Here is a 66,384-nt window from a genome sequence, read left to right on the forward strand (position 1 = left end):
GAATCTCCCCTGAGATTCCTCAAAAGGACTTCCACCCGGCCCCTTTGCTAGTTCTCACATCCACACACTCCCTGACCGCCCTGGGTCTTGTGTTCTGGTGTCTTTACCAGGTACTCACCAGGGTTCTGTGCACAGATGTTTCCCGGTCGATCTCCAAGCCGGCTTTTCCTCTTTATTCAACCTCTTTCCCTTTATTCAACCCCCCCTACTGCTCGTCTATCGCACAATTTTTACGGGCTTCCAAGAGCTGCGCAGTCCTCTGGGTGATTCTTCTCCTTTCAAAAAGGAAAGGGGTGCACCTGAGGAGAATCCCTCAGAGTTCCAGCGCAGATTGGATCCCGGACACGAGCCCCCAATTTGTTTGTAGAATTTTAAAAGAATTCTAGAGACGAGGTTCGGGGTAGAAGAATAAAATTCCTTTTTATTATCCAAAAATCAGAGTTAATTTGAAAACGGTTTGCAAAGCGTTGGTGGGTCTCACCCTGACTTCACCTGAGTCACAAAGGAGAGCCACACCAAATTCGAAAGTGAAACAATAGTTATACCCTCCCTAACTCCTCCTACTCCTGGTCAGCTAGCCTGACGAGGGTGGTTACAGACCAATCAGAGACAATAATTGCCCTATCTTTTACCTTATTTGGGAATACAATTTTTAACCAATTAGCCCTTGGCATCCTTCTGGCCAATCAAGCAATCACATTTTTCCCGCTCAATTCATAGCCACTCCTCTTACAGTTCATTGTTCTCCTCTCAAGCATTTACATATTCCTTCCCTCCGCCATTACCACATGGTATAGCTCCCCCTAGGGGACTATTTCAGTAAAATATAAACACTTTATATTATTTTATTACTCCACTGTTGGAAGCAAATTCTCATTGTTCCTTCCTGTTTTGCCAGCAACAGTAAAACTAAACATCTTATTGCATACAATGAGGGAAAATACATTTAAACCAACTGGGCACTACTAGTAGAGGCAACAAATCCACAGGTCTCCCCAACACGATCACATTCTCTTTGGGGGATTTCCAAAGTTGGAGATTCCCATTCCCAGAAAATGATGGCCCTAAATAGAAAGGAAGAGAGGGAATCCCCTTTCTAATCCATCCTCTGTATTAATGTAGTGAACTGTTATCTATCCAATTTTCAATGCACGAATTCAATAAATGTACATAGTGAAACCTTTATCCCAATCAGATTTTAGGCCACGCTACATATACTCTGCAGAATCTTGGACCAGCTAACGCTTTATTTGTTGCCAAATAGAGGAAGAGTAGTTTTTCCTCTTAATGACCTATCGGCTTATCTATAAAATGTAAATTCTGCTGCTAGGAACACATTCCTATGAAGCTGCTCAAAGTTCAGATTGCTCAACATGTTGTCTGGTATTATTTCTACAGACATCTGGCATTCTTTTGCAATTCAAAAAAGAAAGAAAAGAACAGAATCTCAAGAAAGCCAAGGAAATGGCTTCCTGCTGCGAAATATCCCTTAGTTGTCAAAAAATAAAAAAATAAAAAAACCACCTCAGCATCTTATATCAGTATTTTAAAATTTAGTCCAGATTTCTTTGGGATGAGCTATATTTATTTTTCTTTTTGTCCTCCCTACCATATTTGAATAGTACAAAGGAATACAAATATGATTTAAATCTGCATGCATGGCTTTTTTTGCATTTTCTAATATAAAAGCAAAAAACAGTACAGAGAAACAGTACAGAACATGGAATTTCATTCCATTGTAATAGCTTTTCTGATAAACTGAAATTTTGTTATCATTTCTTCTTCCTCTACCATCTACAATTCCTTAGTCTGAAATCTTACATATTTTCTTTTGGGTAACCCCATTAAGAAAGACAGTTTGATGTAATGATTAAGGCATAAGGCTAGATAGTGGAGGACTGTGATTTTTAGTTCCATCTTAGTTATGAAGCCAGCTGAATAACCTTGGGCCAGATACTCACTCTCAGCTCCAGGAAGGAAGCAATGGCAAACCACTTCTGAAATCCTGATATGAAAACTGCAGGGATTTATTTAGGCAGTCACCAGCAGTAGCAATTACTCAAAGGCACCAAAATACAACAACAAAAACCCCAGCAATCATTAAGTACAGGGTTGTTTGTTTGTTTTTAAATAATACAGGTTTGTATTGTATATCAACATCAATATAGGAAACTATAGGAAACAGCTGTAGGCCATCCCAAAGAGGAAGCATATTTTGAGCCTGTTGGCCTGTGGATAAGAGCAATAGCAATAGCACGATGTATACATATATACTGTTCCATAGTGCTTTACAATACTCTCTGAGCAGTTTACAAATGTCAGTATATTTTCCCCAAAGCTTCCGGTTCTCATTTTATCTACCTGAGAAGATGAAATGGTGAGTCAACATTGAGCTGGTCAAGATCGGACTCCTGGCTGTGGGAAGAGTTAGCCTGCAATACTGAATTTTAACCACCGAGCCACCATGGCACCATGGATAAAGCACTGAGATGGACATTTCACTGATTTAATTATGTATCAACATCTACAAAATGCAGAAGCTTTGCCTTTTTATCTCTGACTGTTCTAACTTTGGCTTAGAATTTTACCTCTTTATTCCTCTGTTTCTGCAGAACGCTGAGAAGTAGGAGTAACGTAACAATACCTTATGTTAAGCTCAAGGCAATGAAATCTTGAATAGACAGGGTGAAAAAGGCCGAGGCAGAAAAGGTGATATAGCATGCCATTCCTGTAAAAAGGTAAACTAGCACATATGTGCTAGTCATTCCCGACTCTAGGGGGCGGTGCTCATCTCCGTTTCAAAGCCAAAGAGCCAGCGCTGTCTGAAGACATCTCCGTGGTAATGTGGCCCGCATGACTAAACACTAAAGGCACACAGAACGCTGTACCTTCCCACCAAAGGTGGTCCCTATTTTTCTACTTGCATTTTTACATGCTTTTGAACTGCTAGGTGTGCAGAAGCTGGGACAAGTAACAGGAGCACACTCCATTACACTAAGCTAGAGATTTGAACTACCAAACTGCTGACTTTTCTGATTGACAAGCTCAATGTCTTAGCCACTGAGCCACCATGTCCTTACATGACTTCAATTTGTATCAGTAAACCAAATTTCCCCAATGGTGTTTCCTCCAAATTTGTAGAACTTCAAATCCCATGATCCTCTTAGCCATTCTCTCTGCTGATCCAAGTTTATAATAGTCAACGTCTAAGAGACTATAGAATTCCATGTTTAGAAAAGATCCGCTATATTTTATGAGAAAGCCTGACGCTTTTTAGCAATATCTACACACCTAATGAAAAAATGAATTATGGATACAGCAGTTAATATTTTAGAGTGATTCTCATAAAATCGAGATGTGCAACATATTGCTTTGGAACTGCTAGGTTGGCAGAATCTGGGACAAGTAACGGGAGCTCACTCCGTTACATGGCACTAGGGATTCGAACCGCCGAACTGCCAACCTTTCTGATTGACAAGCTTGGCATCTTAGCCACGGAGTCCTTTTTTTTGTGCAGCCAATCCTGTACGGGTTATATACTTTGATCCTTTAATCATTAGAATTCACTGACTTGGTAAGACCAACTGTTAATTTTCAAAATAGCTCCTTCCTCCTGTATAGCAGATTAGCTAGTCAGAAAAAATAAAAGTTGAGTACTGTATTTATCTAATATCTAGATTTGACCTCATTTTCTGAAACTTTAAAAAAGCTGTTTTAACAATTAACTTTCAAAATATAATTATAGGTAGGCCTCAACTTACAATAGTTCATTTAGTGCCTGATCAAACCTACGACACTGAAAAAAGGTGACTTATAACAGTTTTTCTCACTTAACGACCATTACAGCACTCCCAAAGTCATGTGATCAAAATTCAGATACTTGGCAACTGACTCATAGGTATGACAGTTGCTGTGTCCCAGGGTCTTGTGAGCACCTTTTGTGACCTTCTGAAAAGCAAAGCCAATAGGGATGCCAGATTCACTAAACAACCGTGACACAAAAGGCAAGACTGACTTAACAAATGTTTCATTTAGCCACAGAAATGTTGGGCTCACTTGTGGTCATAGTCGAGGAGTACCTGTAACAATAATACTCCTTCTTCTGTCATTATTCAAATCAATTTCAGAGCAGAATGTATGGGGGCTCCTTCCTCCCTCTTCCTTCCGTCCCCCTTCCCCTCCCTTTTCAGCAGGCAGGTAAATGGCTGCTTCTGGGTGGGGCATGGGCCAAGGGATTACAAGACTGGGAACTGTCACAGAACTTTGAAAATGAAGGTTACGTAGCAGCAGCCCAGCAGTGTAGCATGAGTCAATAATACTGAAACAGACATAGGCTCACTAAATGCCATTCCCTTGGGGGTCAAGGGTCCTGGATATTGGACACATTCTGTAAGCAAGCCCATTTGAGGTATCTTGGTTTAAAAACTGTTGACCTATGATGCGCTATTTTCACCCAGAAAATTTCACGACAATGAGAGTTTTTGATAGCATATGGATAAACTTTGTTGCTTTAGTTATTAACAATAAAGTCTTGTCACTTTCTTGATAATAAGAATAGCGTTGATTAAACTTTAACTGTTAAAGAGGACTGTGAAAATATCTACAGACCTCTCACATCCTGGACACAAATTGTTTCAACTTCTGCCCTCAAAACGATGCTATAAGACACTGAACACCAGAACAACTAGATAGAAGGACAGTTTTTCCATCACTCTGCTTAACAACTAATTCCCACAACACTGTCAAATAATTTACTAAGATTGTATTACTATTATTCTTCTCTTCCTTGCTAGTATCGGTCTCTTCCCACTTCTGACTATAACCATGTTGCTTGTATCTTTCAATTATACTGTTTTATTTGATTCCTAGTACGATTTGAGAGCTTATTAGTAACCTTGACTATCACTAAGTGTTAGCCTAAGTATCTTTTTATTCTTGATGAATTCATTTTATTCTCCTTATGTACACAGAGAGCATATGCAACAAAGACAAATTCCTTGTGTGTCCAATCACACTTGGCCAATAAAGAATTCCATTCTATTCTAAAGATAATCTACTAATAGTTTTGCCCATCCAAAACTTGCTTAGCTTTAAAATAATTTAAATCAGACAATATTAGCTCTTATTATCCTGTACTAGCCTAAATTGATTCCAGTTTGGAATTGGAATTAAACATTCATACAAATTAAGATTTTCCCCCCTCAGTGATAGTCGTATTAGTTATTTCCACTGGAACCATTTCAAGAGAGATAATTTAAAACTATTTTTCAAATCACTTTAGTGCAGATTCAGTTCATGTTCATGTAACCTGTGAAGCTCAGAATAAAAGCACATACTTATTGGAGAGTGATTGCAGTTCTCTACAACTTTTTCTGAGTAAATATCATAGGATGACATCGCCAAGCTTATCTTAATGAAGCAGTATTAATATCAGATAGTATTTGTTCAATCCATTGCATACATCTGTAACTTGATTGCCTTGAAGCTTACTCCTAAACACATGGGTATAATACTGTTTCTTAAAGAGACAGATTGCATTTAGTCATAAAAAAATCCTTTATTTATAAATATGTCTATAAAATTATATTTGTTCCTTGGAGGATGTATAAATATCAACTTAAAAGTATGAGTACTCCACAAATAAAAATATATTTCCAGTGTTTCCAATAGCACAACTGCCAGAAATGTCAAAGTGAAGCCACTTTACTGTTATTTTATGAGTGGCTGTCAGAACACACCTTTGAGTCAAACTGGTTTTTTTTCTTGTTTTGTCATTTTGCATCTTTTTAGTATGATAATTTTCTTCTTTGTACTTTATAATAAAACAATCGCATACCTTTTTCTTTTAAATGTAAAGGAATGCAGAAGGAAAAAAGAACAGCTAAAAGAACAATATTCTTACTTTAGCACAACACCATCACATCAAACATAGCAAAATTGTTATAAAAATTAAATATCAGTGCATCACTCTTAAATTATTATGGGTCAATTGGTTGGTTTGGCATAGAAAGTTTCATTTACATTCAGCATTTCTTTACCACTTTGTTTGGAGTGATCAAATACTGACCGGTGATGAATTGAATGACTTGAAAGGCAATATTTTCTACAGCTTAAAATATTTTCACTATCATCCTAAGGAAACAAGTTTGTCTCAGACATCCCAACCTATTTTCTGGAACAAGTAAATGATGCCATTTTCGAAAAGTAATCCATTCAAAATGACCATCAGACACAGTTTGCGGCTAGTATTCAAAGTAACTGCAAAACAAAAGAAAAAGAGAATGTGGTAGGGTTCCCATTAGATTTCCATAATGATAAGAAACAAATTAGTATGGATAAATGTTATTTCTGGTGAATAAGATGGAAGATGTTGTTTTGGCTCAGAAGCTAAGCAGGGATGGACTTCTTTAATATTTGGATGCCAGATAAATCTATAAATCTGACAGGAATGTTAAAAAACAGATTAGAAGCATGTTTTGAAAGAGATTTCACTTTTGTAATGAATGAAGTGTATAGAGCTGGAAACAACATTTGAGGAGAAACACAAAAACAGATTGCAAATTTAAACCCAGTAATTTAATTCATAAATGCTCCAAATTGAAGTTCTAGCCTGGTTTGAGTCTAAGTTTGTAAGTATAAGTAGGGGGCTTCATGTTTATTTTAGCAGGCTAGTTAGCTTTTCCTCCTAATCACCTGTAATAGGTTTTTTTTTCCACAAAGGCTTCAATTCCGTATACTTAGGAAGTGATAGTGAGATTTGTACATGCAGAGGAAGCAAATAGATAAAGGCCAACAGGCGAGGCAGCACATCTGTCACTGAAACTTGTACAATATGGTTAGCCTGTTGTGAGAAGGCAGTTTGTGACTCAGCAAGAAGTTAGATGAGGAAGCTGAAAGCCTTGGAATCTATTAGCACTATAGGATTGCTTATTAACCCCCTTCTTCACCTGGAAATTATTTTTTTAAATGTACAACTTGAAACATGTAATTACCACATAAATGAAAAGATAAAGGAAATCAAATCTGAATTATATAGCTAGTTGACAAATTAATTGTAAAATCATAGGAGTATTGCATGTATAATAAGCCTTTTCTTACTGAGCACAATTGCTCCTTAGTATCCACATTAGGAAAATGAGTAATTCAGTAATATTCAATTCTAGTATTCTTTTCAAATACAGCTATTTAATATTAATAGTGATACTTATGCCCACATCACTATTCTATTGGCATATGTTAAGTAGTTATTACATTTTATTTTAAAAACTTGACATTTGGAAAGGGATCTTCTTATGCATTTGATAAAGACAAAATAGGAGAACGAATTCAAAATTATTGCACCAGAAGTGATGCTGTTCGGGTTACTTAAAAACTCAGACCCTATAGAGAATATAGTACTTAAAAATATCTGAAAATTATTGATATTTCATAGAAATATAGAAAAATAAACAAATTCCAGGACAGAAAAGGCTATTATATATGAATAATGCCACTCTTTATTTATTTTTCCAAGACAAAATTGGCAACAAAATCTAGATACAGAAACTACTTATACATTTGTTATATATTTAAACCACTGTTTTAATCATGGTTTTTAACTAGAATCAAAGATAGTGTTTGGAATTTTTGCTGTGTTTTGCATACCATATCAATTTCTATGTATCTAGGCTTTTAATAAAGAAATGAAATGCCTCTTTCAATAATTTCAGTTCTCTAAATACAGTTTCCTTCCCTAAATCTTACTGCTGTTTGTCTATCTGTTTCAAGTAGTGGAAACTCTGATGGAAAATCTACCCCCGAACAGCATGACTGTATTGTAAAGTTAAATGAGAAAAATACCTCTAATTGCTTGAAAGTTTGATGTCAGCACAAACACTTTAATGAGCTTCAGACACAAATGAGTGTAGTCATGCTCCCAAATAACTGCTGGAATCAGTAGAAGTTTTCCATAGCTAGATAACAGCAATGCTTTCAGAAGAAATATGAAATCTGCCTTGGTTTTCAGGACAGCAGGTTTGATTAACCACAGAGCAGTGAAGATGCCAGTCAAAAAGGCAGTTTGTTCTGGGTAGAAGATGGGTACAGTTAGAGAAGGAAGTGATGTCATAAAAAGTTCTTTAAGTTGCTATATAATATTTTACTACATCTTACACACATGCGTTTTGGAAGGCATGCATTTGATTTGGATTAGGCCTAAGAACTTATAATGTAGATATTATAGTTTCAAGCCATTTAACATGTGAACTATCCAACCCTCGCTAGTAAACATTCACTGGCCAATTTTAGATTGACAGAAGCTAGCTGAAAAGTCAGGACTACCATATCCAGGCTGTACAAATCTGACAGCTACTAGATGTCAACAATATGTAATAGCTTTCTATATCTCTTTCAACTGCAGGGGAACATAGTGGATCGAATGACGGTAATCACAAGATCTGACTTAAAAGCCTAAATCTAAAAGATAAACAACTTTACTGCAATAAATACAGATACGTGTGTGGGCGCATTTATCTGCAGCGGCTATTAAATACAAACAGTAAACTTTTGTGAAAGCTGATTGACGTAATGGACAGAAGGAGACTGAGGCTTTGGACTATTTAAATTTGAGGATTAACAGACTAAGAAGAGAAAGGCAGTCAGCTGGATTTGCCTGCCTGGGAAAAAGGAAAAAGGAAAGAAGTTTAATCACAAGGGTTTGAAGTACGCGGTGTCATATTACAGCCAGAGACAGCAGAAGGAAAACACTACACTGACAACAGGAAGAGATTGATGGGTGAGTTCTAAATACTTTCTGGCCTCTCCTGCACCCTGTCGTATCACGCTGAAACGTTTCTCTTCCTGACTCTCCCAGATACTATAGAATTAACTGAGCCTATATTTCACAGTCCTGCTCCAGCTTAATTACCCTGTATGTACCCCGGGCTCTGTATAACTACTCAAACAGCATTTAGAAGGTACTAGGCTTACACCTTAAAGGGGAAGAGCTGAATTAAAGCAAATGGCAACCAAAACAGTAACTTTAATTAAAGGGAGTAAAAAGCAAACTCCCCTATCTACCCCGGTGAGGGAAAAGTCCCCTGAGGGCAGGCAAACGGGAGATAAGGCAGCCCCAACCCTGCAAGACCAGGAAGTAACAATGGACTCCCTACAAGAGACAATACTGAAGATGGGTGAAAGTCTCACCAAAGGCCTGGAGGGAGTAAAGAATGAAATACATGAAGTAAGAAACAATATGGGAAGAATTGAGGAACGCATAGGAGTAATACAAACAGCGCTGCTGAAAAATGAGCAGGAAATCCAAAATGTTAAGGGGAGAACGGAAATAGCGGAAAAAAGGATAGACAAAGTAGAGGACAATCTGGAATCTATAAACTCAAGCCTGGAGGAGGCCATCCTCCAGCTAGAATTAGAGCGATCAGCATACTATTTAAGACTACAAAACGTGGAGGAAGCAAAAGATGAAAACCTCCGGGAGCTGATTGGAGAAATCCTGGGATTAGTCCTCGGCAGGCCGAAAAAAGAGGTTATTAATGATCTGGACGAAGCCTATAGAGTCAATACAGGCTTCGCGAGACGCCACCGGCTTCCGAGGGAGATCCATGTGAGGGTGTTGAGAAGACAGCTGAGAGAGGACATTCTAAGTACAATAAGAGGGGACTCTCTAACATACAAAGGTAAAGAAATTCTCATCTTAAAACAGACTCCACGGAGAGTCAGAGAGAAGAGAAGGAAATACAACTTCCTCTCCACACGTTTAAACAGAGACAGAATCCAGTTCAGATGGCTCCTTCCAGAAGGAATGCTGATAACATGGAGGGAAAAGAAATACCGAATAGACACCTTGGCGAAAGCTCAAGAATTCCAGGAACTTTTACTAGCAGACGATGAGAGATTTAATAAAGAAGGACTTTTAAGACAGGAGGACACTATAATGGAAACTCAACCAGAGGGGCGGGGGCCAGGAGAGGCCAGAGAACGAGAGAGATATGGCAGAGAAGATTCGAGAGTAAGGTCACCCATCGAGACTCGATCCAAAGGCGCCCTCAAAGCGAATAACGTGTAAGGGAATTGAAGAATGGGAAACGAATGTACTATCAGCAAATGTAAATGGTCTTAACATAACCTCCAAAAGAAAACGTGTACTGTTGGATCTAGTGAAACAAAAGTTAGATGTAATCTGTCTTCAGGAAACACACATTAAAGAAAAATACAATAACCTGTTGGTCTGTCCAAAACTAGGTAAAACATTCTGCTCGTCAGCACAAACCAGAAAAAGAGGAATTGTAATGTATATAAAAGAATGGTTGAACCCCAAACTAATATATGCATACAAAGACGGTAGGGTATTAATGGTGGAGATAATTAATGGTGGGAAAAAATTTTTACTAGTTGGAATCTATGCCCCAAATCAAAAACAAGAGAGATTTTATATTAATCTATATAAGAGGATAAATGAAATAGAGTGGCAAAATATATGTATTCTAGGGGATTTCAACGCTATTGCAGACGGTAAGATGGACTATAAGGGTACTCACAAGAAAAGCACAAGAAGGAAACTACCGTCTGCCTATGTAAATATGGTGAAGGATCTAGATCTTTATGATGTCTGGCGAGCAATGAATGACAAGATGCAACAGTACACGTTTTACTCCCATCCACATAATTCATGGTCCCGTATCGACATGGTTTGGTCAAACTCGGAGCTACTCATGGATACTGTAAATATTGAAATAATAACCAACAAGTGGGCCGATCATCACCCAGTCTTATGGCAATGGAAAGGGAAGGCAAGGATAAAAGCTAGGTGGACATTAAACCAGAACATACTACAAGAGAAACAATTTGTACAACAAATAGAAAAGGAATTGGGCTACTTCTTTAAAGAAAACGGTAAAGAGCAGACCTCAATACAAAATGTTTGGGACACGATGAAGGCAGTTGTGAGGGGAATATCCATAGCCTATATAATAAGAAGAAACAAAATACACAGGGAAAAACTTAATACACTGAACAAAGAATTAAGAGAGACGGAACTGCTGACCCAGAAAGAGCCAGAAAATAGTAGACACAGGGAAAAAGGAGAGTTAATTAAACACCAAATAAATTTGATCTCTCAAGAGGAAATAGCACAAAACATTAAGAGAATGAAGCAGAATTATTTTGAACATGCAAATAAAACTGGGAGATGGTTGGCCCACAAAATAAGAAAGGAGAAGGTCAAAAGAATTATTAAACAACTGTATGACGAGGAGGGGAATTTGAAACAAGAAATAGGAGAAAAGAAAAAGATAGTACAGAACTATTATAGGAAACTATATAAACAAGACGAAATTAATGAACAAGACATTAGAAAATACCTTATAAAGCAGAAGCTTCCAGTCTTGTCGGAGGAGATGAGAGAGATGCTCGATAAAGAAATCACACAAGAAGAACTGAAAAAGGCCATTCAAAAACAAAAAAACAATAAAACACCTGGGCCGGATGGGCTTCCGTCGGAAATATATAAAAAACTTCAAAATACCATAGAAGACAAATTATTAGAACTATGCAATGAGGCATTACAAAATGGTAGGGTCCCAAAATCATGGGGGGAAGCTTACATCACCCTAATACCAAAGGAAGAGGCGGACAGTAGCAAGGTCCAAAATTATAGACCCATATCCCTGTTAAATGCAGATTACAAAATCTTTGTATCAATATTGGCGGAAAGACTAAAAATAATATTAAATCAGAGTATACATTCGGATCAAAACGGCTTTCTCCCAAAAAGACATATTAGAAACAATACAAGAATAATAATTGATACCCTGGAATTCTATCAAACAAGATCCGAGAAACAACTCGCATTAATCTTTGTCGACGCTCAGAAAGCCTTTGATAACCTAGATTGGAACTTTCTAACCACTCAACTAAAAATGATGAAATTTGGCGATAAATTTATTAGGATTATAGAATCTATATATTCACGGCAATCTGCAAATATTATAGTCAATGGGGAACTAACGGAGAGGATACAAATTGGAAAGGGTGTTAGACAAGGGTGCCCGCTCTCCCCACTACTATTTATTACGTCACTAGAGGTCCTTTTAAATCGGATAAGATCAAATCAGGAAATTAGGGGCTTGACCATAAAAAGAGAACAATATAAAGTACAGGCCTTCGCGGATGACATGGTCTTTATCGTAGAAGACCCCTTACTTTCAGGACCGAATTTGATGAAGGACATTGAGAACTTTGGGTGTGTGGCCGGTTTAAAAATAAACAAGGAAAAAACAAAAATGATTATAAAAAACTTCCCCAAAAACCAGATTGGAGAACTAGAGGAAACAATGGAATTAAAGGTAACTAAAAAAATTAAGTATTTAGGGATCTGGCTGTCTGCGAAATGCTCTTCCATAAAAGAAGACAACTATGATAAGTTGTTACAGAATACCCAAAAGGACTTAAAAACCTGGTCAAAACTACAACTATCACTGATGGGAAGAGTCGCAGTAATTAAAATGAATGTTCTGCCAAAAATCCTCTACCTATTTCAAACGGCACCGGTCAAGCTAGGGGAAAAATTTTATAATGATTTGGACAAAATGATTCGAAACTTTATATGGAATGGTAAAAAGCCCAGAATAAAATATATGCACCTGCAGGATAAAAGAACTCAAGGGGGAATGGGATTACCGGAATGGAAAACATATCATCAAGCAGCAACAACTATGTGGATAAAAGAATGGGTAATGTTAGCTAATAAAAGAATCTTAACAATAGAGGGCCACGACCTGCAATACGGGTGGCATAACTACCTATGGTGCGAGGGAAATAAAATTCACAATTATTTTAGTAGTCACCATTTAAGGGGGGTATTGATTAAGGACTGGCTCGAAATTAGAAGGAGATACTACACGCAACTACCTAAATGGATATCTCCGACGGAAGCCCTGATATACCCGAATTTGATAAACTTGGATAAAATTGTTACCTACCAACAGTTGCTAGACGACCAAAACAAACTAAACCCCAGGGAAAATTTGGCTGATAAGGGAATAAACATTGATTGGTGGCCATATCTCCAAATTCAAAACAAACACAAATTCGATCTAGCACAACCTGGCTTCCAGAACAAGAACCAGGAATTAGATAAAATTTTAATTGGACCAGATGAGAAATTAATTTCAAAAATATACAACTGCTTACTGATTCGAAAAACGGAAGCAGAAAGGGTAAAAGAAGTCATGGTAACCTGGGCCCAAAACATTGGCCACACAATAGACCTAGACGACTGGGAAAGAGTCTGGGAATGGAACCTAAAATTGACAAAGTCGACGGCCTATAAAGAAAATATATATAAAATGTTCTACCGCTGGCATCTTCCACCGACAAGACTGGCGAAAATGTCTTCAAAAGTTTCGGCCATATGCTGGAAATGTAAAGCGGTGCTGGGCACGTACTACCATATGTGGTGGACGTGTCCGGTAGCCAAAGCATATTGGAAGCAAATACTAGGATGGCTGAATGGAATCCTGTCAATTAAACTATGCCTTAAGCCGGAAACTTTCTTATTAGGAATAATAGATCAAAAAATTTGCAAATCTGACCAATACCTCCTAGTCCATATTCTGACAGCGTCAAGGATTGTTTACGCACAGTGCTGGAAGAGTGAAAATGCCCCCACCAATACTATGGTGATGAATAAAATTTTAGAACTAGCAGAAATGAACAGACTGACGATGCGAATTAATGACAAAGAAGACACAGACTTTTATACAGTCTGGGAGAAGCTATACAAATGGCTTGATGAGTCAGTGAAGACCTAGACATAAAAAGAGATAGCTGACTAACCTAATACGATTAAACTAATAACTCAAATGAACAATATACAACAACTGAGAGATAAACGAAAGGAGAAATGTATCAGGGGCGAGAACCCACCGTCGAGCAATTTTGTTACGCTACAATGTTGGGAAAACTTTAAAAAGCTGATAGGAAATCCGCTATAATTACCTGCATGAAATTAGCGATCAAACTTCATTTTAGATGAGGCGAGAGGACTTATAATCCTTGCCTCTTCAAGCAAGGAAAGGGAAAGAAAACCAGGTTGTCCTCAGCAGAGGAAAATATGCAAATGTAATAAAGGTTAGAAGGGAGGGAGGGAGGGCAGTAGGGAAGTCAGGATGGAGAGGAGAAAGGAGAGGAATAGGAAAGGCAGAAGAAGGGGGGAAAGATAAAGAGGAGGAAGAGAAAGAAGAGAAGGGAAAGAAGGTGGGAAGAAAGAAGGAGAGGAGAAAGAGGAAAAACTGGGGAAGGAGGGAGGGAGGGAAGAGAAGAGGGTAGTAAAGAGGGAAAGAGGGAGGGAAAGAAAGAGAGAAGGAGAGTTGAAAGGAAGGAGGGAAGGAGGGAGGAAAGGAGGGAGATTAAAAGGAAGGAGGAGGGAAAAAGGCAGGGAAGGAGGAAAGGTATGTGAGAAGGAGGGGGGGACCGAGGGAGAGAAAGGACGGGGAAGGAAAGGAGGAAAGGAGAAAAGAAAGGAGGGAAGGCAGGGGAGAAGGAAGTAAGGGGGGAAGGGAAGAAAAGAGGGAGGGAAAGATATCTAACCTTTGATGTTTATAATGATTTGATAGTATGGGAATATCTCGAAATGTAGTTGTATTGTTTGCTACAAGTTATGGATGTTGTATTTTCTTTTTACCAATAAAATCTTTAAATTAAAAAAAAAAAAAAGTTCTTTAAGTTGCTATATAATATTTTACTACATCTTACACACATGCGTTTTGGAAGGCATGCATTTGATTTGGATTAGGCCTAAGAACTTATAATGTAGATATTATAGTTTCAAGCCATTTAACATGTGAACTATCCAACCCTCGCTAGTAAACATTCACTGGCCAATTTTAGATTGACAGAAGCTAGCTGAAAAGTCAGGACTACCATATCCAGGCTGTACAAATCTGACAGCTACTAGATGTCAACAATATGTAATAGCTTTCTATATCTCTTTCTTGCCACCTATTGATTTTTCCAGCCCAGATATAGTATCATAAAGAAAAATAGGTTCTCTTGTTGTTACAACTATTATATTTATTAATTTTGTTTTATTATTGATATTCAAAATATCTCCTAGCAGTATACAAAGAAATAAACATTAAGAACTTCAAAGCAGCATCAATATAGTTGTTGTTAGTTGCAAAGTTGTGTCTGACCCATCGTGACCCTGTGAACAACGTTCCTCCAGACCTTCCTGTCCTCTACCATCCTCTGGAGTCCATTCAAGCTCACACCAACTGCTTCAGTGACTCTATCCAGCCACCTCATTTTCTGTCGTCCCCATACCCTTACTGGGATTCGAACCTGGGCTCTTTTTATATATTATGCAGTTGTATTAGCCACTAAGCCACAAGCTCTCCTCCCTTATCAGCTGAGCCAAGGTAATAATTGTTATGTCAAAGCACCTCGTATGCCCAAATATGGGAGGGAGCATGCATGCACATGCACATGCACACACACACATACCTTTCTTCTATATACATTACTCTACATTACTATTTTGTGTGTGTGTGTGTGTTATATATGTGTGTGTGTGTGTGTGTGTGTGTGTGTGTGTATGTAGGTATGTATGTATATCTCCTATGCCCTTTCTAGGCACTATCTCCAACATATCTTTACATATGCCTTTTCATGGTATGCTACAATCTTTTGACTGTGAGATATCTTCCAGCCAAATTCATGAAAGCAAGAGAAATACTGGCTACGTGAATATATATCACAACACATTTTAAGAATTTTAGTGCATTTGAAGGAACAGTCAATGTTTAAATGCTGCTGTTTGAAAGAACAGAAACAATATTTGCCCGCAGCAAATATTTGATCTTACCCAAAGATGTTATTCCAAACATTCGATAGAAATCCCATTCTTTGGCATATCTAATTAAATCATCAGGCTCAGTACTTTGACTTGAATCCTGTAACTGCAGCCACCTGAGATAAGCCTCGCAAAGCAAACAAAATATGCAAAGCTTTCCATGAATCTGCAGCAGGAAGGAATATTAATGTCAAATGCAAATACTATACAATCAAAATATTGATAAGCATGGTCGTCTTATTACATTTTACTAATACAATTAAGAAATCCTATAGAGGCCATTTGATCTCATCCACTGAAGAACAGTGGTAACCAAGCTATGGGACATGCTTTGAAGTCTTGAATGACTTCATACATTAGAAGTGAATCTGATACAGAATTCAGCTCAGACTGCGATCTAGTCCAGACTTCAACTTAATTCATGGATTTGTACTAGATCCCAAATTTACATATACAGTCTATATTTCAATTTTATATAGTCCATATAAATCTACATTAAAGCCTATATTTTAGGGCATAAATATGATAAGTGTTAAACATCGTATTGTGAAGTATTAATACATATCAGCAATCAGACAGAAAATGGAAGCAAGCACTAAGTTAACTTCCAACTAACTATGGTATAATTGATGAGGCAGCCCAGGCAGATAAAAAGAATTGAAAGAGTAGAAGCAACAATAATAGATGCCAGAAGAGTGGCTGATAGTTGTAGGTTAAAGGATCATTCAAGGCAGGAATCAGGAAGTTCCAGTCAAAACAATTTGCACACTAAATGACAGCATTGAACTGCAATTTATAGACAAGACTTTCAGAAAACATAGATGTTATGAATTCTCTTTGCATATTATATAGTTATCTAAAGCCATGTTGTTTTATAGTGGCTATAGTTGTCCAGTACATCTCCAAAGTGTGCTTTATTTTGACCAATTCCTCGATTAGGATACGACTACAAACTTTTAAACTTTTAATATTTAAATCCAATATTGCAATTTTTAGAATAGGAAGCCACTAAAGTCAATATTTCCAGGTCCAAAACAAGTTAGTTTTTTCATTAGCTTGGAGCAAGATTGACAGATCATATGGCAAATTAAGACAAGAAGAAGAAACAACAAAAACATACATTTATTTTTGTATTGAACAAGATATGTCTGTACGCTTGTGCTTTGCATAAGATAGCATTAATTAAGATGATGACAGGATCATATTCTATATATTTGTCCACTGGCTTCTGGCAGGATTTCTAAAGGTAACAAAACAAAAGCAAAGTTTAGTTTAGTTTTATTGAGTTTCTATGCCGCCCTATTCCCAAGAGACTCAGGGCGGCTCACAATAAAAAAGGGAGGGGATACAAAAAAATAAAATAAAAACAACAATTTAAAATTCTGCAACAGCCGTAACCTCGAATGGGGCTGGATAGTTCAACAGCCCCAGGCCTGCCGGAACAGCCAGGTCTTAACTGATTTGCGGAAGGCCGGAAAGGTAGTTAAGGGTCCGGATCTCCACGGGGAGATTGTTCCAGAGGGCTGGAGCAGCCACAGAGAAGGCCCTCCCCCGAGGGGTCGCCAGCTGACATTGGCCAGCGGATGGAATTCGGAGGAGGCCTAGTCTGTGGGATCTGATAGGTCTTTGGGAGGTAACTGGCAGGAGGCGGGCTCTCAAGTACCCAGGTCCGATACCATGTAACGACTAGCACCTTGAAGCATGTCCGGAGACCAATGGGCAGCCAGTGCAGCTCGCGGAGGATAGGTGTAACGTGGGTGTACCGAGGTGCACCCACAATCGCTCGCGCAGCTGCGTTCTGGACAAGCTGAAGTCTCCGAATACTCTTCAAGGGCAGCCCCATGTAGAGCACGTTACAGTAGTCCAGTCTTGAGGTCACAAGGGCGTGAGTGACTATTCGGAGGTCCTCCCGGTCCAGGTAGGTCGCAATTGGTGCACCAGGCAGACCTGGGCAAAGGTCCCCCTGGTCACAGCCGACAAATGGTGTTCTAAGGTCAGCTGTGGGTCCAGGAGGACTCCCAAATTGCGAACCCTGTCTGAGGGGCGTATAATTTCATCCCCCAGCCTGAGAGATGGAGTAGGTAGCCAATATTTGGGAGGGAGCATCAATAGACATTCGGTCTTGTCGGGATTGAGTGCACGCTTGTTCGCCCCCATCCAGACCCTGACAGCCTGCAGGCACTGGCACATCACTTCAACCGCTTCAATGAGTTGGCACGGGGCGGACAGATACAACTGTGTATCATCCACGTATTGGTGGTATTTAGTCCCGTGTCGACATATGATCTCACCCTGCGGCTTCATGTAGATGTTAAATAGGAGAGGGGACAGGACCAAACTGTGCGGCACCCCATACTTGAGGGGCCTTGGGGTCGACCTCTGCCCTCCAACCAACACCGACTGCGACCTGTCCGAGAGGTAGGAGGAGAACCACTGAAGGATGGTGCCTCCCACTCCCACCTCCCATAACCGTCGCAGAAGGATACCATGGTTGATGGTATCGAAGGCCTCCGAGAGGTCAAGAAGCACCAGGCTAGAGGAGTGACCCCTATCCCTGGCTCGCCAGAGATCATCGATCAGCGCTACCAAAGCAGTTTCCGTGCTGTAGCCAGGCCTGAAACTGGACTGAAAGGGATCCAGATAATCGTTTTATCCAAGGACCGTCGGAGTTGAAAGGCCACCACTTTCTCAACAACCTTCCCAACAAAGGGGAGGTTGGAGACTGGGCGATAATTACTCATGATGGCTGGATCCAGAGAAGGTTTCTTCAGGAGGGGTCTCACCACCGCATCCTTTAGGAGGAGTGGAAAGGATCCCTCCCGGAGAGAGGTGTTAACTATCATCTGGATCCAGCCGCGTGTCACCTCCCTGCTGGTCGAGACCAGCCAGGAGGGGCACGGGTTCAGTATACAAGTGGAGGCACTCACCGCTCCCATGGCCTTGTCCACTTCCTCAGGAGCGACAAGTTGAAATTTGCTCCATAAACTCCGCTCAAGACCTTCCCCCGGTATCTCGGCTGGCACCGTGCAATTGGAGTCCAGGTCTGTCCGAATCCGAGCGACTTTATCCGTTAGAAACTGAACAAATTCCTCAGTTCTACCTTGCTTTTCAAGAGGGAGCGGGTTATTCTAAACAAGGCGGCTGGGCGCGATTCAGCGGATGCAATAAGAGCGGCAAAATGCGCACATTTCGCCACCCATATTGCCATGAGATAGGCTCTGATATAGGCTCTCATCAGTGCTCTGTCTGACTCAGATTTACTGGCCCTCCAGCGGCGCTCTAGACATCTCTTTTGGCGCTTCATCTCCCGGAGTTCCTCAGTAAACCAAGGGACCCTCCTGGGTCCGCTGCCTCGGAGAGGCCGTAAAGGCGCAATCCGGTTTAGAGCCCCCACCGCCGCTGTATTCCAAGCAGCGACTAAGGACTCCACCGGACTGAGGACGAGAGCATCAGGTATTTCTCCAAGTGCCGATTGAAATCCCATAGGGTCCATCAGGTGCCTGGGGCGGAACCACTTAATCGGTTCCTCCTCCATACAGTGGGGGATTGGTCTCCGAAAGTCAAGCCTTAGTAGGAAGTGATCAGACCATGACAAGGTCAAGATCTTAATACCCCTCAATTTTAGATCACGTCTCCACTGCCCCCAGAGGAATACGAGGTCAAGTGTATGACCTGCTTAGTGAGTCGAACCCTGGATTACTTGGGTCAATTCCATGGCTGTCATGGAAGCCATGAACTCCTGCACCCCATCAGAGTGTTCACCAAGCAAGGGCAGGTTGAAATCCCCCAGAACCATAAGCCTGGGGAACTCGATCGCCAGCTCGGCTACTGACTCGAGGAGTGAGGGGAGGGCTGTTGCAACGCTGTGGGGAGGAAGGTACGTTAACAACAAAGTAATATTTGCAGTAATACAGTAGAAAAGAAACATTAAAAGAATTAAGAATTTTTAAAGTTCTATTATGAATCAAGGGTTATATAGGATATTATCTTAAGTTTTATACTGTAGTTTTCACAAAATAGCATTTATGTCACAACCACAAAAGAAGGTAATATTTTCATTTTTTACCCAGTATTAAGTTTAGCAAGCGTAAAGAGAAATGATTTGATGAAATAATCAAAACAATTTAAACAGAGGCAAGTAATAGTCACTTTTTTAGCGCAATATAAACCTATGTAAATATGAGATTGTGATTAGGGGAAAAAAGAACATAAAAGGAAACAAATGAAAAAGGCGAGGATATTACAATGTTTTTTCTTACATGCACATTTTTTCTCTTTTGTTTTTTTTAAAAATAATTTTATTATTTTTAACCACTATGTTAAATTTCAATTTTGAATTCTCACTCCAATCCTCACTCCTGTGTATAGTCAATGCACAATATTAATAATAATAATTTTTAAAGATAAATAACATAGATGTATGCATTCTATTCCCCCTCCATTTTTTACTTTGTTTTTCCTGATGCTTTTCATTCAATTAATGAAAATCAAAATTATATTTAAAAAAATTAGCCCGAGTACAGATTTAAATACTTCAGACACATAACAAATACAAAAAGGTAAGATTGATAATATGCATTCATTTGTGAAGAACTTTTAATTTGTTTTCTGGTTCCATTATACACTATCAAAATACATATATGCATTTGAAATCTAGACAAAGCAAAACGTATGGTTTGTTTACAAGATAATCTATGGGATCATAAAAACATGATCTGCTCTTTCAACACAGGAAGTACAAATGCATTCCAGACATATACCAGTCATAGATCATCGGGGGCCGAGAACGAGGAGGGTTGCATGCTGCAACAGTAGAAGAGACAACTTTAACACTGAGGATTATTAGGAAATGCACAGCAAATCTGATTTTGCCATGATATGTCTATTGCACAATTACATATTGTTGAACTGTTCCTGATATTTATCTTTAAAATAATACAGAACTGAAAAATATAAGGATTTTTTAAAAAAGGACAAATCACCTTTTGGTGGTTGAGGGCTACATTTTAATATTTAGGAGAATGTTAAGGCATGCAGAGATCAGGGAGATTATGCAAAATGGATATAGCTAAGCAGCAAAGGTAACATGCTTGTAGTTTTAGAATGTTGTTGTTATATTTGCTGGAACTATATCATTGCATATTTGCTTGATTTTTTAAATATAGTACTAACATATGTTTTATTCAAGATATGAAACTGTGTTCACCAACTTTCAGAATAAACACATAGAGCCACTTCTAATCCATAGACTATATTTGATCAAGGAAAAGGATGGTATCCCACATTCTGATTGCATTGTTATTACATAAATATACATTTCAACTGCAAGTGAATATTAACTGCTATGTTTGATTTCATTCTTGCTGTAAAACTTGTTTGATAAAATAAACTACAGTGGAGATTACAATCAAGAACCTCCATTCTAGTTTTTACATAAGAAAAATCTGTTTTATTAGGTTTGAAATAATAAACCTGCTACAGAAGGTTGACATTGGAAAGATACAACTGTAGTTAAAACCTCTTATATTCATTTTTCCTATTGCAGAGCTATGGTATCCAGCTCTTCTATTACATATACTAGCTGTCTGTTGATTATTGTGGAAACTATAACTGGTTTTTTTTTGGGGGGGGGTCTGTTTCATGAGGGGAGTGCATCTTACTTAAATGGTATTTTGATTTCACCCAAAAACCTATTTTTAAAAATAAAGGAGACTAAAGGATACTGGCTGTGCTGCATTGAACTATATAGTCAGAGGGAGAAAATAGCACAAGTAGGAAAGAACAACCCTGTGCCAGGGAATCTCCAATACTCTTGCTCAATTATGGGCCTTTCATTCCCTTGAATTTCCATTCCATGTGACATGGTCCATGACAGGCTTCCTCACTCTTTTGGGGCCTCTGGGCACATTTGGATTTCTAAGAACATGTCACACTCTCTCCTCATGACACCTAATTTTCAGTCTAATTTGCCTCTTCCGTTTTTATGTACTCTATTTTCTCTTTAACAGTTTTGTGCCCAAAAATGAAAATAATACTTGAGCTAAATCAAACCAATGCTGAATACCGTAGAGTGGAATAATAGTTTCTGAGATCTGGAAACCACTCTTCTGTCAATTTGCTTATGTTATATTTGCCCGTTTATTATGTTGACTGCTGACTCATGTTCTAGTTGTAATCAATTCCAGGATAAGTTTCATATATACTACCCTGTTTCCCTGAAAATAAGACTTCCCCAGATAATAAGACCAATCAGGCTTTTGAACGCATGTGCTAAAATAAGCCCTCCCTCGAAAATAAGCCCTCCATGAAAATATTGGAACACAGCAGCAACCATGAGGTGACCATGCTTGCCGCTTCCTACACCTCAAAAATAATAAAACCTTCCCGAAAATAAGGCCAAGTGCTTATTTTGGGGCTCAAAAGAAGTAAGTGGGGAAACACAGTATTACTAGTTCACATATACATCAATGTTTAAGTTTTGAGAATCATTTTGAATTTTCGATGTTACTGATGCTGCAATGTTATGATCTCAAACCTGATCTGTTCTCCAGCTACAACTCCTAAACAGAAACCAATCAAACAACTAAATCAAAAACATTATACTGATTCACTTATTTATTGAGAGAAATGATCCAAAACTTGTGTGTGCTGAACTTTGGCTTTCGTAGTTGATGTGCCCTTCTTTGGCAGCAATAACTACATCAAAATATTTCCAATAACTGTTGATCAATCCTGCACATCAGCTTGGAAAAGGCTTAGCCCATTTCTATTTACAGCTACAAGAGATATTGCTGGGATTCCTCTTATGAAATTCCACTTCAGGTGCTTCCACATTTCTTTAGGGTCAAGGATTAAGACCATTCGAAAACATGAAGTTTCTTTTGCTTTAACCATATTTGTTGTACAGCTTGTATGTTTTAGGTCAATGTGTTGCTGCAAGACCCACGTTCTCTTCAGCTTCAGTTCATTGACATATTTTCCTGTAGAATTTGCTGATATAATTAAAAAGCTGTCCTAGTCCAGGTACCACTGCCACCCTCATGCTTCAGATAGGATCCTGGAATATAGTGTTTGTCTTTTACCAAACATTATACTTTTCATTCAAACCAAAAAGTTCTATCCTGGTCTCATCTTTCCACAGAATATTAGCCTCTTGGCTTGTCCACATAGTCTTTCAGAACATGTAGATGGGCTACAGCAAAGGTGACTTGTTGCTGGTTTGGCCTGGATCGGGTGAACCAGTAGTAGCAGTGGCGGGAAGCTTCTCCCACCTGCCCGCATCCACGAGCAAACTGGTAGTAAAAATAATAAAAACCCACCATTGGGCAACAACATTCTTTTTGGAGAGTAGTGGCTTTCTCCTTGCAAGTCTGCCATGGGCACCATTGTTATTCAGTGTTTTCCAGTTGGTTGTGCATGAACATTGACAACGGCCAATGCAAGAGAGCCTTTACTTTAAATATTATCCTGATGGGTTTTTTAAAGAGTTCCTGGAGTATTATGTGACTTGCTTTTCATGTGATCTTGGTTGGTCAACCAAGCCTAGAAAGGGTAAGCATGAGGTTTAATTGCCTCCATTTGTACATGATCTGCCTGACTGATGGAATCTAAACACTTTGAGAATAAATCTGTAATCTTTTCCTGCCTGCTGAGCATCAACAACTGCTTTTCAAAAGTTCTCAGAAATCTCATTTTGTTCAAGGACACACTATCACATAAAGAGAGTTATAAAGATCAGATTTTGATAGCAAATATCCAGAATTCGGTTATTTAAATAAGGCACAACTTGCCACACTCAATGAATAAATAAACAAATGTGTTTTCAACTCTTTTATTTAATTGAATTCTCTTCATCTAATTCTAGGAATTGTGTGGAGTACAGATGTATTAGAACATACAGCATTTGTGCAGAAATATTGGAAATTCAAAAGGATTCACAAACTTTTAAGCACTACTGTATTGTTACGAAGCAGGTTTCCTCCATCATATCTGTTCATTCAATTTTACTGAAACACATATTTGCATTTAAATTCAAATAAACACTAAAGACAGCTATAAAAAAGTTTTTAAAAATATCTGTAGTCATAAAAAGCCATCTAAATTTGAAGTCACTAAATAATGCTGGAGTAGATTGGAGAAGAAATAAAGTGATTAAATGGAGAAAACCAGATTGGAGTTTGATGAGCATGACAGCAATACTGGAGAGATGAAACATGGAAATGTTTAATCAAATAGTGTGTGAAACCTATTAAGGAACATATTTGTTTAACAATATGTTAAATGATATTCAGTTTTCAAAAGAAGAAATCCACACAGCATATATGGAAAACAATAACTCATATCCATCTTAGGCTCAATGAACTTTCTACCATTACAGTTTCACATCCCATAATACATCTTACCAATACATAACAGGTCATCTAGGTTAAACAAGGGAGTGTTGAATATCCCTTTACATGTTTTCAGAGTTTAAACACTAGTCTTAATTTAGGATGAGGAATTATCTGAACAAACATCTTGCAAGTTTAGGATTGGATTTCTATAAGCCAAGGTTTCCCAAAATGTGAGATGTACCTTTTTTGGGGTAGTGCAGAGTCCAGGAGAGGTATGCAGAATCTTTTAGTTACATTGTTATAATAATTCTAACTTTTGTACAATTGCATTGGATTATTGTCATTGTTTGTTTGTGTTCATTTCGATATTTGGATTTTTAGGGGACATGTGTAGTGTACATTAAGATTACATTAAAAAGAGGTGCGTCTGCAAAAAAATTGGAACCCCTGTTTAATGGCTTTCAAATATCTTCAGGCTGTAAAGGACTCCATGTTGAGGAGAAATAAAACTTCATTATGAATAAAAATATAATTAGCACTAAATCTAAAGGGAAAACTTCAGAATTCAGAGGGATTCCGTCAAGGATTACGCTAGCAATTTGAATATCCTCTTGGATCCGGGGATCGATACTGAATAACTTACAACAGGGCAGGGGTCTCCAACCTTGGCAATTTTAAGCCAGGCGGACTTCAACTCCCAGAATTCCCCAGCCAGCAAAGCTAGCTGAGGAATTCTGGGAGTTGAAGTCCTCCAGGCTTAAAGTTGCCAAGAGACCCCTGAACTATAATAATATCAATGCAAAGTGGATCTATCAATTCGAAATTCCTACTTCTTCACATAACTCACGCAGATAGAGATCCGCAACACACCACGTTGATAATCCTTGTACAGCTCAGTCGCTTTTGTACTGCATTCAATACACCGATAACACGCGGACTCCTCCATTTTCCCAGACGAAAACAAACCCAGAAAAAAAACCCTCTTGCGGAGGGCGCTTGATTTCGCTCGCTTCCGGATTCCTCCCGCAGAGCCGAAAACCCTGCGGAGCATCTCGGTATTCGTAGTTTTGCTCTCGGTACGCGGTGCAGTAGAATTCCGGACACAGAACTACAATTCCCAGAAAGCAACTCGTCCGCCCGCTAGTTGCCGGGACTCCGAGGGAGGGAAACGCGAAAAAGGTAGGGTAATCTGCGCAGGCGTGGTTGAAAGATGGCACCTGCTTGCGGCAGTCGGGGCTGGTGGCCGAACGTTACAGCGGCGCTGAAGCTCTTTTGGGCGCTGGTGGCGGTTATCCGGCCGTTGCTGGTTCTGGCTGAACAGTACCCCTCCTTGTCTCTGCGCCACCAGCAAGGGAGCAGTTGCTGCCCGGGGTTTTGGGAGGCTGATTGGGATGGGGAGCAGCAATACGCGGCAATTGCGGGAGACGGTGGTGAGTAACGAGGAGAAAGAAGGAGCCGGAGGGACCGGGCAGTTTCTGGTGGGAGAATCCTAGGATGGCCTGGGCCGGTTTCGACTGCAAGAATGGCGAGTCCATAGCGGAGTGCATCGTTTAACCCAAAGATTCAGCAGTCAAGAAATGACTCCATCAATGTTTTTCAAACATGGTAATTTTAAGGCGTGTGCACTTCAACTCCCAGAATTCTCTTGCTGTCTGGGAGCAGTCCTGGAAGTTGACGTCTACACCTCTTAAAATTGCCAAGTTTGAAAAACTGGACTGCTGCATGATGTCCGAAGAGGAGCTGGAATCCAACAGGAGCTTGGGGATAGCTGAACAGTTCTTCATTTCAGCCCCTAGTTCTTCTAGGGCAGGGGTCAGCAACCCGGCTCTGGAGCCGTATGTGGCCCTTTCATCCCTCTACTGTGGCTCCCTGTCACCAGTCAGCACCACAATTTTGAGAGGAGCTTCTGGTTTGAGGGTGGGTAAATAGGGCGTGCCAGGAGGAAACTATGGCAAGGGGCAGGTTTTCCAGTCAGCTCCTCAATTGGTAGGGCTTTCGGTTAGGACAGATAGAGGAAAAAGGACACTGCGCTAGGAGCAGATTCTAGAGTGGGGAAACCGGACTTCTGGTTGGCTCCAGAATTGAAGGGGGGGAGGGGGCTTCCGGTTAGGACCTTTGTAGCTTTCAGTGTTTAAGATTGTCAACCCCTGTTCTAGGGGCTGAAATGCCATCTTCTCCGGTAAAAGAATGGCACCTTTGTAAGGATGACATAAGGGATGCAGTGACTCAGTGGCTAAGACGCTGAGCTTGTTGATCAGAAATGTCAGCAGTTTGGCAATTTGAATCCCTAGCGCCGCGTAATGGAGTGAGCTCTCGTTACTTGCCCCAGCTTCTGCCAACCTAGCAGTTCAAAAGCATGTAAGAAATGCAAGTAGAAAAATAGAAACCACCTTTGATGGGAAGGTAACAGGGTTCCATGCCCCTTCGCCGTTTAGTCGTGCCGCCCACATGACCACGGAGATGTCTTTGGACAGCTCTGGCTCTTCGGCTTTGAAATGGAGATGAGCACCACCCTCTAGAGTTGGGAACGCCTAGTACATATGTGCAAGGAGAACCTTTACCTACACCTTAAGGATGAGATGGCCAGTTGCAGAACATTGGAAGATAAATGGGGGTTGCACCTGTGACAGTAACCTTAGGCAAGACAGTTAATGGATTTTGCTTGTGTGGCAGGAGTTTTAGTAGGCATGATGAAGACAGGATGGTTAGTTAAATTTGTTTTGACTTTCGCTCTTCCTTGGATTTGGGAGAGTAAAGAGAGAAGATTGGCTGTTGAATCTATAAGAAATCAGTAATACCTTTTTTGAAGGAAGTAGTGATAGTAACTTCAAAAAAGATGATTAGGTTGCTATGATGAAACCTTAACTGAATTGGGAAGATTAAAAACAATTGTAGGCTGGATGCTAACACCACATATTGTAGTGCTATACTTGAACTGATCATTTCAAGACTGTTTTTTCCCCCCTTGGCTTCAGGCCTGGTTTGGCAGATATCACCTTAAATGCCCTCTCTTGATAAAGTGAGATTGGGAATACAGTTCTGTTAGTTGTTTGGGATCCCTCAATATATTTTCATATCGGTGATGACCACCTTTCTGGATCAATTCAAAATACTATGTTTGATCCAAAACTGCTTAATAGCTCTTATTAGGTTATTTGAAGGAAAATTATTATTTTTGTTTGTTTGTTTATTTACCAGGTTCCTACGATTCTTCCCTAGAGCTTTCTCTAGCTAAATTAAACCAGTGAGATAAGAGAAATTCTGAAGCGGTTGAGAAAGAAACGGGGGGAATTCTAGATATAACATTCAACAAATGGAAGAAGAACTTGTTAGTAGCTTATTTCATAAATGGCAGCTCAGTCTAGATTGCAAAAGACTAAGGAGAAGGGATGCAATATATTTAAAGAGACTACGCCTCAATGAATTCATTAATAGGAGAGGGCTGGAGATTGATTCTTCCTACTTGCTTGTGTCCTTTAGTATGGAACTAGATTGGTGGTAGTGGCATATTATTCTTTTATGAATGATAATAGAAGAACCAGAAATAAGCTTTTTAAAAAATGTATACCATTTTGCATGAATATGATCAGAAGAAAAATGTATTCTGTTAGGTGTGATGAATGAATGAGGGAGAACAGGAAAATATGATCAGGCCATTCTGTGACCCTAGAATAAGTGACCCATTCTGTGACCCTCCCCTTTGGGTTGTGAGCCGCCCTGAGTCCCCCCAGGGAAAAGGGCGGCATATAAATAAACTTCTACAATCTACAATCTACAAAATAATGAATGAGAATCACTTATTTGTTCTGGATACTGTATGTGATTTAAGTATATGTTTATTCATAAACGTACATGGTAGAAGACTGAATAAAAAGTTAAAGCATAATTTATTATGATGAAAAAGATACCATATTTTTGGACTATAAGACACGCTTCCCCCGCTGCATCCAAAAGTGGGTGGAAATGTCTGTGTGTCTTATAAAGCAAAGGTCTCCCTAATCCTCCGTATGTCCTGTTTTTGGCCTCCCCAACGTCCAGAAGCACTCTGCCTCCGGAGGCCTCCGCGGGTCCCGTTTTTGCCCTCCCCAGAAGCACCTTGCAGGCCAAAAATGGGCATCAATAGCACGTGCTGAGGCAAAAAACTATTTTCCCTCCTTGTTTTCCTATTCTAAACCTAGGTACATCTTATGGTCCAATGCATCTTATATGGTCCGAAAAATATGGTAATTTATGAGTGACACAGTGCTAGGTTCTGAATGTGGGAGAGAGCATTTTTTATAGTGTCAAGAGTGAATTTTTGGAAGAAAAGGAAAATAATGAAAAAAACAAGAATAAAAGTGGAACAACTGCAGGAAAAGAAAGTGGCGTCTTTATGAAAAAGTATTACTAGATTACTCTTCCCAAAAGACTGAAATGAACTTAAAGAGAATGTGGAAGTTGAAGCAGCAAACAGAATTATGGTTAAGGGCAGCTGCAGAAGTGTGTGGAATTTTAATGTAATTGAATATATGAAAAACAATAATTGGAAGTATAAAGTGGAGACAGCTATGAAAGGAAAACATTCATGTAAGATTAAAAAAGGTAAAGGTTTCCCCTACTCAGTCATGTTCCTAGCTGAGGGAGCCAGTGTTATGTGAAGATGCTTCTGTGGTCATGTAGTTAGTATGACTACATATACACAAATGCTGTTACCTTCCCACCAAATTGATATCTATTTATATGCATTTGGATGCTTTTGAACTACAAGGTTGGCAGAAGCTGGGACAAGAATGGGAACTCACCCTGTTGCACAGTGTTTGGATATGGAACTTCTGGTTGACAGACCAGTGTCTTAACCACTAGGCCACCATGGCCCCTCATATAAGATTAGATTGCTACAAAAATTAGGATGAAAAAAATATTTTGAATAATGTATATGAAAGAGTTGCAAAGAACGTGGCCAATTATAATTAAAAGAAACTGAGAAAATCCATATCATGATGGAACTAAAGTATTTTGAAGTATGTTAAGACTAAGTAAGGAATGAATAAAATAAAAAATAAAAATGAGGAATGATTTGGAATACAAGTGAATTGAATGAAATGAATATTTTAAAGATCTGTGTGAGGGTGATAGTAAGTTAGTTCTTTCATGGAGCCAATCTACTGTGATAAACTTGCAAGTGTCTAAATAGCACTTTATTTAACTTGCCCTTAATGTTGTAAGGTGAATGTAGCAATTAACTGTTACAACATTTCCATTTTAGACTCATCAATTTTGCACTTTCATGATTCAGACTGTGAACTACAAGGGTCTTCATCTTGTGAACCTCTGCTTTCTTGCACAACAGAAAAACTTTTGGTAAGTTTATTCATTGTGTTCAGGATAAAGAATTCTGAAAACAATTTGCAGTATAACTTCAGTGGAATTGTTCCATACCTTTTGCTTGAAGTTGTTAATTTAATGCATAAAACTTTTTTTCCCCAGAGCCAAGCAAAAATACTTGCCAAAGGGAAAAAAATTCCATTTCCTACAGATGATGAATACACAAATGAAGAATTAGGTAAGAGGCAGTATGAGTATTTTCTAAATTAGTTTCAATTGTAAGTGAACTGAGCAACAAGGGACTAGGAACACACCCCATAGATCAGGGGTCACCAACCTTTCAGACCTCAGGGACCACTAAATTTATAATTTTAAATCCCGCAGACCACTAATATGATCTGCCTAATGACCAGCTGGGTGGGCATGGCAAAGTGGTCATGTGACTGCGTGTGTGTGGCCAACTCAATGTCACTCACATTGAGGGGCCTCCTCGCCTGCCCGCCCGGGCTACTTAGGGCCCAACAGGAAGTAGTTGCTAGAGCTAAGCAGCCACCACAAAAAATAGTTGACAAAACAGCTGGCTCAGTTCAAATTGGATCTGACTGAGAAGGAGGCTCAGCAGAAGCACCTGCTGAGGAGGGAGGCTTTCCAAGCAGAAGGAAGACCTGCAGGAGTGCAAGGCCAGGTGCCAATGCCTGGAGGCACACCGGGTTGAAATGGTCAGCCAGTTCCAGGCCATGATGCAGTCCCACTGGAACAAGACCCAGCGGCACTTCCCTACAGCCTTCGCCCAAAGCCCTGCCCCAAGTCAGAATTTCTGCAGGTCGGGGGGGGGGGCAGAATTTCTGCCCCCCCCCCCCGACCTGCACAAAAAGACCCTGAAGGGGAAAACTCTCTGCAGCAAGCGTTTATTGCACATATTCAGCCCAGGGGCCGTAGTTTGAGGACCCCTGATTTAGTGCAAATAATTTTTCTGTGGACCACCAAAAAATTTTCACGGACCACCAGTTGATGACCGCTGCCATAGATCACTATGACTAAAGGTATGATTTATTTGTTAAAGAGTAGCATCAGCTAAAGCTAGTAGTGAAGTTCTCTCTGTCCATTTCTAGATGTGTTCATTGGACAAAAGTTTAGTATGAAATACTGATTTCAAACTTATTTTGTCTGTTTGGCTAAAACAACAGATTTTTGAGGATACCTTAAAGACTAGAAGAACAATCTTATATCCTGCTGAATTTAATCACATTTATTCAACAATGTTGTATCCACATGGATGCCAAGGGCCAGTAGTAGGAGCATTGCATGTAATAAGACTAATTTGGGCCGATATTGTTTCATCTAATCTCATAAGCCTTTTCTTCCCTCATCATAATGATGTTCTCATAACTTATATGAGGCCATGTTCCAAATAGTTTTTAATCTCTTGTCTGTAAAAAACTTCAGCAATTTTATCCATGTAAAATAAACCCCTTTGTGTAAAGGGTGTGATTTTGACCCTATATGGAATTATCTAAATGATAGATATCTCCCTTGGAGATAAAATAGCCCAATGGTTTAATTCAGAGGAAGGAAGTGCATACTTTTTAACCCTCTGTAGCTTTAGGGCACACTCAAACTCAACTATCTCAGAAGGCAGCAGAATATTTGATGTGTATCTTGATCTCAGAGCTAAGCTCCAACCTTTTGTAATAAAGGCAGTGGTACCAAAGCAGCATTGGAATACTATGCTATCTCTCTGAAGGCCAATTCACCACATTCTACCTAAATTTTAAAGGAGCAGAAAAGGTAATATAACATTCTGCCTAAAAAGAAAAAAAAAACGTCCCTATTCTGGCATATTTTAACAAATTGTTTATGTAATGCATTACACAACTGCATTGTACAGTTAGTCCTTGACATAACAGTTCATTTAGTGACTGTTCAAAGTTACAACAACACTGAAAATGTGACTTATGACTATTTTTCATAGTTACGACCTTTGCAGCATCCCCATGATTGTATGATCAAAATTCAAGTGCTTGGCAATTAGTTCATATTTGTGACCTTTGCTGTGTCCCAGGGTCATGTGATCACTGTTTGTAACCCTTCTGAAAAGCAAAGTGGAAACCAAATTCACTTAACAGCCAGGTTACCAACTTAACCAACTGCAGTGATTCAGTTAACACGAAAATTGACAAGAAATCTATGGCAAGAAAAGTCACAGTAAAAAGTAAAATGGGGCAAAACTCATTTAACAAATGTCTCACTTATCACTGGTTAGAATGCAGTACTGCAGGTTAACTCACTGCTCACTCCAGGAGTTTGAATCTGACAGGCTCAAAGTTGACTTAGCCTTCCGTCCTTCCGAAGTTGGTAAAATGAGGACCCAGTTGTTGGGGACAATACGCTGACTCTGTAAACTGCTTAGGGTGGTAAAGCACTATGAAGTGGTATAAAAGTGCATTGCTATTGCTATCCATACTCTAACATCTATGTGTGGATATATCTTTATTGTCAGTCCCTCCGTGACACACACACCCCTGACAAATGCAAGGAAGTAAAAAGAAAAAAAATCTCCTTAACCAGCTTAACATGGTAAAGCTCTGAGAGTGACACTATGCCCTCTGAGCTAATTAGATCCAATATAATTGGTGGGCCCTGCATTGTCCTTTCTTTTCATACATAGACTAAGATCCCAGAGGGATCAGGGAGCTATAATAGTTCCTTTATATAAAAAGGGTGACAAAAATAACCCAGCTAATTATAGGTCCATTAGTTTATTGAACATCATTAGTAAACTATATGCCTATTACCTATTCACCAAACTTCAAACCTGGTAATAGATGAGGGAAGAATCAACCCTGAGCCAGCAGGGTTTTTACCAGGATGATCTGCTCTAGACCTTTGCCTAGTGCTTCAACATCGAGCAGAGAAATCTACAAACCAGTCTGGTTTCAATCTATATGCAGTTGTCATTGACTTCAGGACAGTATTTGATAATATCTCAAAGATTAAACTCTGGGACATTTTGAGCAGATCCTTTATAAACAAAATACTCTTTACTGCTAATATATAAGATATATGATAAAACTGGCCTTTGAGAAATATGTAGCTGAGAAGGGGATCTTTCTGATTTTATTCAGCTTATCAATAAGGATGTAAACCTTTTAGAAAATTGATATCCATGGGCTTAAATTACCTTATAAACTTCTCCAAATTTTACTTTATGCTGAAGATGCACTTCTTTCATTGTCTTCTGTAGGCATGAAGCAGGCATTAAGAACCCTGGCATCTTACTTTAAATGGGGAACAATTAGTTAACTATGATAAATCTAAGGTTTTAGGTTTTTCTAACAAAAAGACAGAGGCATACGTAGACAATCAATTCTCATGAACTAGAACAAGTTAGATGTTTTAAATATTTGGGCATAATATTTCAGTTCAGGCCTCTAAGTTCAAGTAAATTATGCCATTTCTGCAGACCAGAAGATTGCATCAGCAATAACAAAATTTTATAGGCCATAGGAGCTAAATTACATTTCAATATCAATCAAACTGTTTATCACTAAAATAGTTGCAAAAATATTATATAGGATACAACTTGGCACTTCTATAAACCTGTATGAAACCAATCAATTTCCTTAGGACTTTGTTCAGCACCCCAACATGAACTCCTAATGTACTCTTGAGGCTTGAAACTAAGATCCTAAGCATTAAGGCTCAGGCCTAGACCAGGATTCTAATCTCAGGATTCAGAATCATGTTTGACCCTACAACCCTGTTGCCTTTGCTGTTGTAAGACAGCTACCAATCTCATTGACACTGAAGCTGTCAAGAAGAATTCTACTGCCGAATGCTAGGTAGCCACCTCATTCTTCTGCAGCATATTTATACAATCTTTTATCCTAAGCAAATATAGATGGGCCCTTTTCAGCTTGATCCCTCCCTTCTGAACTGCTGGCAAGAATATTTCATGGAACTACTTATATACAGAGACTTTGTTCCTATGGAACCAGGGATGTAGAAGCTCTTGTCCCTGTCCTCATACAATGCCCCTTTTATAATGCCCCCAAATATACTTTGAACTCCCCATTTGTTTATAAATTTGAGGGTCATGCTGATAATTTGTATCGGTTTTTTTTACTTTTTAAGGGCTGCTAACTCAACACTTACATACCAGATGGTCAAACAATTTCATTAAGTCATAAAATTACACATTTATAAAAAAATTAGATATATTCCATCATTGTCTTATCGTATTTCTTCCCCCCTGATAATGTATTGCTTTTTCTCTTTTCCTACTTTAAAGGTAGGTCAAAGACCATAATAAAGTGATTTGATTTGATTCATATAAATATTATCTGTCTATATCCCCTTCATGTTGATTGAGAAGGTTTCCAACATTTTGAAGCAAATTTATGGAGACTACAAAGAGCAGTAGAATAAAAAAAGAAAGTGAAAATCAGTTTTTTCTCTTTCCCCATTTTATGAGCAAGAACTACTTTTATAGGAAGCTGAATTATGCTGAGGCAGATCATTATTGCATGTGGTTCATTAATGGCAGCAGGACATGCAAGCAACACATTAATATTTTACTTTCAAGATAGCATTATATTTAGACATCTGTATTACTTTTATTAGTGTATTTATTGATTATTGTACAGTGGAGTTTGATCACGAAATTGGGTCATCTCAATATTAGATTTTCTAGATTTACAGTTTAGTTCCTTGTGGGATTTTCAGCACTCCTTACTAATGACATGTGTAATTTACAGAAGCTTGATTTAATAACTTAAAACATTATTTTGACAGCTATTGCTTATGTATTGATTGGCAATGGCCTTTATGAGGAAGCAATACACCACTTTTCAACAATGCTTCAGGTAACCTTTTTACATTTTTATTCAACTTTAGTAAAAGAGTTTCTCCAAAAAGACAACTTCCTTGGAGAAGATTAATAGAGGATAATGTAAACTTAATATGCAAAACATAGGTTTTTAGGGTTGAATTAGCATTTAAAATGTAATGCATTCTCATATTTGGGCAAAGGACATTGTGTGCTAGAAATGCTTGGTTTCAGTCAGGGAAAATATAGCTCAAAAAAAATTATAGGAAATAATTTTTATGGGTGAAATACAGTGACATCTTTCTAATGAAAACAGTTTTTACTTGTAGAATTGAAGTATCTATTTACACCTAATAGTCTGCAGTAGAGTTTGAATATTTATTTGGAGTTACAGGGCATTTCAAATTTGGGAGAGAATGAAGGAAATCTTTTTGTTTAAATAAGTGTCATTGAAAATGTCATATTTGAATATACAGTTGCTTTTGACATTAAGAGTACACAACCATTTAGAGTATCAAGGGTGGCATGTGTTGGTAAATGGTGGTTTGGTATATGCACATCCATGAATATGAAGATACAAGGTTACTTAAATCATTATAAGCTGTACCTATGATAATTTATTACTGTTTTATTATATGGTATTGTTATATTAATACCACAGGAAAGTTATGAAAATAAAAAAAAAATGTTATGAAAGCCCTTAGAATTAAAGCTAATTTTAACAACATGAGAAAAAGTTGCAAGTAGTTCTGGGCTCATCTGTGTGAACCCCTAAATAGCGATATCAGGGATGGATTTATTTTTAGTTTGTGTTAAACGTCTTAGTTGTAGAATTTGCTGCTAAAATACATGCACCACAGTTATCTAAAGTCTATTTTATTTTGCTCTGCCAAGGAACAACCAGAGCTCATCAGTGCAATTTATGGACAAGGGATAGCATATGGAAAGAAAAGGCAACATGTGAGTAGTTAATATATTTGAAGCAGCTGTCACTAATTACAGTGCATTTTCTTGGAAGTATGTAAACTCTTGTGAATTCAAAATGTTTGAAATGGATTATTCTGTGCTTATTGGAAATATTCAATATTTCCGACTATTCTGGGAATGTTCCAAACCTGATGATCACAGCCACACTTAGGGGTGCCCAGAACATTTCAAGTCAGGTCAGAATGGCTCTTTCAGACTTGAAACATACTTCAGTCGAGGTTTTTGTGAAGCACTGCACTAACTGACCTTACATACAGTATGTGCATCAGCAGATCCAGAATAGGGGCAGTTTTGCTGAAATCCTTGGAAAAAGCTTCATTTTTCAGTTTGGCTTATAAATACCCTGGGCCAACATTATTGCATTTTGGAAGATTGCATCCCTTTGAGGTGAGATTAGTTCTGACCTTGTTGGTCTTCCAGGAGAGCCTGGAGACATGGCATTGTCATCTGGAATCCAGTGATCTTGGTAGGGAGTCTGGTAAGTGCTTATACTGTTAGAAAAACGAATGGTGTTTTCCTACAGCTATGTTTTTGTTTTAAAAAAAATATTTTTATTGTTTTTATGGTTAATCATTTTTGTGGTTACTTTTTGGTTAAGTTTTCATTTTTGTCTGGATTTTTAACTTTGTAAGCCACCCAAAGTCACAGTCGTTTTAAATTTAAATTTAAATCTTGAATCAGTATAAATGTAAAACTTGAATCAGTATAATTTCAAGTTATGTGGTAAGTTTTCTCTGTGGATCAATATTGAATTAATATTGAGGTTTTAAATAAAGTAGGATAAAATAGCAAAAAAAGTAGAGGCTATGTAAAGTAATTAAAAATATTTCCATTTGTGGTTCTTTTAGGAGTCCAAAACAAAATGCAGAATGCTTTCAGATTACAGTTCTGTTATCTCTGTGTGAAAAGTTGGTCTTTTGACTTAGTGCAGAGTGGGATCCTCTGCTGCCTTGAATTTGAAACTGGCATAACATTCCTTTAGAAACAGCCATATTTTATGCACACTTTTTCTTTTACACAACCAAAATCATTGTTTACCCCATTTTCTGATTTCAAAGTATATATATATATGGACAATATGTTGGAAATGACCCAGTGAGTTCTGGAGCTCCAATTCCGTAACCAAAGACTTAGATCGAAGCATTACTACTTTCATCTTCAAAATATTGTTGACAATGGATATAAACAAGAAATATTTCAATGGAGCTATATTTGTCATATCAAAAGCTCCTTTCTTTTACTTACATATGAAACCAGCTGGTTTGATGCCTTTGGTGTTGTTCATTCTAAACCCTCTGAACTTAACTTCACTTTGATTAAACTAAATATACCAAAGCTTATATTCATTATTTTCCAGGATATTAAAAATGCCGAGCTTGCTTTGTTTGAACTAAACAGAGTAATTAATCTGGCACCAGATCATCCTGAAGTGTTTGAACAACGAGCAGAGGTACTTTTCCTGTTTTAAAATACTCTGATGTCTACATTTTTTCTCATTTTTACATTATTGAAAGTTCTTTGTTGTTGAAAATTATTGTTTTAAGTCCAGTGTAACTTTTGTATGCAGTTTATGCCATCTATTTAATTCAAAGGGTAATAGTGTTCATTCAGCTTTGGTTACACAGTACCCTATACAACTATCAATAGATTAAAGATAGTGACAGTTGTTTGGGTGAAAAATAGACAGAGTCTAACAGAGAAGATGGGAACCAGCTAAAGTTGATTTTCTCCCAATATTAATGTTAAATACATTTTAGGCATTCAAACAATGTATTATAATTATTTTGCAGCTGAGCATAGTGAGGTATATAGTTTACCTTAGTATTTATTAGATGTTTAAAACTATTGTAGTCTTGTATCTCTCAGCCATTTACAGAAATACCATATACAACATCACTATATAAACTAAAATAGTGACACCTTAAAAACATTTAGGAGAGTAGGTTAATAGGTCAGTGCTGGGAGAAAATCAGTCCTTACCTCCATCCAAATTCTTCATTTAAACCAAATTGAAGATTGCCTCAAACTGATTATAAAAAAAATGGTTAGATTGTTATTTTGGGAGTTTGGGCTTAGATGTATAGTGTAGGTATTTTGTGTTTTATTTAAAATGCTGTGAACCATTGTTCTTTTTATATGGTATGTTTGCTGCCCAGAGTTTTATGGATAGATGGTCAGTCTTACAAATTTGAAAATAAATGCAAAATAATATAAATCAGGGATTTCCAAACTGCTGGAGCACAAGAGTAACCTCTTGGTCTTTTTTTTTGTTAAAAAAAATGAAACAGGAATCATGATGCTAGTCTGTAAAGAAGAAAACTATTGCTCTAGCTTTGTCATTAAGAATAATTGTTTGTCTCTGGCAAGAAAGAGACACCCCCCATAGGTACTTCATGGGACATTATATTCGGAAGATTTTGATGGGGGTCTGGGAAAAAATGAGGAAAAAATATTATCTTAGGGTTCCGTGTTGGTTGGCACCATTAGAGGCCTTAACGCATCCGAGTTTATTTAATTGGACAAGAAACATAACATATAAAGATATCATGACAGAAGAGGGCAACATAAAAACAAAGATGGAATTAGAGCAACAGGGCAGGAATTTGGAATGGTGGGAATATTTACAGGTTAGAAACAGGTTTAAAAGTGATAAGGCACGTTTCGGGATCTACCCAAACCCTCAGGGGCTAGATAAGATCTTGTTTGGTGGAGACAAAAAAATGTTATCGAAGATCTACCAATTTTTGACCTGCCAAGATACTAATGAAGAGATGGACAAAAGCCTTCTAACAGTTTGGGAGAGAAACCTAGGTTATGAAATTGAAATGGGCAAATGGTGGGATCTATGGAGCAAGACCATTAAACTTACAACTTCTACTGCATTCAAAGAAAACATATACAAGATGGTTTATAGGTGGCACTTCCCCCCAACGAGATTAGCTAAGATGTTTCCTGGGTTATCTCCATTGTGTTGGAAATGTGGAAGAAAGGATGGCACATTCTACCATATTTGGTGGTCCTGTACTGAGGCCACGAAATATTGGAAAAGGATTAAAAATGGTTAAAAGAGGTTACCGGGGCAAACATTGAATGGAGACCTGAGAACCTGTTACTAAGCATCAAACCAGATAACATAAGCAGTTCAATATGGCATTTGAGCCTGCATATAATTGTGGCCGCAAGAATAACCTATGCACAACTTTGGAAATCCACCACTATACCGCCGGAAGATGCTTTAATTAAAAAGATCTACGAATGTGCAGAAATGGACAGAATGACGGGTTGGCTGAGGGACAAAGGAGAAACAGAACATTATCTTAGCTGGAACCTATGGTATATGTGGGCGACTAGGAGAACAGCAGGGACTTAAATGGGGAAAGTTAACATAGGTACCGTAATAGATCCCTGAATCTTGCAATGAGAAGATGTGGCTTAGAGACTTAATAATGAGGAAAGAAAGAAAAACCGGGCTGTGAATGACTGTCACCGTGGGGGGGGAGGGGGGGTTGTATGTTTAAAACGGCATTTGTATCTGTATGTTCTACTTTATATTGTTATGTATGATTTGTCTTGCTTATGTCGTTGTATTTATGTCGCTGTATTGTTTTTTCTGTTTTTTTAAAGGTAATAATGTTTAATAAAAATTATATTAAAAAAAAAAAGAATAATTGTTTGCCCAATAGTCTAAAATGATAACATAAAACAGATATGTCCTAAGTAGCACAAAAGAGCTATTCTGGTGCTGGAGGAACCAGGCAGAAAGTTCCTTCTGGACATTCTACTTGGCTTAGTCTATGAAGAATCCTGTGTAATAAGGCAGAACCAAAATGACAAGATAAATCAGAGAGAGTAGAAAGAGCATTCAATAAGCAGTACTGTTGCTGAGTAAAAAAGACTGACAAACTACAGGTAGTCCCCGACTTACAACAGTTCATTTAGTGACCGTTTGAAGTTACAACAACACTGAAAAAAGTGACTTATGAACATTTTTCACACTTATGACCATGGCGGCATCCCCATGGTCAAGTGATCAAAATTCAGATGCTTGGCAACTGATTCAGATTTATGACGGTTGCAGTGTCCTGGGGACATGTGATCACTTTTTGTAACCTTCTGACAAGCAAAAGTCAATGGGGAAACCAAATTCACTTGACAACCATACTAACTTAACAACTGTAGTGATTCATTTAATTGTGGCAAAAAAGGTCATAAATTGGGACAAAATTCACTTAACAAATGTCTCATTTAGCAATAGAAATTTTGGGCTTCATTGTGGTTGTAAGTCGAGGACACCTGTAATTTCTTTGGACTAGAAGCTCTGAACTTGAACAATACTGACAATTTGTTGGGGCGGTTGGAAGGAGTGATGGTCAGGGGTGGTAGCTGTGTATTTTGGGTCTAGCAGGCAAGTGTGACCAGCCCATCATCTTTATTTTCAAAAAATATTTTTATCCTCCCTTTATTACTTTTATTATTATTATGTATTTATTTTTTTATAAATAACTCAAGTTGGTGAATATACACAATATATTCTTCACCTATTTTCCCCCAAACATCAACACTGTTTAATAGATTGGTTGAGAGAAAGTGACTGGCTCAGAGTTACCCAGCTTAGTAACCCATAGTCTCCTACTTTCTAGCTTGGTGCCTCAACCACTAAACCAAACTGGCTCTCTCATTAAGAGAACACTTTCATCTGTCCTGTTCTTTGATGATACCAAAATTGTAAACTGGAGAACCAGTTTAATTAGAAATATTGGGCAAACAAACCAACCTTCAAAGAACATGTAAATGTAATTCCTTTTTATGCGTCTTGTATATATGAAACTGTGTGTGACAAATGCAGCATGTTTTATAATTTTTGCCCACTTGAGCTTGGAGTATTTGGAAAATAAATAAATAGCCTTCATTTAGGAAGGGAAGTAATAATTTTTATCTCACACTGCACAGTTAATGAATTATTTGAACATTACTTGTGTTCTGTGGGTCACCAAAGATGAAACTAACTGGAAAAGGTTAGCACTGTTCAGAAGTTAGAGATTCAGAATGTTTGTTCAGGTCCAATTTTTATTCCCCATGACCTAGTGCTTCATGATTAAATCGAATCCTTGCTAGGCTAAAATATTATTTTGAATTTATAGATACTGTCATCTTTGGGTCGAATTAGTGAAGCACTGACTGATATCACGAAAGCTATTCAGCTGAAACGCTCAGCGCAGCTTTATCGACACAGAGGTATTCTTTACTTCATATCTGAGGTAAGACTTCAGTCCCTCATAGTACTGAACATTAGACTCCCAAACATGTGAAAACAACTTTACTAGAAAAACTTGATGAATTAGCTCTCAGTATTTTAAAAGTTTAAGGTGTAATTTATACCTTTAGGTGCTGCAATGAGGTCACTCCCACAAAACATCTTTGTTATTAGTGTACTTTTTATAAGCAGAGATTGTTTTTTTCTGATCCCATTTATTGAATTACATACGATTTGTTTTATGCACATTTTTACAAGTACATTCCAGTGGTTTTTATTAGGAAATCAGACTTACTGAATTCAGGAGGTCTTATATTAAGGAAATCTAGTTTAATTTTGCCTAGTTGCTGTGTGATTGGTAGTTGTGCTTTTGTTTTAAGAATTAATATTGTGTAGGTCATAATATGAGTATTACATGGTATATTTTGAATTAGTTCTAGATTTTTTTCTCTATCTGATGACAGCTATTTTTCTACAATAGGACTATGCAACAGCCAATGAAGATTTTCAGAACTCTCTTGAGCTGAACAAAAATCAGCCAACTGTTATGCTTTACAAAGGTTTATCCTTTTTTCACAGAGGGCTTCTAAAGGTATGGAATTCCTATCCTATGTTTCCACAAATGCAAAAAGTTACAATTATGCTGCTCAGGTTGGTTGGTTTGGGAATGGTTGGGTTAGAAAAATAAACAGAAAAACAGACTTGTTTTTATATGGAACCATACCAATGCTTAATTTAGCCAATTGTTATTGTTTTTTTCAAAAGTCAGTGGCTGCATATCATTACGAAGCCATAACTTGGCTTATTTGGCTTTGCCTTAGTACTACATAAGGACCAGATTACAATAAATTTTAACAAGTTATGGTTAACACAAACCATGGCTTAGTGTGCATCAATCCAGTTCTTGTTTCTTCTATGTATTTTCTTAATGTTTCTTGAGTTCATATATCCTGGAAATTCTTGGGCTGAACCTGGAACCTCATGTTTGCAAACCCATATTCTGATCTTGAACTCTGTCTCTTGTCTAGAGTTTAATACTGAATTATTATCTGTTTTCATGTTTGTAAATTTATCTGAAGATAAAAAATGCTTGTTTTCACTTATAGGAATATTTTAATGTCTCTTGTTTTTGTCATATGTCACTTAACAGCCTAGACTTTTTATTTTGATTTTTGGTTAACTGATTATTACAATGTCATCGGTATCTTTCCTCTTTACAAACCATTGAAATTTCTGTCACTGAACAAGCTGATTAAAGGCAGGCTGCCTTATTTTCTTTCATTGTACTTAATGAGCTTGAAAATACTTTCATTAGTCCTGACTGTCCTGCTTTATATTTAATTATATTACTTGCAGCATGGTTGGAAATTAATATCGAAGACTTCTGAAATTTAAGTAATTATTTTAATTTGTGCCTGAGATTTATTATGCCTTTTTTTTTTTAAAAGGCCAAGTTGTCATCTCTATTTTTGGGCCTGAGGGACGCTATTAAAATGTTTCTGACAGATAAATTTAGAAGTCTATCTTTTTTATCACATAGGCTGTTGTCTAATTTTAGTTCTTTGTTAAGTTTACTATGTGGTTGCTAGACTACATGATAGATACTAGTCTTGTACTCTGTCTTATAATGCTTGCATGATATGGTTTCACACAGGTTCTAAAAAACTGAATATTTTGAAATGGTTTGCTTTTTATTAAAATTAATTCATACATAGTATATATAACAGGAATTATAATCTTCCTAATAATTCCTGTCAGAAAGTAATTGTCCAGATCTTTTATCCAATATGTATGTACTCACTCACTCATTCTAAAAGGTGAATAGAAATAATGGAAGTAGTTCTGTGTTGTGCTTTTCACAGGAAGCTATTGAGATATTTAAAGAAGCCCTGAAGCAGAAATCAGACTTCATAGATGCCTACAAAAGTCTGGGCCAGGCTTATCGGTAAGCACCTTCAAAATTCTCTTAACTTTAATGTTTCTCCAGTTGGGGTGGGGAGAGACAACCCAATAAAGCATTCACAAATTGGGTTTATGGAAAGGGGCATTTTTGAGCAAGGGTGCAATGCTTGCTAGATGTCTCAAATGTTATAGTTTTTCTGTCGAACATTATATCATATAACTTTTTAATAATCATAATATTGATTATTTTAAGCCCTATTTTAATAAATCCCATTTTAAAAATTTGCCAGATAAAAGTACTAATTTGCTGTTGATTTTTTATCTAATTGCTCAATAAAATAATTAGAGAACTTGGTAACTTTGAAGCTGCAGCTGAAAATTTTCAGAAGGCATTGATGCTTAATCAAAATCATGTCCAGACAATACAACTTAAAGGAAATATGTTTTATCATCATGGAAGCTTGGATGAAGCATTGAAAAACTTTAAGGTAAAGTTGGCAAAATTGGAGTATATTATAAAAGTTCTGTCATGTTTGTTTATAACATCCCTTTAGAGAAACTGCAAAAGATGATAAGAACCAAAATTGATATTAGCCTATTGGATTTGATTTGATTCATAATCAATCTGGCTGCTGTATTCTCCACTACCTGCAGCTACTGATGCCTCTCCAAAGGTATCTTCCTAGAGAACACATCACAATAGTCTAGCCCAGTGGTCCCCAACCTTTTTATCGCCGCGGACCAGTCAGCCTTTGATAATTTTACTGTGGCCCGCTGAGCGCGCGCAGGGGTGGGGAGCGTTGTTCGCGACGACACATTGATTGTTTATATATCAGATTGTTTTGATTAAACTTCCCTGGAGCCAATATGCTATATGTTATGTTACTTAAGAATATATATACCTCAGAATCAGATACAACATCCACATCATTTCCAACTGAGTCAATAAAATCATATGCCATGCCAAAACTATTTTAAATAAAGATATGAAATTAATCAAGTATTGCATTTATTTTTCAAAATGAATGTACAATTTTTTTATTATTTAAGTTTTGTACCCTATCTTTTCTAACTAACGTTAACTTTAAAAAGATGTTACATCAGACTACAATACAAGTAATTAAATGAAGACTAAAATAAGTGTTTTGGCATATTGAGCTTTTTATATTTCTTTCTTATATTGCTTCCTTAGTTGAGAACTTGCTCCTCAGCTTACTTACGCATTAACTGTTTGTTGCTTTTATGGTTTATTCATTCACTGCTCCATCTTCAGTTTTTTTCACAGGGGGCAGGGCTTCCTTCCTCCCTCCCTCCCTTCCTTCCTTCCTTCCCTCCCTCCATTCCTTTGGCCACCAATTTTGATCCAATTCTCTCTCTCTCACACACACACACACGTTCTTTGGGGGGGTTGAATTACTCCGCCTCACTGCGCAAAGTCGGCTCAGCATGCGTTCGGCCCCCACTTATGCCGAATCAAATCCGCGGCCGGCGGGACCAGGGGGTTGCATTTCAAAGCCGCCAGTCCTCTTGCTTCTTCTCCTTCACCGGCAAAGCTCCCGCTGGCGGCTCCGCCCATGGCAGCAGCGGTGGTGCCTCCCCCTCCGCTCGGAGCACCTCAGCTGGGCTCTGGGTTATCCCTGCCTCCACCTCCGCCACTTTCCTACTAGCTCCCGCGGCCTCAAAAGCACGGCAGAGGAGGAAGGGGGAGGAATAACGCGGGAGCCAGCTCAGGTGCTCCGCTTGGAGGGAGAGGCACTGCCACTGCCATGGGCAGGGCGCCAGCGGGAGCTTTGCCGGTGAAGGAGAAGAAGCAAGAGGACTGGCGGCTCATCAAAACAAGTCTGGGGAGGTCCTTTGCAGGCGGCCAGTTCTAGCCGCCTGTAAAGGACTTCCCCACGTTTGCTTTACAAAAAACTCTGCGCGGCAGATAGAATCTGCTGCGCGGGCTTTTTTTGTGATGTGCGCGGCCGCGCAGGCGCGCACCTTAGAGGGAACAGTGATCATGGCCCCCGGTCGCTGCGCGGCCCGGTGCCAGGTACTCCACGGCCCGGCACTGGTCCGCGGACCGGGGGTTGGGGACCACTGGTCTAGCCAAGTAGTGATGAAGTGTGAGTTATTATCACCAAGGCATCTTAGTCTACTTGGAGTTATAAGTAATGTACAAGTGGCACTGGGCAAGGCCTTTTCTAGCCATGGCTACATTCTGCCATCTAAGAAAGAGCTGTGATTCCAAAAGAACCCCAAAGTCACAAATACAGGTCCTCAACTTACAACAGTTCACTTAGTGACTGTTCAAAGTTACAACAGCACTGGAAAAAATGACTTATGACCATTTTTGACACTTAAGACCTTCACAGCATCCCCATGATCATGTGATTAAAATTCAGATGTTTGGCAACTGATTCATATTTATGACCATTGCGGTGGTCCCAAAGTTATGTGATCCTCTTTTCCAACCTCCTGACAAGCAAAGTAAATTGGGAAGCCAAATTCACTTAACAACCGGGCTACTAACTTATTAACTGCAATGATTCAAACAATTGTGGTGAGAAAGATTGTAAAATGGGGCAAAACTCACTTAACACATGTCTCACTTAACAAAAATGTTGGGCTCAATTGTTGTAAGTCGAGGACTACCTGCAACCTCTTTCAAAGGGAGCAGAACGCCACACAGTAATTCCTGGCACCAATGCCACCAGATTGCCCAGAAGTTTGACAGATAACAATTTTTTCTGGATAGGATCTTAGTTCGTTTTATTTCATCCAGACCCTGATAGACTCCAGGCACCAATTTGGCATTTCTACACCATATGTAGCTCAGTCTGGAGTGGGGAAGCATAACCCAGTTTATAAATATCACTTAAATGTCACTTGCTCTCTTTGCAGAAGGGCAGGTGTCCCAGAGTGTGTAGCCTTAACAGAGAAGGTGTGCCTCTGTATCCATATTCCCTTTCCCTTTATATGGGGGTGGGGCCTCTATCATTCTCCCCTTCATGCATAGACTACACATATTCTACCTGGAGGAGATGCTCCTTAAGCCAAGTAACCTACAATTATGTTAAATTACCTACAAGCAACCTGGAGCCAAGCGACCTATAATTACGTTAAAAATGAACGTATTACGTTTAAATGAACAGAAAAATAGCCTTGTTGAAATAGCTTCCTGGGGAAAAAACTTTTTAAAAAAAGAAGAAGAGAAGAAATTGTACTTGATGGATTTGAAATGTTACTCATGTCTTGGATTTATTGTCCCTTTTCAATGTTCTAGAGGTGTCTTCAAATAGAGCCATATAATGAAGTATGTCAGTATATGAAAGGTCTCAGTCATGTTGCCATGGGCCAATTTTATGAAGGAATCAAAGCTCAGACTAAAGTTATGCTAAATGATCCCTTGCCTGGTCAAACAGTCAGCACAGAATATTTGAAAGTGAAATACTTCAGGGGTAAGTTGCTGATAACAATATAATTAATGTTTTTACACAAATCTCTGTATATTTAACCATGGGATTTTATGGACACTTTTTGAAAATAAAAGGCATTCTTCGTTTGCTGCTGTGATCTAGTTAATAATGTTATGCCCTTATTTTATTTTATTTGAAACAGAAATGGTTTAATTACTTTGTCAACTTAACATATTTCTGGTTAGTGACTAATAAAGAACTAAACTACCAGAGAAATGAAATCATCTTCCAGAAATGAAATCATCTTCCTGGCCATTTTTCTAATATTTTTTCCATTCATGGGATGTTTTACTTAGAAATTTGTATTACTGCAACTATTCAATTTTTTTTACTTCAAAGACTGAGCGATTGACAAAACCTCCAAAGCAGATAAAACAATTTAAGACAATTGGAATTATTAACATATAGATGAAAAGAAGCTAAGACATCAGTTAAAAAGCTTGGCTATAGAAGTACATTTTGAGTGGAGAACTACCACTAGCAACTGTTTGATCTTCACAAATCATGCAAGCGGTTAGTTTCTTGCCAACTGTATAAAACTGTCTGCCACTTTGAAAATTAACAGGCCTGTTGTTTGGGGAAAATATCCAAATATGGCATTAAAATGTTAATAAAATGAGTACGAACCATATTGCCTTGCTTTAATTTTTGGGGGAGAGAGAAGGAGGATAAATCAGCTGAATTTCACATGGAGGTCTTTTGGAGAAATTATTAGAGAAAATATATCTCATTTTCTCCACAGAATATTCTCGCTATCTCCATGCCCATCTTGATATTCCAGTTACAGAATACAACATAGATGCAGATCTTCCTGGGAAGTTTAAAGACCACTGGGTCAAGAATCTTCCTTTTTTGATAGAAGACTATGAAGAACAGCCAGGCCTACAACCAAATATAAAGTGAGTGATTAAAGTGCTATTTTGTTACCAGGCTGTGCTAGAAATGTTTAAATGTTTAATCTAGAGCAACAAGCGTATATCTTTATGCATTCTTGTTTTTAAGCTTGTAGAATTCCATGGTTTTCTGTTTCATGTAAAATCTAGGAAGAAGAATTTGAAACGTTCTTTTTTTCAGCCATGCTCAATTGAATACAATTTTACAAAAGCAATAATAGCTGCTATTTCTTGTTTCCAAAATAAATTATGTCAATAACTTTAGAGATTCAAAACATGAAACTATGAAAAATTGATTTTGCAATCATTTATTGAACAAATAATTAACAGATATGGCATTTCCTTCTGTGGAAAAAATGAGTACACTCTTAATCTTAATGCCTGGAATTTCCCCCTTTGGCAAAAACAACCTCCAATTGGCATTTCTTATAACTGTCTACAGCAATGTTTCTGGGAGTTGATGTCCAAACATCTTCAAGCTGCCAATGTTGAGAAACAATGGTCTACAGTCTCTGGCATTGACTGGGAAGATTTTTTTTTAAGCTGTGTGACATTTGAAGGGTTTCTTGCATAGATAGCCTATTTCAAACCATCCCATAGCATCTTGGATTTAGGTTAGGTTAATTTTGACCATTTGAGAATCAACCATTTCTCCCCCCCCTTCCCAGGCGTTCCTTGGTATATAGTTTGGTGCTCCAAACTATAACATTTCCACCACCATGCTTTATAGTTAGTAATATTTCTGGTAAAATGCTATCTTTTGTTTTCACCAAACATGTTTTTTATACTGTGGCTAAATAACTTTGCCTTTCTGTCCACAGTGCATTATTCCGGAAGTCCTGATCTTTACATCAGTGTTCATGAACAAACTTCAGTCTTGCCTTGGTGTTCTTTCTGGGCAGCAAAGATTTCTTCTTGGCACACCTCCCATATAGATCTAATTTATGCAACTTCTTTCTAATGGTAGACTTAGGTTCCTTGACATCAGTAATGGCAAGGTTTATCCATAAGATTACATAATGTAATTCTAGGGTGCTTAGAGACTTCTTTCAGCATCTTGCCTTATGCTCACAGGTTGAACACACACACTTTTGTTTATAACTTGTTGATGAAACTGTCACAGAAAACAAGCTGATCTTCTTTCATTCGGAGCTTGTGAAATAGTTTTTCAAGCAGCTTCTTATCCATTAGCAGCAACATGGCACTTGAAAATTGAGAGCTTTGCATGCTTGTTTGAAGAATGTGTTGCTGTTGAAACTCCTTTAGTCTGCAGGACTAAGCAAGATCCTGTTAGTAAAGAAACAATCTCAGATAACAGTACTGAACTGTCTAGCTAGACAATTATTAATATACAGGCAATCCTCACTTAATGACTGGCATTGGGACTGGAATTTCCATTAATAAATGATGATAGGATCATAAAGCACAATGTCATATGACCACATTGCTTAGCCACAGCAGTTCTAGCAGTTCCAGTTGCTGTTGTTAAGCAAATCTTCTGATGTCATTAAGTGCAACATCATGTGCTTGCCATTTGCTACCTCCTGCTGGTTTTCCTGTTGACTTTGCTTGTCAAAAGCCAGCAGTGAAGGTTCCAAGTGGCAGTCATGTGACTGTGGGACCCTGCTACATCATAATGGTGGGCCAGTCACTGAATGCCCAGATCATGATTTCATGACCAGGGGGTCTCTGCAACCATCATAAGTATGAAGACTAGTTTCAAATACCACTTGTGGTAAGTTCAGACGACTGCGGAAAAAATGATTGTTTAGTGTAGATGACGACGTTCTATATTCATAAAAAAGAACATTGCCAAAAAAACCTTCTACTTTGGTGACAGTCAGTGGTCTTGCACCTTGTTTCTAATATGGTTAATTCCTAATATTTACTATCTGTTTATGACTTCATACAAACCCTCTTGATATTTCATATAAACTCTGTTATAATTTTAGAGATGTGCAGCTTCACAAATTTGAAAACTATAAGTCCTCAGTGCAAGAGATGATATGTGTAGCTAATCATTTGGGTTCATTAATGCAATATGAGACTGTTGGATTTCTCCCAAACAAGAGAATGCATAGAGGTAAGCTAGGAAAATATAATCTGAACATCATTTCTCTTGCTATCACAGTTGTCTATTTTAAAATATAGAATTATAAAACATACTTTCCTCCAACTTGTAGAGCAGTTCATTCAGAGATTATGCAAAAATATTCAAGTATTTACAAGCTGTCATTTCTATGTATCAAATCTATCGAGGAAGCTATGCCCAGTGATATCCAACACCAGCTATCATTTATTTCATTGTTTCTCTTAAATTACAATTTGAGCTGGATGTTAACCTCACTGAACACAGCAGGCCTGAGATTCAAAAAATGGTGCAATTCAATATATGAAGAGAATAAATGTGAGTGGGCTGAACTTATGCCTACTTTGTTTGTTCTTCAGCAATGGGGCTAGCGGTGCTAGAAGTAATGCAAGCTGTACAGCGAACTTGGGTAAACTCAAAGGTGCGGATGAATGGAAAAACCAAGCTGATGCAATGGAGAGATATGTTCGACATTGCTGTGAAATGGAGACGGTAATAAAGGAGAACATTGATTAGGACTGTGCAAACTATTTGGAAAGGTGCTGTGGTGAAATGGAGTGGCAGTTACAAGGGAAGCATCTTCAGTGTAATGCACAGACATTGTTAGAAAACCAGAAATGGGCCTCGCCAAACGTTTAAGAAATATAGAGATGTTTTGCAAAGTGCCCCTCCAAACAGTTTCTACAGTCTTCAAATATATTAAATTGACACTCGTGAATTTTGCTGGTATCACTATCAGGAATTCTAGCTAAGCAGTCTTAAGTTTTGTAAAAGTAAAGATACAGTAGACTGAGGAAATTTACCTTACCCAGTTTCTGTGTGGTTTCTATTTCATTAGTTCTGGTTAGTATACTTAAAAAAAAATTGGAAAGAAAATTCAGAAAAGAGACAAATGAAAGGACAATGAGATTTTCAATCTTCTTGGGGGAAGATTGCGTAGTTTAGAGTTCTTTAGTTTAGAAAAGGGCCATTGTAGAGGTTTATCAAATTATTCTAGAACTAGAAGCAGTGCACTTCTGAAAACCAGTCTCAGGAAAATAGAGATAGAGAAATAATACCTTCATAATTGTGAGCTTTCCAGAGGTAACTGGTTGCCACTACGGAACACTTAATTTGTACTAAAATAAACTACAGTTGGCTCCAGCAAGGTTATTCTTATAGGATAATACTGTTTTAGCAGTATAACAAGTTTATACTTGTGAATGCACTCAATTGAACTAACTTAATTTTCCCTCAGCTGGTGCTTTTCTTTGTGGAGTATGTTGGCATTTTTAGGATTTATTTAGTTCCCAGTTCTATACATACACACAGCTTGATTTATATATTTTTATTTATTGGTGGGAGGAGGTCAAGGTAAATTCTCATTAAAAAATCATAACCATTGAGGGACAATGGAGAGGAGCTAGATGAGACATTTGGGTTGCATTCATGATTTATAGTTAGGTTGTTTTATGTTCGCAGTCACAATCAGCTGTTTATTAACACTAAAATGGCTTGAACTATAATTTAGCTCTCTAATTTAATCTCATGCAGCCTATTCTAGAAGCTAGCTCAATATTGTAACTGGAAAGAAGCAATAAAAATGTCAAATTGGATGTGACTTGATATAATCTTTAATGGGAGTAACACAGTTTGTCTTTGCAGGATAGCTGATCCAGACCAGCCAGTGCTATGGTTAGACCAAATACCAGCTCAAAGCCTTAGCAGAGGTTTTAATAATCACATCAATCTTATCAGGTATGATGTTTCAGTGAAATTTGTTTACTTCAGATGCTGTAAAAGAATCATTTATTCTATATTAGGTTAATTCACAAAATAAAGATTAGGATTTTAAAATTGGCCTTACATGTTTTTCTTTTATTATATTTTATATTTAATATATTGTAAAACGAAATATAGTCCCTTCCTTTGTCCAGAGGATCAAGAGGTACAGTAACTACTGTATGTTATTCTGGAATCAAATCAATAATCCTCATGTCTTTCAAAAGTGCTGAGGTGGTAATTCTCCCTGTATTGAAAGTAGCTCCTAAAATAGTAATAGTATCTCTATAGAATAATGCCTCAACAGGTCCTCACCATCTAAGAATAGTTTTATCATTATATGTCCCCACCTCTCCTTCAAAACAAAACAGGATTCCATGCTGGAGCATCCCCAGAGAAGTGCAGAAAAGATCAGGCCACACTATGGTCAATTACAGGTGTTTGGACTGTGGTTTATATATATAGGCTGGCAAACCTTTTGCTTTCCCAGAAATACTGAGAAGTATTTGCTTTCACCAGCTTTGCTTATTTGCAGGAGTTTGAAGAACAGACAATTTTTGAATCCTCTAAGTGTAATCCATCTAGTACAAAAAACCCTATCTGGCATTCCATGACTGTGGAAATATTGCTTATGGATGGTCCAAACTAATTTTATTTTTAGGGTAACATAAAAGGTTTCTATCTTTGATAGTTTAAAAGTTTAATCTGGTTTTATGATGCTTCAGAAAGCACTGTAGCAACTGAGTGGCTATGATGTTCAGCTATCCTGATGCTGAATTATTTTCATCTTTGATTCTGAGTGGAGTGGTGCTACCTTTCAGTGGAGGGAGGGAGATTACTCACGGTGTCAGTTATAAACAGAACAGAAGGATTTTTTTCTCCCTGAATGTTTGCTATTTTTACTGCTGTGATTATTTTGTACAATGTTGTAGTTTATAAAACTGTCCAGAATAATCTGGAATGGGACAGCTTAACCATTCTGGAAACAAATAGATAAATAAATGCCTTCTGAGGATTGATGGGGTGGGATGGGGGGTTAATCTTTCAGTCATATGTAAAGCATCTTGGTTGCACTCTTAAATAATGACCTGCCATCCAAAGGGATTTTATTAGGATTGGTTCTTTCAAGGTAACTTGAAAATTCTTCTGAGATTAAATAGCTTTATATTATTCTCATAGTTTAGAATTCAAACTCGGCATTATTAAAATATATTACCTAGGAGTAATGCTCATTGCAAAAGAGACTTCTTTTATGAATTAAATACAATGATTATGTATAACTTGCATTTAGATTACAAATTTAATATAAATGGAGAATAAATTTACATTCATTTTATGAATAATTGTTCATAATTTTCTCCTCTTACCATATTACTGTTCAACCTTGATTCATATACAAAGATGATTAAGAATAAATTAAAAGTGAGTTTTGTAAAGGCTCGGAATATTTTATTGTTCATATACTCCAGATTTCATAGCAAGTAGGTATTGGAAAAAAAACCCTCTTGAGAGCACAGTTCATAATCCAGTGTCATGTATAAAAATTGTGCATGTCCTTTAATTATTCATGTATGAATGATCTCTTTAATCTATCTTTAACATCCATTTAAAAATATTTGTATCTACAGGGGCCAGTTTATTAACATGAGATACACAGAGTATTTTGACAAGATACTTCATTTTATCAAAGACAGGATCCTTGTTTATCATAGGTACACATTTTTTTCTTGCAATTTTATAGCAATTTTTGTTATTTATAAAGCATTTCAAGACTAGATGCCCTGTATGTGTATATATCAATACATGCATTCTGGCTGTATATATATATATATATATATCATCTGAATAAAGTGAGATAAATATTATGAAAAAAAATCCCAACTGTTGGAGATCAAAGACTTAGTTGCAAGAGCATGTATGCAAATATCAAGATTCAGTGAATTTTAAACAATGGGGTGGAAAGAGAGATATAAAAGAACAGGGTAGAAAATGGGGAAAATATTCTTAGGTTGGCCAAAAGAAAAAGACCAGCTAAAGAAAGTATATGGGAAAATAGAGAGAAAAATTAAGGAATTCAAAAACTATGGATTAAAAGTGTGAAAAAATGTTTAGTAATAAAAATAAGGTAATCTGAGAAATATTTTATGATGTATCCTGTTTTCATGCTAAATAAATGTAAATAGAATCTCATGATGAAATTGTGCTAAAATCTATTTTAGTGGTAATAACCACAAGGAACTATTGGAAGTTCGTGAAGCATTGGAGCAGGTACATAAGGTAGAAGATCTTCTTCCAATTATGAAGGTATTTTTCTCTTTAACCTATTTTATTAATATTAGAAATTAGATCAAACATAACTGTAGAAATTAAATCTTAAAACTTGCCCATTATGTTATAATGTATTTTTCGGACTATAAGACGCAATTGACTATAAGACACACCTAAATTTACAGGAGGGGAAAATTTTTTTTGTCTGTGTGTGTGTGTCACGTTTTCGCCCTCCCTGGCCCCCAGAAGCACTCTGCAGTGTTCCACACAGCCCATTTTTGCCAAAAACGGGCCTGTTTTTGGACTCCAAGCCCTCTGCATTGCATTTTTGCCCTCCGAGGCCCCCAGAAGCAATCTGCAGTGTTCCACATGGCCCGTCTTCACCAAAAATGGGCCCGTTTTGGGACTCCCAAGTCTTCCGTCACTTTTTTTGGAGGGGGGGCTCCCCCAGAAGCACTTTGCAGGCCAAAAATGTGCCCATTTTTGAGTCCAGTTTTGGTGAAAACAGACCATGCAGAGCACTGCAGAATGCTTCTGGTGGCCTGGGAGGGCAAAAATTTGTTTTAACTTATACGTTATTGTTATTTCCTTTGACTGTTACTTTTTGGCTTTATACCAGTGTTTCTCAATCCCAGCACTTTCAGATGTGAAAGTATACAGTAGTTACCATATTTCTCATTTACTATAGAGCCCAACTTTCAGATGTGTGGATTTCAACTCCCAGGCTAGGGAATTCTGGGAGTTGAAGTCCATGCATCTAAAAATTTGGGCTTTATAGTAAATAAGAAATGTGATAACTACTGTATATTACAAACAAAGCTGTTTAACAAATACATTGTGGTTGTTTTTTTTAAAAAAAAGACAGTTATTTTCTTTGAAGAAAGAAACCACTGACAAAAGCAAATTACAGGGGAGCAGTCTGATAGTAGGAGATCTGTAAGCAAATTTGATTAATAAATAATATCTATATCTAAATGACCACTCTTTCTGCAACCATTTGAACTTACAACATAATATATCCATGTGATGGAAGGACCAGAAAGTGGGGTTGAAAGCCAAGCTGAGTGGGATCATTTATTTTATTTTCTCTTTATTTCTTCTTGCTAGATAGCAATTTCTCTTGCTAGAAGTCCCTTGCAGAGTGTCTTTAAAAGAAGTTTACAGGCATTAACTATATCTTGTCTAGGATGAGTCTAGTCCTAACATAGGAAACTTTCTACTCTTTTAAATATCTCCTGGCATAGCAAGTGAACATCTCTGGCACTGAGATGATGCACTAGCGAGGGAAATAAACCCTGTCCTTTTGGTATTGTTGTAATTTGCATTATGTAGTATAAGAACATTTCAATCTATTTTGAACATTTCTTTTGGCATTTTTGTAAAGCAGCTTAATAGTAAAACAAGAGATGGTTTTACCATCCACACCAAAGTCCCAAGCCTCAAAAATCCAGGAAAGGAACATGATGGATTTACTATTACTTTAACAGGAAACAGGTAAGTCTTTCTTTTATATTATGACATACAGATCTTTATTTTAATTAGCATGTCAATCAATTGAAGCCTGGATTTCAGAGAGGTTTAAAAGATACTAAAATATCATTTATCTGCAAAGCTGGACTTTCTGAATTTTAATTGCTTTACTCAGGTACTTTTAGCATTTTATGCAAGTCTGACATTGTCAGGAGGTCACTGTCCATTTAGCTTCTTGTTTATGCATCAGAATTGTGTAGACTAGATCTTATTTATAGTTTTTAACTTTCCTATTCAATAAGTACATTAGAACCCATAGAGTCTTTTTGTATTATCTAGTGTATGTTCATTGGTGTATAGCAGTGTAGTTATACTGATGCAAATCAGTTTACATAAGACACTGACCGGCTATAAGCAGAGGGTATATATCAGTCCAGTATTTGATTTTTTTAAATATAAATGATGCTGCTCTTCAATGGTTACATGATCTAGAGTTTGGTATTGTGAAATGTTAATATATATTGCTACTCCATGTATGACATGCCATATGCTAAATAAATAAGACAGAAAATCCTCCTTCAGAGATTATATCATTTTTTTTAATCATTTATTTGGGATTTATAGGCCGCCCTTTTCCCTGAGGGGACTCAGGGCGGCTTACATTCATAGGGAAAGGGGGGGTGCAATATAAAAACATAAACAATATGTGAATAAAATAAACAGTAAAAACACAACTTTCATTCAACACTCAACACTCGGGAGGGGTGAGTTAGAGACTTATCCCCAGGCCTGACGGGATAGCCAGGTCTTAAGGGCTGTGCGGAAGGTCTGGACGGTGGTGAGGGTGCGAATCTCGACAGGGAGGTCGTTCCACAGGGTCGGAGCTGCTACTGAGAAGGCTCTCCTCCGCGTAGTCGCCAGTCGGCATTGACTGGCGGATGGAATTCGGAGGAGGCCCAATTTGTGCGATCTAATTGGTCGGAGGGAGGTAATCGGCAGGAGGCGGTCTCTCAAGTACTCAGATCCACTACCATGGAGGGCTTTAAAGGTGGTAAGTAATACCCTGAAGCGCACCCGGAGATCAACAGGTAGCCAGTGCAGCTCGCGGAGGATAGGTGTTATGTGTGCGAACTGCGGTGCGCCCACTATCACTCGCGCGGCCGCATTCTGGACTAACTGCAGTCGCCGAATGCACTTCAAGGGCAGCCCCATGTAGAGCACATTGCAGTATTCCAGCCTAGAGATCACAAGGGCTCGAGCGACTGTTGCGAGGGCCTCCCGGTTCAGGTAGGGTCGCAACTGGCGGACCAGGCGAACCTGGGCAAATGCCCCCCTGGTCACAGCCGACAAATGGTGGTCGAAAGTCAGCTGTGGGTCCAGGAGGACTCCCAAGTTGCGAACCCTATCTGAGGGGTGTAAAATTTGACCCCCCAGCCTGAGTGATGGAACACTAGCCAAATTGTTGGGAGGGAAACACAACAGCCACTCGGTGTTGTCTGGGTTGAGTACCAGTTTGTTAACACTCATCCAGTTCTTAACGGCCTCAAGGCCCCGGTTCATCACGTCCACCGCTTCATTGAGTTGGCACGGGGCGGACAGATACAATTGAGTATCGTCCGCGTATTGATGGTATTTTATCCCGTGCCTCCGAATGATCTCGCCCAGCGGTTTCATGTATATGTTAAATAGTAGGGGGGATAAGACTGAACCCTGTGGCTTTTGTATAGGATTAGTGCACAATCCTATACAAAACATGTGATAGATGCATTTCCACCGCTTCATTTCTTTCCTTTTCTATCATGACCAGAAAGAAGAATAAATTAGAATTTAGTTTTGTTCTGTACATTTCTGGTTTGTAACCCTCTTTAGGGAATGCGTGGTTTAGAAATATGAACTATAATAAACAAGTAAATTAGCAAATAGGTCATTTTAAAATAAATGCTAGATTTACTTCTTTACTATTTGCTCATTAATTTTGTTATTCCTTTTTTCTTTCATTGTATTGCTTTTACTTTTTTTAATAACTTTATAGTAATTTATATAGTAATATAGTACAGTAAATTTATATAGTAAATTACAGAAGCTACTTTTTAACATATTTCTGAAATTTTATTAAAGGAGAACATAAAATGTCAGCTTTGTATATAAGCTCATGAACATGATGATAAATTATGGGATAGCCTGACATGCAAAAGTTCTGATATTCTGTTTTCATGTCTGGGTTACACCCATCACAAATCATGGATATGTCAGTACATAAAACTTTGCTGCTGTTCTTTTTCTTTAGTCTTTTATGTTGCAAGGTTCATGGATAATTATTTAAAGATATTTTGGACAGTAAAAAGAATTCAGCAAAGTCAAATATTGTTTGTTGCTTTAGTAATCTTGACATTTTTATGTGTGTTTGAACAATGTGAAGTCCTTTCTATTTTTTGAAGCACTCTCTTACATATCTTGCAGGATTGGTAATCTTTTGTTTTCAGTTGAGACACAGACAACAGAAGCAAGAACACAACATTATCATACAGAAATAGATGCTCTTTATAAAGATTTAACTATGAAAGGAAAAACACATCTTTTGTCTGCAGAACCTAGGGTAATGACTTTTTAATTATTTATTTTACAAGCTAGTAGACCGGAAATATTTAAGTAGATTTAGTAGACAAACTTTGAGGGTGTGGGGGTTTAGTTCAGTTTCCCATTTTTTCGGAGAGTATACGGAAACTGTTATGTAAAAACAGTCACAGGAAGGAGAGAAAACCATTTTTTCTGCCCCCCCCCCCAAGAATTCCATTGTAAGAAAGAAAGTGAAAGCTTCTAGGAACCAAGCCAAGTTTCCCATATCCCTATCTGAAAAATAGACCAAAAGTGTCCTTTGGGAAAACATTTTGTGGTTGATTTTAAGGGGATTGGAATAGAGTAATAGGCAAAACGGGCAGAAATTTCCAATCTCCAACTTCGTTCCATAAATATCTTTAAAAATGGACCGCAAATGGGCCATAGATTGTCACCCAGATGTGATTTGTGGTTCTAAGCCTATTTTCATCATCACATTTAATTTTTTTGGGGGGGAAAACTGTGTTGCTGATTTTAGCAAGGTGGGCAGAATATAAATTTAATAAAATAATTAAATACATTTTATTTTATTTTATTTTATTTAGGAGACAGATGTCATATGCAATTTAATCTTGTCTGTTTTATACTACTTCTGTAACTTAATGCCACTTTCTAGAGGTTCCAGGTTAGTAACTATCTTTTTATACAATATTTAAAGCAAGTTTATCTTATTAATAACATAAATAATTGTGGTGTTATATTATTCTCTGCCCGTTCAATTTTCAAATAAGTGCAAAAGTTTGGTATTTTACTTATTTATTTAATTTCAATTTATTCTCTACCCTAGGTTATAAAAATAAACAATATAAAAGAATATATTTCTAATATTTTGGAAATATTAAAATTTGATGTAGGCTGCAATCTTATAGTTGGATATATGTTTACTTGTACATAATAACCAGAGCCTGGTGAGAGGCAAATGTAATAATTTGAAGAAAACAATATTGTGAAAGAACCCCCCCACATCGATTCCTTAAATAATTAATTTATTTCCCCATTTTTATGCACTGCCTGTTCATTAAGACTCGAATTAGTGATGGTTATTCTGTCATATTCTGACATCTCCAATTAATGGAGTTTGTTAGTGAGAGTCTGCCAGCTAGAAAATGAACTGTAGGAGAAATGGCTGTATTGCCTTTTGTTCTATCTGTTAAGTCTTACAGGGAGAAAGCAGCTTATTTTTAGTCAATTGTTTTCTCTCCATTCTTGCTTCTCTTACTTTTCTTATTTGTGAGAAGCTGTAGAATAAATGTGTGATGCTGGGATATCTGTTATTTTTCTGCATTGCCAGCTTGCTGGGTTTGCATGTTATATACTAAGAACATTGTTATTGCTGTTGTTTTAGTATAGTGGCTTATTCAATCATCATGGGAGCACTGATGGCAAGTGGGCAGGAAGTGTCAGGAAAAATTCCTAAAGGAAAGGTATGCTCTGTATAACTTACGTTAAATTTAGATAAGAATAACTCTTGATCATATATGTATTGTTTCTATATCTTGTACTCCTGTGTCCAAAATGCTCCTTAAGGATCCAGAATTCTGCTTGAGGATATGTGTAATATTGCAAAGGTTGCCTCTTTGGTACTGTATTAGAAATAGTCCTAAGAAAAATGAAAGGCGGTGTAACAAAATCATTAAATTAATCCATAGTTTAATACATGTAGGGTAGTAAATGGAATTTACTTCCAAGGAAGCATGCTTCTCCTTGGGCCTTGAACCTGATCCATTTACATTTATAGCTTTTCACTATCATGCCCTGTATTTATGGAGTACTTTTATATCAGACAGCTTTTAGTAACAGAATGTGTAAACATGTTCTACCTCCTAAATTCTTTCCTTAAGAGAGAATTGAAAGCTATCAAAAGGCAATGCAGTTGTATTTTCTTTTTGTTATCTGGGGTGTTGTCTACAGTGTGTGTTTCTAATATATTGCACTGAGTTATATGATAATCTTTCTGATGGACCTTTTAAACAGAAGTTATACAAGTAGACATTTAAATAATATTTATAATCGTGGATTTTAAATTTAAATTCAAAATATATTTTCCTCTGAATTGTGTTGTGCAGCTTAAGATTTTCAGTGTTGGATTGCAATTGCTATAATGGCAACCTCTGTGAGATAAACAGGTAAAAAATGTCCAGTGCTACTCTTGCTGGTCTTCCAAAACATATGACTATGCCTTTTGCATAACTTTGAATGTATGGGTAGGTTCTGGTACAACTGGAAATTATTTTAAAATGTTCCTTCCTTTAAACTCTTTTTTAATGTTTTCCAGTTGGTGGATTTTGAAGCCATGATTGCATCTAGTTCAGAAGCCTTTAGCAAAGTAGCAAAAGACTGGTTGAATTTGAAAAGGTAAAAGTACTAATATTGATATATATGAGTATGTTCTATGGAAAGAAAAGAAGAAGCCCTGCATTTTCTACCAAATATTTAATCTTCACTCACTTTGGGGTTTGATTTTTCTAAGAATTATCATCACTTTGTTTTGCCCACATCAGACAAAACAAGTATCCTGCTTAACTTTCTGCATGTATATGCATGTCATGATAAACACAATATAGACATTTTTAAATAATCATATATAACAATAGTATCTAATATAATTAAGGTAGTTCAATACAACCAATTTTGTTGTATTTAAGTACAATGACAATAAAGATTATACTTATACTGAATATGTGGACTGACTGAAGTTATTGGGATAAACAACAGAATTCTGTTATACTGTAATGTGAAATACACATATACATACACCCACACCTATATACCCACACCCATGCACACATACAGTATACACAGATGTACACATACATGAAAATATTAATAGAAAAATGTAATCAGTTAGATTTATGATTTCCTAGATTAAAAACATTTTGGCTAGAATTCACTGTTACTCTTATTAATTTTAATAACTTAAATAGTCTCTTGAATAGGCATTGAACTGTAGACTGATATCTAAATATTAAACAAGTATTTTAAAAATGTAAATACCATGCAATTTTGTTAATTTTATTTTAGATAGGTATATGAACTATACTTCTATTAATCTTGGCAATTTTGCATTTTCAGCATTTCACCTTCCTACAAGAGTCTTCCATTGGTATCAGAATCATTTCCGACTTTACGAACTATGATGGAAGTATTAAGTGCAGATTCATCACATTGCCTTAAAAGGCTTTAGTTGCTATGTGACATCTGAATAAAGAACACTGACTTCCTCTTTTGTGTGGTTTTTATTTTTCTGTGAACATGAAATGATCTGATTTCTGATACTATTTTTATGGAAACCAAAGATTTATATCTTTATAAATGCAGTAGAAAATAGAAATCTTTTTGATAACTGGAACTATTGGACAGAAGATGATGATTTGATTTATTCTATATATAACTGTGCCTCTGTTTCTTAACCAGTGATGTACTTAAAAAGATACTCTGCGGAATTAAGTGTTCTTAAACCCATTTAAATCAATATGAACCAAATTGTACAAGATCATGTTCTGTCCCATTAGGGCTTCTGAATATTGAAGGATGTAAAATACAAATAATTGAAAAAAGCAAAAATAATCTTTGAAATAATTGCAGATACTTGCTTTCAGAAAATGTTGATTATGAGTATTGCTACTCTCAGTCCATCCATTTCAGGAAATGTATCCTTCTAAAAATAAAATATCCGCTCCTTTGGTTTTGCATCAAGATGATAAAAGATAGCTATGAAAATATGTGAAGTATATACAAATATTCCTTGTTTAATAGTATTTGAGGCTGGCAATTTTGTGGCTAAGTAAAGAGGTTGCTAAGTGGGAAATCACCTGACCATGACTGCGTTTTCCAGCTTCAAACTGAAAAGACTAATCAGTTTCACACCTTCAGCTTTTGTTTGCCTCCTAACCACTCCCTGGCTCTTTGGAATGATCACCTTGGCGCTGGACTAATTAATAAGGAAATTAAAGCTTCTATTTACATTCATTGGAGAGGAAGGAATTACAAGTGAATAAGCAGGCACACAGTAGGGAATACACATCGGAAAGCAATGCACTGGGGCTAGCAGCCAGTGTGCTGTGCAAATGCTAAGTCTATTTCCCATTGTGTGCCTGCTTATTCTTCTATAATCCTTTCCTCTCCAATCTTTCTGCTCTGTGAGAGTGAGGGGAAAACAGGTAGACCCAGGAGAAATTGCCTATCAAAATAGTTTGGGGTGGTGTTTTTTTTCTTGCTCCCCTCACAGAGTGGAGAGATTGAAAAAGAAGAAACCCATAATTCAAAGCAATGAAGAGCTATTGCTTTACAAACATATAAAAATTCCATAATCATTTTTTTAAAAAATCAAATAGAAAAACACCCTCCGCAGCAGAATTCATTTTATATCGGCTCATTACAGCCATTGTAAGAGTTCGTCACCATTGCTGGATCCCCAGGAAAATACGAAATCTGGGGCAATATGATGTAGATGCCAAGGCAGGGAAAAGCTTTTCCATCAATCCTTAAGGTCGACGCTGATAGATGGGACAATTAACCAGTGGAACAGCTTGCCTTCAGAAGTTGTAGGTGCTTCATCATTGGAGGTTTTTAAGAAAAGACTGGGCAGCCACCTATCTTAAATGGTGCAGGTCTCCTGCCTGAGCAGTGGGTTGAACTAGAAGACCTCCAAGGTCCCTTCCAGCTCTATTCTGATTGACTGGGTGCTGATGGGACGGATGGGGAGGGATGAGTTCACCTGAGCTCAGCTGAAAATCCCAAGGTGCCCCTTGCTCCAGTACATCATAAACAGCCTTCACGAGAGATCGGATTTTTTGCCTCTTACTCTTAAGGCAAAACAGCCCGTTGGTGAACCAGTCCATCTGGAAAACATAATTATGCGAGGCGACTCAAAATACTTGTTGCGAGTTTTCACTGATTCAGATTTGAGTAAGCGGGTTTAGAACGCTTCTTATCCAGATTAAATGGCTTTTTTAAATAAGGTTTTTAAATTTAAATAACGCTGCCACCACCACCACCACGATTGAGCGGATGAAATACACCTGGGAAGGTTGCTCTCTATGCAAATCTGGCGGCTTTGATGAAGTAAAGCAAGGAGGCCTTTCCACAGCAAACGCCATCCGCTCCAACCGGGAAGAAGCGCGGCGAGCCAAGAGGAGGAGCGAGGCCCGAGAGCAGCCACGGAGGCGTGGCTAAACGCAGGAGGAGGAGGAGCCGAAAGCTTGGCGGAGGCGAAGAGCGGAGCAAAACCGCCGAGCGGAGGGCGCGGCGGAAGAGTCGGTCGGCTCTCTGCTGCTGCCCCTTCGCCGTGCCGATTTCCCGGGGCCGCGTGAAGCAGGGGCAGGTCGGCGATGGCGTCCATGGCGGCGGCAATCGCCGCTTCTCGTACGGCGGTCCTGAATGGGAACCGGCCGCTGGACGAGCGGGAACGTAAGCGCTTCAGCTACTTCTCTTCGCTCAACCCCATGGCTCGCAAAATCATGGCGGAGAAGGAGCGCATCCGCGAACGCTACGGGCCAGACTGGGAGCGGCTGCCGCCCCGCCAGCAAGACGAGATTATTGACAAGAGCCTGGTGCAGCCCAACATCCAGGCCCGGTACGCGGCTCACCGAGGGGCAGCCCGAGACAACCCGCCTCCGGTCTGCTACCCGAACCTGCGCCTCAATACCGGCCAGAAGGTAGTGCGCTTCGGGGACGAGGTAAGCTCTTGTGCGCCGGTCGGTCGCGCTCTGCACATGTACAGGGGGTAAGCAGCGTAATGTTGCATTTTGGTTTTCCCGGCCCCGGCTTGGACGGTCCTGTTTTGAAGCAGTGGTGAGTCACCTGTGCATCGAGGTGGCATCAAGGAAAAACAGATAAGGCGTGGAGAAAAGATTTCGGGGACACAAGGTAGTATTTTAAAAAGGACTAAAAGTATCTGGCAGGGAGGCATGTGCAGAGGGCTGTTTTCCTTTTACCTTTAGGCATTACTCCTATAGTAAAGTTAATTGGGCCGAAGTCGGTATATGTAGACAAGATGCATGGTTCCATCTGGGCTGGAGAGTTGCAGTCTTCCTCTGACCAGATCCAAACAGGTGTGGATAGCTATATTTCACATCACTGATCAGAATTGCAAAGCAAAACACATTAAAAATAAACAATATACAATTTTACAATTGATAGTGGACTCATCAGTGGGTAATTAAAGACTGCCTAATTTTACAGGCAGTACAGCAAAATTCATCTATATTCAAACAGATGGAATCATAACAACTGATAACAATTGTAAGAAAAGATGGTCAGAATTTCTTGGGGTGATGGTGGGTGTTACCAGGTTAAGGAGTCCTTGAGTCCTTATATAGAGAGTACAGTGTAGCAGCAGTCCTTGTCCACAGGGCCACAGTCTCAGGTCATAGGTGGAGGGGTTTTTCTTCTAAATTTCTTTGGGTATGCATACTTTGACATCAATCACTCTGTGTTCAGTGAGATTTATTTAGATGGAAGAGCACGCCACAAGCTTTGTGCTGTTGAAAAGTTCTGGAGTCTCGAGAATGTTTATTTTCTGCCTCTGCAGGAATTAAAATTCCTCTAGATTTCCAAGAATTATTAAATACACAAGAAACAGCCTCCTCAGTTTTTAACCGTTTACCCCCATTCCCATTCATTTTGTTTTTAGTGTTGATTCTTACTATTTATCACACCCTTCATTTTATTGTGTATCCCAGTGATCGTTGTCACTGCTAGTGAGTACTTGTAAAATGCCTGATTATTTTACTGTGAAAACAGGAAAGTGTGAAATCATAACAAAAACATTAGTAACAGTCAGGATGTTCAACATAATTTGTAACGGCTGCACTGTTTTTCTAAACAAGATTTCTTCTGAAAAACAGGCTAGTTTGTATGTCTGAATAAAAGCTTAATTTAAAGGTGATGAACTAGGGCAGATACTCAAGGTCTTTAGAGTTTACTGTACTTGCTTATTATTTTAATGGAATAAAAGTGAAGCAAAATGTTGATTGCCTATCTCCCAGCTTTCAAAAGATGTCAAATCAAAAGGTGGGACTGTCTTAATAGATTTCATTTACACTCATTCCAGTTCAGGCAGTTGAGTTCTATCTCTCTGCATCTGGTTAGATTACATTCCATGCATAGATATAACATAAATCACTGTATGGTGCTGTTGCTATGGCTATCAAAGTGGGTTTTTTTAATGTTTAATGTGAGTGCATACTTGTATGCCTTATATTGATATCATTACAGCATATGAATCAGATTTGCTGTGTTGTGATTTGCACATTATTTGAGCCTGAAAAGAATAATGTGTTGGAAAGCCAGGTATAATGTAGTATGTACACTGAGAGCATATATGCACCAAAGACAAATTCCAATCACACCTAGCCAATAAAGAATTTTATTCTATACTAAAATAAAATGAGAATCTCTTGGAAACTGCCTTTAACTCTACAAAAAAAGGAAGAATGGATATAATAGTTATATAGTATATATAACATATAGTATTTATGTTTAGATAATAAACATAAACTAAGAACAAGTAGAAATGGTGACTGCTAAGTAAAAATATTTTACAATTGTGTTATTTTTGGCTATCAGGCATAAGGTTTCAATTATCTTTCATTTGACACAGTTGCTTTTCTGTGTCTATTTGCATGCATTTAGAAATCTGTAAGTTTTTAAAAACAGAGCTAGGCAATATAATGCTTCTGGGCACTAATGTGTGCCTTTTGGCTCATTTTTGGCATATAACAGGCTCCATCTGACTTAAAATATTCTTTTAATTTTAAAAAATAGGAAGCTGACACTATTCTCATTTATTATTCTTAAAAATGCTTCTAGGTTCCAGATAGGCTCCATAAGTAATCTTGGAAAATAAAAGTGGTTGCTAGCTGCAGTCAAGTATTTGCCTACCTCTCTAGAAAAAGGCAAAAGTATAAGGTAGTAAGGGGTATTTCGAAAATAAAGGATAGAAATGGGCAGTTTTACCAGTTTGCTTTTTGATAAATGGGTGTTTTGTGACTAGTTACATCTAGCCTTCAACTATTTTGTAAACAGTAAATTCTCCCCCCAGAAGACCAGCCAAGATATACTGTGAAAATTCTAAATCTGGCCACCGATCCAAACAATTGTGGAATTTATATATTGCAGAGTTTGGTAAGCATTAAGATGCCACAGGAGTTCTCAATGTTTTTGCAATAATAGGACAATAGGATTATCAAATATTTCAACTATATTTTAAGACATTAGGTACTTCAGATTTTAATTCAAGATAACTTGGGGAGGGCTTTTTTTTTCATTTCAAAACATAATCTCCCATTTTGGGTATACTAGCTAGGAATTCTGAGAATTCCAAATCTCAAACATCTGGAGTACACCAGATCGGGGAAGGTTCTTCTAGTGAATTCTGCACTTCCTTAAATGCCCATTTAAAGGATACAGTACAGTAATAGCTAAGAGCCCTATGGATATTTTTGTTACATTAGTAAAGCTATACCTATAATCTTTCAGGAGTAGAAAACCAAAAAGGAGATTGTAAAGTTAAAAATAATTGGAAAGAAGGAAAGGCAGTGCTTAACTTAGCCTGCAAATTCATTCACAGGAATAAACATTATAAAAATGGCCTGCAAACAACTAACTTGTTAACAGCAGGTGGTAGGAAGCTACTGCTAAAATTAGTATTGTGGAATTGTTTACGTTTGATTACAGGAAACTGACAATCCTTTTTGTCTTTCTCCACACAAAAATTGTGAATATTCCAGGCCTGGGTATTTTTAAAACACCTTCTAAAAATTGATCATAAAGTTACTTCATCATCATGATGACTGCATATAGTCGCTAAATGAAGTGCTAAAGGAGAGCTACCTGTAAGTAACATGAAATTTAAAAAGATGGACAGGGAGGAAGAGCAGGGGGAAAGTGGTGATCAGCTAATTGGTCCAATAGTCCCTCCAGTGATGTAGTCCCCTATTGGGTCCCCAGGCCAACCATCAAAGCCAGTTGTCCCCAGGCCAACCATTAAAGTCTGGAAGGAGAGGTAGGTGGGGACAAACCTCACCCTGGGGGTTAGGATATTCCAGAGATCTGACGTTACAGCAGAGAAGCCTCATCTGTTCTCCTGGGTAAATACATTCTTTGCTATTTTTAAATATGTGTTTAGTTGGACTAAGTAAGAGAAATTGTGAAAAAGCACAGTTGAAATTATTTTTTAAAACATTGAGCATGGAGGAAACTTGATTATGTGGTGGCTTTAACTTATGCAAGATCCTTTAACTTCTGAAAGATCCAGTAACCAGGGCTGAGATGTTTCCTATGGTTAAGATCTATAATAGTTTCAAAACTTCTCATGTAGGTTTGGAAGTAGGAGTTTTAATTTATGTGGATCAATAAAAGTGCAG

General features: G+C 37.8%; 3 protein-coding genes across 5 annotated transcripts in view; 2 read left to right on the forward strand and 1 right to left on the reverse strand.

Moving 5' to 3' along the window:
- Nucleotides 1-5,783: 5,783 nt before the first annotated feature.
- ARV1 (ARV1 homolog, fatty acid homeostasis modulator) lies at nucleotides 5,784-25,193 on the reverse strand. The gene is made up of 5 exons (XM_032216269.1): nucleotides 25,031-25,193; nucleotides 16,971-17,090; nucleotides 15,863-16,016; nucleotides 7,840-8,064; nucleotides 5,784-6,258 (listed from the first exon to the last, which is right to left on the reverse strand). The coding sequence occupies exons 1-5, from the start codon at nucleotides 25,127-25,129 to the stop codon at nucleotides 6,152-6,154; spliced, it is 705 nt and encodes a 234-aa protein (XP_032072160.1). The 5' UTR covers nucleotides 25,130-25,193; the 3' UTR covers nucleotides 5,784-6,151.
- Nucleotides 25,194-25,387: 194 nt separating this feature from the next.
- TTC13 (tetratricopeptide repeat domain 13) lies at nucleotides 25,388-60,239 on the forward strand. Of its 3 annotated transcripts, none has more exons than XM_032216172.1 (23): nucleotides 25,388-25,613; nucleotides 29,429-29,523; nucleotides 29,650-29,725; nucleotides 34,282-34,352; nucleotides 35,210-35,275; nucleotides 36,660-36,752; nucleotides 40,444-40,560; nucleotides 41,038-41,148; nucleotides 42,419-42,501; nucleotides 42,805-42,946; nucleotides 45,727-45,901; nucleotides 46,662-46,818; nucleotides 48,765-48,895; nucleotides 49,261-49,393; nucleotides 50,546-50,638; nucleotides 52,291-52,374; nucleotides 52,882-52,966; nucleotides 54,315-54,424; nucleotides 56,861-56,996; nucleotides 57,562-57,641; nucleotides 58,362-58,440; nucleotides 59,292-59,371; nucleotides 60,089-60,239. In XM_032216172.1, exons 1-23 carry the CDS (start codon nucleotides 25,394-25,396, stop codon nucleotides 60,198-60,200), a joined length of 2,529 nt encoding a protein of 842 aa, XP_032072063.1. In that variant the 5' UTR covers nucleotides 25,388-25,393; the 3' UTR covers nucleotides 60,201-60,239. The 3 variants fall into 3 exon arrangements, with proteins under 3 accessions (XP_032072063.1, XP_032072064.1, XP_032072065.1); XM_032216173.1 differs by having other exon boundaries at nucleotides 54,318-54,424; XM_032216174.1 differs by lacking the exon at nucleotides 60,089-60,239 and having other exon boundaries at nucleotides 58,367-58,440; nucleotides 59,292-59,365.
- A 1,976-nt stretch (nucleotides 60,240-62,215) lies between these two features.
- C4H1orf198 (chromosome 4 C1orf198 homolog) overlaps nucleotides 62,216-66,384 on the forward strand; it is a 19,657-nt gene continuing 15,488 nt past the window's right edge. Inside the window, exon 1 of the mRNA XM_032215711.1 lies at nucleotides 62,216-62,694. Within this exon, the coding sequence (XP_032071602.1) occupies nucleotides 62,347-62,694 (348 nt within the window). The 5' untranslated portion in view covers nucleotides 62,216-62,346. The remainder of the gene's footprint in view (nucleotides 62,695-66,384) is intronic.

Source organism: Thamnophis elegans, chromosome 4 (assembly GCF_009769535.1).
Source record: "Thamnophis elegans isolate rThaEle1 chromosome 4, rThaEle1.pri, whole genome shotgun sequence".
In the NCBI taxonomy this organism is placed as follows: Eukaryota; Metazoa; Chordata; class Lepidosauria; order Squamata; family Colubridae; genus Thamnophis; species Thamnophis elegans.

Bases quoted from the DNA above. Each gene is read 5' to 3' on its own strand.
- TTC13 (XM_032216172.1), top strand. From the start codon at position 25,394: ATGGCACCTGCTTGCGGCAGTCGGGGCTGGTGGCCGAACGTTACAGCG. The intron at 45,902-46,661 runs GTAAGTTGCTGA...TTTTCTCCACAG, and splicing joins GAAAGTGAAATACTTCAGGG to AATATTCTCGCTATCTCCAT. The intron at 52,967-54,314 runs GTATTTTTCTCT...ATTTTTGTAAAG, and splicing joins ATCTTCTTCCAATTATGAAG to CAGCTTAATAGTAAAACAAG.
- ARV1 (XM_032216269.1), bottom strand. From the start codon at position 25,129: ATGGAGGAGTCCGCGTGTTATCGGTGTATTGAATGCAGTACAAAAGCG. The intron at 17,091-25,030 runs GTGAGTTATGTG...TGTTACCTTTAG, and splicing joins TGTTGCGGATCTCTATCTGC to AAATCCTGCCAGAAGCCAGT. The intron at 6,259-7,839 runs GTATTTTTCTCA...TTTGTTTTGCAG, and splicing joins AAACTTTCAAGCAATTAGAG to TTACTTTGAATACTAGCCGC.